This window comes from Telopea speciosissima, chromosome 9, assembly GCF_018873765.1.
Source record: "Telopea speciosissima isolate NSW1024214 ecotype Mountain lineage chromosome 9, Tspe_v1, whole genome shotgun sequence".
Taxonomy (NCBI): Eukaryota; Viridiplantae; Streptophyta; class Magnoliopsida; order Proteales; family Proteaceae; genus Telopea; species Telopea speciosissima.
In genome coordinates, this window is record NC_057924.1 from 50,397,654 (window position 1) to 50,469,742 (window position 72,089).

Below are 72,089 nucleotides of genomic sequence, written 5' to 3' on the forward strand. Positions count from 1 at the left end.
ATGGTGTGGCAAACCTTTTCTTTAAAACAAAATAAACGATTTAAAACGATTTATTTGAAAGTATGGTAAAGAAGGATGGGATAAAAAAATTACCACGCAAAAATGATGACATGCCAAACAGGTGAAAATACATTTGGTTAGATTCAGTTAGAAAGGGATAGGTAAAAGGTAACATCAGGGAGGAATGGTCCTCCTTTACCCTGTTGTTTTCACGAAAGGGACCCTTCGAAATTGGTTTCTTTTCAATCCCTTCATCATGTCCACTTCAAGACACATGGAAGGTGTGTCATTTTTTTTTTTTCTGTGGTTAAGGGAAAGTGTGTCATTAAGATTGTATGACAAATGGACCGTTATGGAATATTAACATTTTTTAATGGTTTTTTTTTTGGTAAATTTTAATGGGTTTTTCTTCTTGTCATTATGTTGGTGACAATTGATTTTGGACAAAATTTTCCTCTATCCATGGAGGACGGTTCACCCACCATCCTAGGGTTCGCAAACCTTTACTAAGGTAATGTATGTTCCAAAATACCCTCCTAATACCCATTCCTACCGTCTCCTGCCCCTCGGTGAATGGAATCTCATATTATATGAGATGATTGAATTTAAAGTAGAAATTTCACAAGTGATTAATCTTGACCGATCCCTAGCATGATATCTAATATGACATTTGCCACCTCACTTTTCCATGTGGCAGAATGAGAAAAATGATTAAAATGTATTTGCACCATCTGTGGTGACAACAAGATTATGCCTTTTCTAATAGACAGTTAATGATATTCTGTGAATATTCAAACCCCAATCATCAAATCGAACAATTGGACATTAATTACCTCTAACATTATTTGATGATCAGTAACATGAATAAGACAAAAAACAATTAAATGAAGGTTTCAAGTTCTAAATATACCATTAGAGATGTATAAAAAAAAAAAGAACAACGGATCACGTGGAACCTGCACCCAGACAAAGGAGAATATAAAATTATCCCCTCAACTCGTATAATAAAAAATCCTATCCATATTGATGCCACAGTACACACTCTTATTGACCTCCGCACTGAAGCATGGGCCACGAGACTAGGCAACAATCTCTAGCCCTTAAATATATTATCCTTTGTTTGAAACCCACCGGGTCCCATGCAAGCCCACTCGGGTCAATGGGTTTTTTTAGTAGTAGTCAACCCAAGAAGATATTGAGGATGCGGATCCTCTACTTCCGAGCTGTCCCTATTTTCGTGTGTTCCACACACAGTAAAGTGAAAAAGACCGCCTTACACCCGCTCGGGCAGGGGTAGGGCAGTTTTTTACCACATTACTGTGTCTGAGGCGCACGGCGCAATATGGGCAGCTCGGCAGTAGAGGGATCCGACCCTGATATTGAAGGTGGGTTTCATGTGCTCTATCTACAAGTTGGAGTTGATTTGACTCCATATTACCTTCAGCCTTTTTTATAATGGAAGTAAACCACCAACTGCATTGGCTACTTTTTCAAATGGTTAATTCATTGGGCTTGTGACATAAAAGTCTACCACTAGATGTCTTTGTATGAGCTTTCTTAGTTCAATATCAAATTAATGGCCACCATTTGTTGGATTCCCACTTAGCTAAATTTAGAATTTAATCCAAGCCATTTAGAGAAGTCATAGCTCATGGTTTAAATTATAGTGGACTTTATAGTTGTGCTTCAATACGACAATCAATTGAGTATTGATTCAACTTAATTATCAAAGAAATATCTTTTACTAATCATATGATCATAAAACCAAAGTTAAGGTGGTTTAACAATCATAAACCAAAATATTAAGGTGAACTAACAATGTTTAAATGATTCTACCAATTATATGATTAAACTTTTTGAAATGGCATGAAAATCAAAGTTCATAGGTTTTAACTTTCAAATGTAGCTCCAAGAAGCACTAAATAAGCATATGAAGTTTTAAGATTTCTTACCCTCTTTTTTTATTTTAATAATTTTGCTTCTCTAATATTTGAGGAATTAATTTGATTAGGTTGTGTAAGGTTAATGTCCATCCATTTAAGCATTTTTTTTTTTGCAATAAAATGCATTATGTAATCCATTAATCATACTGGAGGTTGCTAGTAGTCAGATTATAATCTGTCATAAACAAACTATTCGCAAGTATCGTTTTTTTTTTTCATTATTTTTTTTTTATGAAAATACGTAAGTGCCGCTATATTCATTCACAAACAGGTTTTTTTTTTCTTCTAAAGATATAATATTCCATACAGGTATACTGATACATTATATTACAAATGTCATGTGTTAAGTAGATCAAGTAAATTTTTGAGGGCAGACCTCAGTGCAACGGTATGGTTGCTCCATTGTGACTTAGTGGTCGTAGGTAAACAATCACTCCGCAAAGCGAGGGTACTATTGCATACATATGACCCTCCCCACACCCAACAATGGTGGAAGCCTTCGTGCATTAGGTACACCCTAATCTATTAAATAAGTGTTCCTTACTTATATAGAACTATCAACTCATAATTGACTCTTTTTTTTCCTTTTTTGGTTAGTCAAATTAATAATTAGAATGGAAATAAAGGATAATGTAGGGGTCTAATGGAATTGTTGGGTAGAATATATAGAGAACTATCAACACATAATTGACCCTTTGTGACACTTGATTGATTAGTATGTTAGTCAACTTAGTAATTAGAATGAGAATAATGGATAATCTAAGGTTCTAATGGAATTGTTGGCTAGAATAATTTACAGATTTCTGTTCTTTTACATGTGAAGTAAATAAATGAAACTTACAGATTTATATTTATATACAAAAGATTAGGCAGAATTTCTTGACTTGATCTAACATGATCCACCAACCCTACCCTTTTTGTTTTTTTGGTAAAGCCAACCCTACCCTAACCCAACTAGATAACACATTGTTTCGGTTGGCATTATACCTGACCAATTAATAAAACCAAACAAATCCAAGTTCAATAAGGAATTTCCTAGTATCCAAACCCCACAACTTTACCCAAGATTAGGGTTGGATTTCTCAACCTGCACATAATTTTTGCCTATTTTAGCTTTTGGGGGGTGGGGTGGCAACCTATTTTGACTTCTTGCCTTGATGAAATGATGATATAGCTATCTTAATATTTGATAGGAAGGGATTGATGCAGTCTAGTTTTGAAATCTCTTTGGTCCCTTTTGATAATAAGTGAAGAAAGTAAAAATTTTAATTTGTAACAAAGTGAAAAAGAGTTTGAAAAATGAAAAAAAAATTCATAATGCAATGTTTGATTAGAGGTAAAATATATATATTTGTTTATTTTTTAACTTTTAGTTATTCTCATTCCAATTTGGCCAAATTGATCCCTTCAGTCATATAGTTAACAAACAATGAAACTAAAACCAAGGAAGGTCCCCTCCCATTCCTCTTGATAATAGAGGCATATAGGGGTTCCCTCCCTCAACCATGAAGAAAATACAAAGCCAAGCTAATATCTATGACCTATTATCTTCATCTTCTTCTCCTCTTTTTTTATCTTAATTTATTTCTTTCTTTTGGATGATGATAAAATATATCAATGGCTGCTTAACAAAAAGGCACTACTCCTTATAATCAATGTTTTGTTAGTTGTTTAAATTAATTTTAAAAGTCCGGTATAATTATTGTATGGGAAGAACTTGTTTAACCACCCCGTTTTGATAAACTTATCAAAGTGCCTTATCCTCATCGTGCCATGTGGAATGATGAATGAGCAAATTCTAACCATTGGATAGATAGTATATGGGATAGAACGGTTAATTACTGTCCAATTTTAGAGTCTAATTTAATCAAGGGCAAGAGATCGCTGCTTGGTCATGTAGGTCTTGCACCAACACAAGGAGGCAATGAGAGCGTGTATATGGGCATCTGCTAGGATGAAAGTTTTTATTTCACGGAGGATGGGACGGTAATTTTGTGCAGTCTTCTGTCTAGACTCAAGATCCACAAGAATAGGCAGCGTTCTTTTTTCCTTTAATCAAAATTCCTCATCCATATTGGTATGCATCCCATTGTTGTCCATGCACGTCTACAGTACTGCAACCATAATTGTGCACTCATCCCATAATCCTGAATTTTCATCTTCTATTTTTCCGCTTGGTAAATCTGATTAGATTAAAATTTTATATATGACTAGGATACATTGGGGTCTACGGTCTACCTGTTCACAAATTTTGGGTTCCATTTGATTCCCTTGTGACATAAGTAAAGAGATATAGGATCCACAAATGCGTTTTGGGTCCTTGAAACCATGTTTTCAAAATGAAATTACATCAATTGATTTAAAGAATCGCTTTACTATATAATCTGATTTGAAGTAAAGCTTTTCTAAATTTGATAGAAAAATTACCATATCCTGCTTTTTATTTTATTTGTATAATTTCAAGAACTAGTCTTGTTAGGTGTGGTTTCTTGGAAACTATTTTGGAACAAGAACAAAATTTTGACAAAAAAAGAGTGATTAGAATGCTTTTGTACATCCCTTGTAGGCATTAGAAAGAAACAAATAGTTTCTAGTTTTCCTATTTCGAAGAAAATATTTGATGTGATAATTGCACGTGGAATAAAGGCTGACTATAGGAAAAAGGTTATTAACATAACATGAGCAATTAGGACAAAAAAACTTCACTTTCCTCACTAATTCAGTCTCTTGTCATCAATTGTGAAAACATGACTAGTCTTACAATTAAACTACAAATTTAACCAGTAAAGAAGAGAATCTCATTGATAGTAATACATGTTGTATTTATTCAGGCAGCATTTGGTACCCATATCGGGGAACAGTTATTCTATTCTTTGGTTATGCGGGAACACAAAAACACTTGAAAATCGTCCAACCTAAGAACCGAAATTCTCCCGTTGCATCCTTTCTGAGAATCCCTCGCAATTGAAATCCCCTCAGCTCCCACCTCTCAACCTGAACTCGATCTCCCATTGAGCATCCCTCACTGAGAATCCCTTTCGTGTTCAATGGAGAGAGATTTGTATAACTTGCTAGTCCTTCACAAAGAAAAATCTAATGCATAAATTTATTTCTAAGATTTAACTTGTATAAATATTTGTAAAGATGCAAGTTCTTGAATGAATTTTGAATTTTTTTTTTTTAAAGATACACCTTCTCAAATTCCTCCTCTCTGTTCTCTTGCATTAAGGGTGGAGTTAAACAAATTAATAGGTGATGAAATGCAGTTATCACATTAGATTTGTGGTGGTGCATGTGCTTAACTCTCCTTTTTAGTTCTATGGAGATCCTAAAACTTTTAGATGAATGCGAGAGAGTAGGTTGAATGCTTTGTTTTATAGTTCAAACTTGTTCATTCATTAGGTCTCATTAAAAACATTTTAGTAGATATTTAACAAGATCAATAGGTTTGAACATTCAAATTTTATCATTTTAATCCATATTTTATGGTTGATCTTTTAGTTTTGTTAAGAAATATCCTAGAAGCTGATTAGTAATGGCCTTCATCCAATACTCGGTAGAACTTATCTATTTCATTACAGGGCTCCAATTCTATAGTAATTTTAGACAAATGCCTCTACTTTCCTAAATTTCATAGATATAATGAAATTTTCATAATTATTTCAGGAAAGTTGAATAATAATGGCATTTTTTGTAATTTTTGATTATGGTGGTGTGGGTGGTAATGACATTTACACAATTATTTGGTTTAATTATGATGGTAATGACATTTTTGTAATTATTGGTAACAATGTTAAAAAATTGTTCAAAAACAAATTTTACCAAATGCCATTACTATTCATTTTTTTTTGTCTTGGAAATAGTTTTAGAATAGATTTACCAAACGCTAATCTAGAGTAAATGAATATAGTTCTAGAACAGAAACAAGAAAAGATAATTCTGTCAAAACATCATCCTTAAAGTAAGTAATACAAACTATTGACTAATAATTTTTATAATTATACATAAATATAACATATGTCATTTTCATTAATAATCATGTAAGTCTATTAAATATTAATCATTTAGATTAATTAATGAAGCCCAATAAATTACTATTCTTTTGATTATGCTAGATGTGCAAAATTAATGTATGACATCACAATATTTCTACAACATCCAATCAATTATGGTATTTGGTAGTTGGTACATAATTTATTATAAAAAGTGAAATTAATTTGGTCTTTCCTTCATTAAAAAAATATTAAAAAACATATTAATAGTTAATACTTATTACAAGAGTTATTCATTTAATACATCATTAAATCCAAGCTCACCCACCCAACAAAAGTTTTCAATCATTACAAAAAAAAGAGAGGAGCAAATAAGAATACATATTGAGGTCAACTAGGGTGTGTTTGGAACATCCACACAATTGAATTAATTGATTATCTAAACAAAGATCATTGATTTAATTGAAATTTTTTGAAATCCAATCAAAACCCCACTAAAGGTGTGGATTTTGGGGAGCAAATCATCAAAATTGCAAAAAAAAAAGTGAGAAACCAAACAGAGCCTCAATGGATTTAGGTCAAAGTTGACCAAACAAGCACCACGTACACTCCACTCTCCATACCATGCACTCAAATCAATGCTCACAGGAGTCACAGCTATCAGACAACTCATCGATGGGCCAGGCCTCGTAAAAAATACCAAATTCAAGGGTATTATCGTAAACCTAAAATATCCCTGTCTGAATAGGTACGTATATGTGCTTGCTATGCCGTGTATGAAATGTGTATGAGAGTGATTACGAAAAGTAGAGAAAATCAGAAAACTGTAAAACAAATTCTTTTAACGTTTTTTTCTCTCCGTATAAAAAGGGGCAGGAAAATAATGGCGGTTGTATTGATTGATTAGAGTAAGAGAGAGAGAGAGAGAGAGAGAGCAGACCCAGAACAGTAGGCAGTAGAGGTAGCTATTGGGAAAACCAAGCTAGAGAGAGAGAGGGAGAAAATCTCTGATTCTTCAGGCTTTCAGCTTTTGATAGTAAAGGTCTCTGCAAATTCGATTTGGAGACAGTCTATTTAATGGTGTGAACAGTTGTGGAGTAAATTCCTTGTAAGAAATTGAAGGTAGCTTTTTCTCTGTATTGGAGGTGTTGATCTGGAGTTATCTGGAATTTAAAGTTGAGTATTTGGTGTATTGAAAATTCAGGACTTCAGGTTAGGGTTTCTGCCCTGTTCTGTCTTTGTTTTATTCTGGAAAAAGGTGGGGTTTCTTGCTTGAAGTGGCTGAGATCTAGTGGTTACGTCGTTTTCTGCAGCTTGGTTTGCGTGTTCTGCTTGTTTTGTTGTGGGGGAAACCCTAGGAGGTCCGGTGTGAGCTCAGAATGTGTGGCTTCACTGGCTTGTGGAATTAGAGGTTTGAGTGATTGGTGATTGAAGTGAAGGGGTTTCGGTTGGTGACGATCTGGGTCGGATGGGGTTGAAAATAATAGCTTCTTGTTGTGGAACTGGTCTTGAATGAAGGTTTGGGGGTGGAGAGGGTGGTTTGATTTCAGTTGCGGATGAAGGTTTTGAAGCTAATATCTGATTTATCATTTAATATTTCTGTTGGATAGTTGAGGCTGTGTGTTGCTTGGAAGAAGACATTGAACTGCGCGGCTGATAGATTCAGGTCAATTATTTATGGGCTGTTTGTTGCTTGGAGTTGAGCAAGAGGTGAAGGGAAGGTAATGGTTGTTTTGCCGGAAAGGCCATCTTTTGGAGAAGGTTTTGCTTGTTTCTGAGGTTTAAAGCTTCAGTTTTGGGTATTGTGTGGGTCGTCTAGTAAACTTCTTCGTGAAAGTCATACTGAATCTCCAGAATGAGGCTCTCTTCTTCCGGTTTCACTCCTCAGGCACAAGAAGGTTAGTTTACATGCTATCGACTTTCAATGCTCAACTTCTTTCATGTAAATTTCCACCTGTATTGCCCTTAATGTTGGGGGGGGGGGGGGGGGTTGAAGGAGATAACTGATTTGTAGGATCTTGGACTCAGCTTTCTTCAGTGATTTCTGGGTTCGAACTATCTGTAGCTAACTAGCTGGATGATCTTTCTCCTCAAATACTCCCTTTAACCTGCTATTGTGTTAGCATATCTTTCTATACATTTGAAGACAGGATCCTGGAGTCAGCTTTGTTCAATGATATGGGGATTTCAACTGTCCGTAGCTAACTAGCTTAAATGTTATTTTTCTGAAATTTCCGCTTTCCTGCGGCCTTATTTGCATTTCTTCAATGTATTTGAAGAGAGAAAGCTGTGGTATGCATCCGTTGACAAAAGAGTAGAGAAGAACCTATGCTGGACTGGTCTTTAGTGTTTAGTGTCATGGGTCATTTGATGTACAGAACTCTGTTCTTTTCCTAATCTATGGTTGGTGGAACATGTTGCAGGGGAAAAGAGATGCCTGAATTCTGAATTATGGCATGCATGTGCGGGCCCTCTTGTTTCTCTTCCTGCGGTTGGGAGCCGTGTGGTCTACTTCCCTCAGGGTCACAGCGAGCAGGTCTGTCTACAGGAATTTGAATTTACTAAATGTGATATGCACTTAAGCGCAGCCTATCCCATTTAGTATGAGCAAGTAACATATGCTCCAGTTATTGCTTATATTACTGAAGGAATAAGGATTGTCACTTTCTTTCTGTGCTGCCATCTACTAGACTGAAGTATTTGTATCTGTTTTGCTGTTTAAAAAGAAAAGGTGAATTGTGTATGTTCTGTTTTGCCTAGTGATGTTCTTTTCCTATTATTGTTTTTGTATCCAGTCATGGCGAGTTATGGAGTCTGGTAAGATTGTTCATTGATCACTTATTCTGATTTTTTGTTTTGTATTTATTGACTAATGATCAAAATACTCCATTTGACTGCTGGCTACATCCACTCCGACATTTAGAGAAGCAACATTCTTAAGATTTCAGCTGCAATTTCACTACTTCTTTCTGTCTAAGGAGGACATGAATTTTTAACTGTGGAATATGAAAGTTTTGTAACTGTTTAGATTTTCTCTCAGATAAATCTTTCTCTTAATAGATCTTTTCTTGCTTTAGAATCTGTCTCCTGAATAGCAGAATGGATATTTTGAGTCTAGCCATTGTATTCTTCAGCCCTGATTTGTGTAAAGATATTCTTCTTACATCAGATCTTTTTTCCGTTTATGGTTTTGGCACATTTAAAAGGCTATTGTCCTCATATTGTCCATTTTTTTTTTAATTTATTTTTATTTATTTGGGAGCTGTTGGTGCTCTGTCATGAGTTTAGCTACCCAGGCTGGTGTTGAATATTTGTTGAACTTGCTATCTTTGCATCTGTTTTGAGTGATCGTCTAGACTGGAAATCCTTGATGTTTCCCATGCAGGTCGCTGCATCTACCAACAAAGAGGTGGATGCCCATATACCTAATTACCCAAACTTACCGCCACAGTTGATCTGTCAGCTTCACAATGTTACCATGCATGTAAGGTTCTGTTTTTTTTTTGGGTGGGGCTTATTATGTATGATTCTGAAAATTCTTACAGGTTGTTCCTAAGTCTTAAATTCTATCAAACTGCAGGCAGATGTAGAGACGGATGAAGTCTATGCTCAGATGACATTGCAACCATTGAGTCCAGTAATCTCATCACCCTGATTGCCATTCATAGATTTGCTTTCTTGTAATTTTGTAATTTTCTTGATGTTCCAACTCTTAAGTGTTTTTCTTCCCCAGCAAGATCAAAAAGACCCTTACCTACCTGCAGAGTTGGGTACCCCCAGTAAACAGCCAACCAACTATTTCTGTAAGACATTGACTGCAAGTGACACTAGTACTCATGGAGGATTCTCAGTGCCTCGCCGGGCAGCAGAAAAAGTCTTTCCTCCTTTAGTAAGTTAACCCTTCAGGCTGTTGTTTTCCATGTCTTGTATCCCTTGGGTCTAATCTCTAGAAGTGCGATATGTCTTTAATTTTTTTGTTTCTTCAGGACTTCACACAGCAGCCTCCAGCTCAAGAATTGATTGCAAGAGATCTTCATGACAATGATTGGAAATTCAGGCATATCTTTCGTGGTTAGTTTTCTACTATTTGGCTTGTGAAAAAAGTCTATTGTTTTATATGATATATGCAGTATGAGCTATTTCACTGCTTTGGTTTAGATGGTAGTTGAGCAACAATTCTCAATTTTTGGCCAGAGTCTTTTCTTCTTTGCATTGATGTTATCTATTTTTGATCGCAGGTCAGCCAAAGAGGCATCTTCTTACGACTGGATGGAGTGTGTTTGTAAGTGCCAAAAGACTTGTTGCTGGCGACTCCGTCCTTTTCATCTGGTATCAATAGCCAAGTTCCCAATTGCTTTCCATTGTTTCTTCTCACTAGTGATTACCTGAATCAAGATGAACGGTGGGTAGTAGGGGGCTCTGTCTGTGATGTGCATTTTATGCGGTTGCATGAATTTTGGTAAAATTGACTTAATTATATGACTTAAGAGTTATAAATCTGCTTCGACAGTCAAACAAGAGTTTCTATATATTACAGTGTGTTTCTGGCTTGAATTTTGAGCTAGATAGTCCCCCTGTGGGTAGCTGTTGAAGTGGTTGATTCTTCTCCATGCACATATGCCACTTGTGTGTAATATGCAAGGAGCAGAGCCGCTTCCCATCGGTCATAATCGATTCTATGATACATTTACTCTATGATATTTGATTTAGACTTCACTGCTCACTGTATTCTGCTTCCATCAGGAATGAGAAAAACCAGCTGCTTTTGGGAATCCGCCGTGCTAATCGACCACAAACTGTGATGCCTTCGTCTGTTCTTTCGAGTGACAGCATGCACATAGGGCTTCTTGCGGCAGCAGCTCATGCAGCTGCAACGAATAGTCGCTTCACTATATTTTACAACCCAAGGTAGAAGTCTTTTCAGGAAGAAAATTGAATTTTAAGTTCTAATTTTAATTTTTAGTTCTGCTCAGTTGTGTCATCTTGCTTTCAGGGCTAGTCCGTCAGAATTTGTCATACCACTGGCGAAGTACGTTAAAGCAGTCTATCATACCCGTGTTTCTGTTGGCATGCGCTTCCGGATGCTGTTTGAGACTGAAGAGTCAAGTGTGCGTCGGTAGGTCTAAGGCACCCTTTGTGAATGTCTATAGTAACATGCTGCTTAATCAATTTTGCATTGGGAAGATATGAGTGAACGTCTATAGTAACACACTCTGAATAATAAATTTTGCATTGGGGAGATAGGAACTTTTCAAATCAGCTCTAACTGTGGAGGGATTGTCATGGTTTGAAGTTGGAAACTTCATTTAAGTGTCACACCTTGGAAATCTGCTAGGCCCTTAATAACTGGTCATTTAGTTTAATGATTGTGGTCATCAGTTCGGTCACTTTCTTCTGAATAGAAGTGCTGAACTAACTACTCACTGAGTAGGAGAGTCCTTGAGGGTTTTAAGGAGTGTCAGTGAATGTATGAACTCACTGGTGAGAGGTTAGAATGTCTAATGCTGTTGTACATAGGGAGTTATTTTTGCTACCAGGTTGAACTTGGCACACGGGTGGGACAAAGAGAGGGGGTATCCATACCATTTGCATTTGCTCCCTGTATGGCTGTATATGGGTATATGCTGTCAAGAGACTGCTGGTACCATCCAATAGGCAGGATTTGATTTATTTCTACTGTTTATATCTTCTTCTGTTCATTTCTTTTGTTACTGGGGTACCACCCCCTTATAATTAGAAAATTTATGAAATGTTAGTTTAAATAATTCGAGTATATGCACTTTTTAATAAATGGATAGACCTATTGTTTATGGCCTTTTCTAGTCATTTGCTGGTTTCAATTCTGCTTGAACAGGCAGTAGGTACTGATCATCAAATTATGTTTGTTGCCAGGTATATGGGCACGATTACTGACATAAGTGACTTGGATACTGTTCGTTGGCCGAACTCACATTGGCGCTCAGTAAAGGTATATGGGGAACCTTTGGGTGATTTTTCTGATAATACTTTACTACGATTTTTTTCTGGATGTGCTCAAAAATCTAACTGAAGTTTTTTATTATTATTATTATTTTTGCTTCTATCAATGCAGGTTGGATGGGATGAATCCACTGCAGGGGAGAGGCAGCCGAGGGTTTCCTTGTGGGAGATTGAACCATTAACAACGTTCCCGATGTATCCATCACCATTCCCCCTCAGACTTAAGCGGCCATGGCCTCCAGGACTGCCCTCCCTCCATGGTAAGTTTGCTTATTTCTCTGTTTTAGGTTTGAAATGCAACTAAACTCTTTCTGTAACTGTACCAATTTCGACCCAACATTGTGTTCTTTGATTTGTCTTTTCTCCCCCTTCTGTTGTGATAGGCATCAAGGATGATGATTTGGGCATTAATTCTCCACTTCTGTGGCTCCGGGGTGATGGTGGAGATAGGGGGATTCAATCCCTAAATTTTCAGGGTATAGGGGTTACACCTTGGATGCAGCCAAGGCTAGATGCCTCCATGCTTGGCCTGCAACCTGATATGTACCAAGCAATGGCTGCTGCAGCGCTTCAGGAAATGAGAGCTGGGGATCCTTCTAAACTCGCATCTCCATCCCTTCTCCAATTCCAGCAACCTCAAAGTGTCCCAAACAGATCTCTAGTTCAGAGGCAGATGTTGCAACAACCTCAATCTCAGCATGCCTTCCTTCAGAGTGTTCAAGTAAATCAGGCTCAGGCTCAGGCTCAGGTTCAGGCTCAGGCTCAGGCACAGGCTCAGGCACATCTTATTCAGCAACAATTGCAGCATCGTCACACATTTAATGATCAACAGCAACCACAGCAGCCACAGCCTCAGCAACAGCAGCAGCAACAATTGCAGCATCGTCACACATTTAATGATCAACAGCAACCACAGCAGCCACAGCCTCAGCAACCAGCAGCAGCAGCAGCAACAATTGACTGATCCCCAGAACCCTAATGTTGTCTCTGCACTTTCTCAGCTTGTGTCATCATCTCATTCTCAATCTCCATCCCTACAGACCATCTCTTCTTTGTGCGAGCAGACAAACTTTTCAGATTCCAGTGGGATCCCTGTAACAACATCCAGTGTTTCTCCCCTCCACAGTCTTTTGGGTTCATTTTCCCATGATGAAACATCTCACCTGCTTAATCTGCCGAGAAGCAATGCTCTTATGTCCTCTGCTGTGTGGGTGCCAAAGCGAGTTGCAGTTGAACCTATTCTCTCTTCTGGAGAAACTAAATGTGCTCTGTCCCAGGTTGAACAGCTCTGCCCACTACCGCAAACTAGTGTTTCTCAAAATGCAGTCTCTTTGCCACCTTTCCCAGGTAGAGAATGTGCAGTAGACCAAGAGAACGGTACAGATCCCCAAAGCCATTTTCTTTTTGGGGTCAATATTGATTCCTCCTCTCTTCTAATGCAAAATGAAATGTCAAGTCTACGAGATGTTGGCAGTGAAAGTGATTCAATGACAGTGCCATTTGCTGCTTCTAATTTTATGAATGCTGCAAGCACTGATTTTCCGCGTAGTTCAGCTATGACAACTTCCAGTTGCTTAGATGACTCAAGTTTTCTACAGTCCCCGGAAAATGTGGGCCTAGTGAATCCTCCAACCAGAACCTTTGTTAAGGTGAGAGGACTTGTCTGTGTGTTTTGTAAGCATTCCTGTTGGCTCATCCATAAGATCTCTTACTCTTTCTGGGAATTAACATTATATTTACTTGCTGCACTTGCGAGGGTTTCACCACTTAACCTAGTATTTGTCAAATATCACTTGGATATTCTATTATACTATGTTCTTATGCTGTCCTTACTCTCTTCATCTCCTTTTGATGAGGGTTCCGAAACAATAGAATTTGGCTTTTATGTTCTGTTGGTTTCAAGGGCATACTTAGTTGGACCTGTGGGTTCAGATATGTTTGTTCCGAAACATCACTGTGATTGTGGCATGTGTGGAGATTTTAACTCATTTTCTTTACAATGGTAAAACACCAGCTGGTATTTCCTTTTTATTAATGTTTGTTGTTATCATTAGTTTTACTTTATTCTGTATTTTACGTACATGTTGGTTTCATTGTGACATGTGAGACATGGTTTTGTCTTTCATCTGCGATAACTTGTTGATCTGGATACTGTAATTTGTTGATAGGTTCACAAGTCAGGGTCATTCGGACGGTCGCTGGACATCACCAGGTTCAGTAGCTACCATGAACTACGAAGTGAACTTGCTCACATGTTTGGCCTTGAAGGCCAGTTGGAGGACCCTATGAGATCAGGCTGGCAGCTTGTATTTGTCGATCGGGAGAATGATGTTCTTCTCCTCGGTGATGATCCCTGGCAGTAAGTTCCGACCTTTCCAGATAGTATTGCTTTGTAGTAGTTTTAAGATACTAAAAGAGCCAATATTCCAAGGATTGACTGGTCCATTTCTGAATCAACTTGTGAAACTATTGTGTCTATTATTCGTGTTTGATTAAACAATTGAGCCGTATGTGAAGCAAACTACATATGTGATGTTTCTTGATGTCTGGCCTCTTTGGATAGGGATGTGCATTCACTTGTTTGGACATTCCGACCATGTTATTTAATTATCTGCAAACATGTAAATATGTAATGGGTAGAACCGATAGAATCAATTCATTGATGGTTGTGGTTGACATTGGTATTGCTATGAATTTTGAACTCTGGTAAATTTTTATTCCAATGTGTACTTACATCCATACGATGAATAATGAACCTCACACACATGAAACATAAGACCCTTTGAGTACCCACATATTAGATTCCTTCTTTTCTCTTGTTTTGAGCTGTTGATGCTGAGGTATTATTTGAATTTCTTTAGATTTATATATTGCTGCATGGTATGCAGGTGCTCTCTTTTCATCCGGGCATAATATAACCAGCTTATGTTTTAATTGTAGTAGCATTTTGTTATTCCTATGAAGTTTCTGGCACATGATTGACTTTTATGCATTTATGCTATTTCGCTTCCAGGGAGTTTGTGAACAATGTGTGGTGTATTAAGATACTCTCACCTCAGGAAGTGCAGCAGATGGGTCAACAGGGTAGGGAGCTTCTGAACTCGGTCCCAATCCAAAGGCTCTCTAGTAGCAGCTGTGACGATTATGTGAGCCGGCAGGATTCAAGAAACCTCAGCACTGGGATTACATCCGTGGGGTCTATTGACTACTGATGAACTCAGACAACAGTTTAGAAAGTGGTCTGCAAGTTTTATCAGTTTGTCATTGCCCCACATTCTGTACTATTAGCCCTCCTAAGCCTTCCCTGTGAACGGAGCAGGTTAGGAGTAAGTCCTCCTTGATGGTTACATATAAGCTACTTTCTGTAATTATTCCGTCGGATCAAACTTTCCACGTATAATACATTCAACACATATTGTAGTAACTGATGTTTATGAAGTTCAGCTATTTGTGTGGTTATCTTGCATTGTTTTGTGACCAAGATTTCTCATGAGAAAGAGGAAAGAAGGTTAAGGGATTGTTTAAGTTGTTTTCCTTGCATTTTGAAGCTTGTTGGTCAATGTCTTTCATTGTACTCTGTAATTTTTGCAAAAGCAAAATCAAATGCAAGTCTAAAGGGATGTTTTCATCATAAGATTCTTAGCCGTTCAAAGGAAAGAAGGATTTGTCAGCTACTCCAGATCTTAAACTAGAGATTCCTATGAAGTTAAAAAACAGGAGAGGTAAGAGGTCTTAGTGAAATGACAATAACCCTGTTTGTAACCTGGTAACTGAAAAAGGTTCTATGACATGACATCGAAAGGTGTTTTTGGTGCTTCTAGTCTCAAGTGGACCAACTAAACCATGGCCGCACAGTTTCTCTCCTAACCTTAATCTCTCCAGAAGGATGCTGTGTGGTGGTTGATTCTTTTTGTAAGTTGTATCGTGAGGTGCAAATGGTATCAAATTGTTGGCCGACAAAAAATGTTCATGGGTCTCATCGCTCTGTTATTCTTCAATCAAGTGATTTATTTTAGGTATCTAGGTTCAATCATGAATAAAAAAGGTAAAATAGAAGATCATGTTGTTTATAGAATTAAGATAAGATGGTTGAAATGGAGGGGTGCGTTAGGAGCGTTGTGTGATTGGTATATTTCTTTAAATCTTAAAAAGAAAAATTTAAAGGATAGTCATACGATCAACTATGATATATGGTGTAGAATGTTGGACACTTTAAGAAATATCAAATAGATAGACTTAAGTGTAGTAGAGAGAGCCAGAGATGATGTTGAGATTGATGTGTGGCAAAACTAAGGTAAGGAATGACCATATTAGAGTTGATTTGGAAGTAATTCCGATGTAAGATAAGCTATGAGAAAATCGTTTGAGGTGGCATGACCATGTATAATGGAGGCTTTGGAATGTGTCAATATGGAGGAATAATTTGATTTAGATTGAAGAGTTAGGATTAAGCCTAAATAACCATAAGCTAAGTGGTGAGGAAAAACATGCATATCCTTTAGGACTTCGAATACAGAATACAGTTGATAGGAAAGCAAGAATTTATATAGCCGACCTCATTTAATTGTACTAAGGCTGTGTTGTTGTTGCAGGAATGCTTTACTTTCATATATATAATTGTGTCATCTTCTTCTCTTTGGAATGAAATGCTTTGGTGCAAATGATTGTTCCGTGTTAGTTTGGTCTTGGGGAGAATTGACAGAACCCCCAACTATTGTTCTTGATGTTACGTTTCAAACTCTTCGGTTTTGACGCGTCAGTCACATGTCTAATTTAATTACTACTAGTGTATTTCTCTTAGATACTGTCCCCTCAAAGGCGTTGATATGATCTAGTACATTTTTGCAAAGTCGTAAATACAAGGAATTTAATACGGTTTGGTATGGATGGATACATCCATCCGAAAGAATCAGAAAAATTTTCATTATATCATAAAAATGCTCTACACTACTCTCTATCTCACAATGTGATCTTTTTTGCTTTTATCTAGGGTTTTTCCACAAAGACGATATATACATAACCTTAAAATACCTAATCCACACACAAATCTAAATTTACCCATATAAATATATAATGAATAAAAAACTCGATCCAAACATGTACAAATTCAATAATAGTTAATAGGGAAAGAGATCTCTACTTGATCGCTGGTCTCTACACAAGTGTCTGCATCAATAGGGAAGCACGGTTGGGTATATATCCAAGGGGCAGGGATGTCATCTCACGGGCCCTGTGAAAAGGCATAGAAAACACCACCAAGTAGAGATCTTTTTCCTTTAGTATATAAACCATTATGGAATACATTTGGCATTGATCTTTGCCGCTATGTCGGTCGGACTTGGGCTTGCCGACCAACTTGTAGAGGCTGGTTTTGGGTGTGAGTTTGTGTGGCCTTGATGCCTTTGTGGGTGTGGTTACATGGTGGAGGACTGGAGGATGTGACAGGTTCAGATATTGAAGATGAATTAGGTCTTTAGGGGATTGGATGGTGACAGCACAAGCTAGCTATTGTCAACAATTTGAAAACAACAAAGCTGAATGCGTAGTTCATAAAGTTGGTTTTTTTTGTTTTTTTGGTGTCCTTGTGTTTCACACTTTCACCATGTGAGGGTGGCCCAACTACACCTTTTTCCAATAACATCAAATACCTTTCCCCTTCATACGCTGAAACTGAGCTGCTTCAGGTGGGTACTATTATTGTCTGACGGATGGGTCTTGTGGGTCAGCATGGCTGACTTCAATTTTACTTTTTTGTTTTGGAGAAAGTGAAGGTTCAACACCACCATCTAAGGGTTCATAAATCCTTATAGTTGGGCTCTATCCCCCCCCAAAACACCAAAAAAAATCCTTATAACTGGGGTGTCAATTCCAAGCTCGCATTGGTATGATCGATTTGTTCTGACCGGTGAAAGTTTGAAACTGGCCTGATGTGTTACGTAAATATATCGTATTAAGGCTTGGCATGATTGGTAAATATTTCGTTCATGGTGCAAGATGATGGATTGACGGACGCCTGATCGAGCTCGACATATTTAAGCCAAAAAGAAGAAGAAGCTTTATCTTTCTCACCAGCCCCCTCTCCATTGGCACGATGAATCTCTGCATTGTCACCTTGACAATGAGACCTCGGTGATTGATATCTTAATTAAACTGATTGATGAGGTGACTTGAATTGCAAATGTAGTCTACCAACCCATATCTCAGGTTCCACCTAGAAACCACACATCAATATGCACAACTTCGTTCATCTTTTTGATTAATTATTTTATGGGAAAAAGTTTTCTGTCCTACGTCAGCACTCCCATGAGTCTATCTTTCTCCTCTCAATGTGAAAAGACATCTCTGCCTTCTTATTTTAAGGAGGAGAGAGATAGACACATGGGAATGTTGGCGTAGGCCACACTCCCGTACAGAAAACTGCTTCCCTTAGTTTATATATTTACCTATGTGTGCTATGGAATAGAGAAGTATTGATTGTTATCTTTTAAAAATATTTTAAGGAGAACGTTTTCATACACGGTAGTATAAACCGTGCATGCGAGAGGGTGGGAGTTTTAAGGCATTAATTAAGGGGTGGAGATTTGAAAAAGATCCTATCAATCCGGGCAGCCGTGCAGCCGTGTGCAGCACTTGAGAGAGGGTGCTGCGCATTGATCGCCTTACCCCTGCCCAGTGCCTTGCCCGAGCAGGGGTAAGGCGGTCAATGCGCAGCGCCTCACCCAGGTGCTGCACACGGCTGCATGCTGCCCGGATTGATAGGAGCCGAGTCCATGGAAATTTATGACTTCTCCAACTCTTTGTGAGATACCCTCTCACATACACGGCTTACACAACCGTATATGAAAACTTTCCCCATATTTTAAAGAAGCATAATTAAAATAGGATTGAGTTCTCTGTCCCGGAGCATGGCTTACCTCAACATTCCTTGGATCTATCTCTCTACTCCCAGCAAGGGATAGAGATGTCATTTCATAGAGGAGGGGAGAGATAGACACATGGTTATATGGTTCGATTTGGTCTGGTGCAAGATTTTTATAAGTAAAAATAAAACTAAACTGTTTAGTAATTGTTTCAACGGTTTCAATTTTAAATGACTTTAAACGATTTTTATTTTTTATTCAAATTACTTCTTTTTCTTTTAAATTTTATTAAATAGATGTAAACATAACATTAAATTGGTTCTTGTTATATATATTTTTTTAATAATTGTAAAGTTACATATAGTTGTATATATTTTAGTGAGATTTGTTTATTCTAACCATGAATGACTTAACTTACTATGTATATATATTAATCGATTTAAATCATCAACCAAACACTCAATTTTGAAACTAAAACCGAATCATTTGTTAGGTTTCATGATTTTGGTGTAAACAGTTCGGTTCGATTTGATTTTGACACCCTTAGATATACGGAGACGCTATCGTAAGCCGTGCTCTTGGATAGAGAACATTATCCCAATTAAAATTTAGAAGAAGGTTCCCACGACATCAGTGTGAGGAATTTTTCAGGTACATCAATGGCAATGCGAAGAATGTTATCATCTATGCGGAACCAAAATAAAACGAGAGAGAGAGCGACAGAGGACTCTGATATCGTGGGAAAATTTTTCCCTTAAAATATATATAGGGAAGGGTTTTATGAACCTACAACATTTCTTACACATTCTCACATGGTGATTTTTTTATTTATCTTTATATGAAAAAAATAATAATACAGAGTAAATTACATGCACCTCCCCTTGTGTTTGAACCATTAACAAAAAAAACTCCAATTGCTTGAACAGTTAGTGAGGTGTTAGTTTTACAATATAAAAGACATATTTACCCTTATTATATCATGAACTAAAAATGATAAAATTTAATATCATTTTTACCCTTGTTACATCCTCCCTCCAAACCGAAAATCCCAAAATCGATTTTCAAATAGGGTGCCAACGGTTAGGTTAGGATTTTGCTACACACGATCTCTGGTGAAGGTGAAGAAGATTGTACTTTTTGACGGACCTCCCCTTGTCTAACAACTCTCCGGCGAAGGTTATTCTCCCTACCACCCCTCTTTCTATCTCTTTTTTTTTTAAATTCAAACATCCCCACCTGTGAATCCAGCAACTCATACACCCATGCCAACCCTGCGATTCTAGGGACTCACACACCCCCAGCTGCGATTCCAGATCTCCCCAGCCTTGTTTTACTATTTCTTTAGATTTATTTGTTCTTGAAAGATCTGTTACCTTTGAAACCACAACTGAACTCAACTAGACCTGGAGAACACCTTAACGCAGTGGAGCTTTCATAGGTCATCAGCTTCGCATATCGAAGATCGCCGGATTGGAGATGTGTAGCTTTCATAGGTTGTTAGCTTCACATTTTGAAGATCACTGGAGAGGATAGTGGAGCTCCTCCCTCGCAGATCGCCGAAGAGGACAGTGGAGGTTCACAGATCATCGGTTTGGAGATGTTAGAGCAGCAACATCGCCGGAGTGGAGAGTGGAGCTTTCTTAGGTCATCATTTTCTTCTCTCGAATATCGCCGGGTTGAGAGTGGAGCTCCTCCCTCGCAGATTGCCGGAGAGGACAGTGGAGATTCGCAGATCGTTGGTTTGGAGATGTTAAAGTAGCAGTAGAGCCGGAGTGGAGAGTGGAGCTTTTTTAGGTCGTCATTTTCTTCTCTCGAATATCGCTGGAGTTGAGAGTGGAGCTCCTCCCTTGCAGATCGTCGGAGAAGACATGGAGGTTCGCAGATTGTTGGCAAAGAAAGAGGTGATAGATGGAGGAAGATGAGGTTGGAACGATGGTTGAGGAGATGGGTTTGTACTATGTGACATAAGGGTAAAAGGGTCAATGTACATTATTGAAGGGTAATATGATCATTTATGAATGTTTAGCTTCAACTAACCGTTTCAACTTAATGGATAAGCTTACTTGTAAGCTCCACAATAGTCTAGGGGAGGTCCATATAAATGTTCAAACAATGGGTGTGTTCTGTTAATGGTTCAAACATGAGGGGAGGTGCATGTAATTTACTCATAAAAAAAAAATCACATGTGAGATGACCTAGAAAACCCCTTAGGCTCAGAAAACGTTATCGGATATATGAATGGGAGAAAGAATGCTACCTAATGCTGAAGCGTGGCGTGTACCTATGCCTCTGCACTAAGGCACATCTATGTGTGAAATGATTGATGCATCCCTTGGAAAGTCGAAATGGACCAGGATTTTGTTGTGCTTGTATTTTGCGCGTGATTGTGCTCAGGCGCAGCCACGCAGTTACGACAGTTAGCGTTCATTTTCGGTATATAAATACTATAAGTGAATGAAGTGATAAGAAGCTGAATCCTAGGGCCATAAACCTAAAACGTTGCTATTGCACGGGAATGAGTACACCACTTGGAAAAGTACAAAATGAATGAATAATGAAGAATTAAAGCACATACAATGCACTTAGATTTGGGGATATCTCATGTGGGCTCTATGATATGGACAACCATTGGGGATAGACCCACATTAGCTTCACCATATCTTGCTTGTAGAATATATCTTACCTAAATCCTAGACTACTATATATGTTACTTTTTTAAGTTTAGCTAGATTCATTGAATAATGGGTCATCTTCCCAATCTTTCCCAATCTTTATCTTATAGAGGAGAAGATCGAAATATATTAAGTCAAACCAAGAAAAAAAAAAATTAGTGTTCCATTAACTAGTCACTTGGAGGTAGTTTTAGCTCAAGAAATTGAATACTTTTATTAGAAAAACCTTGATAATTGTGGGATTTAGCTCAATTGGTTGATACAAGTCAGAGAGAGTTAGAGAGAGACCTTGATAATTGTGGAACTTAACTCAATTGGTTGATATAAGAGAGAGAGAGAGAGAGAGAGAGAGAGAGAGAGAGAGAGAGAGAGAGAGAGATACTCATGTTGAAAGAAAAAAAATAAAAAGTATGGTCCTTTCACAAGTTGGAGAGAGAGAGAGAGAGAGAGATTATGATCTTAATTATTATATGCGTAGGAGATATTTTAGTGGGCAACACCACTAATCCCACACACACCCTTACAAAAAAAACTAAATACATTGTTAGTGGATCAGGTTTCACTTGATTCTTTTGCCCACCTAGGGTAATCGTGGGCCCATTGGGGTCCACTTAGAGTTACTTGGAGAAGGGGCCACTTAAGGTCTCCTACTCGTACTCAAACACATAAAGGGAGAGTCGAAGTAGGACCAACAACCACTTCCCTTGTATGTATGCGCAGACTCTCTCTCTCTCTGTCTCTCTCTCTTCCCTTAAAAACTCTCTTAAGGCTTCTTCTTCCTCTCCCTTATTGTGTGAATGCATCTCAAGAACTTCCATCACCCCTCTGGGGTTTGGATAATGGAAGATCACATCTGTTGCGATCACCTGTTGAATAGACTGTACGTGTTCTCTCCGCTCGTAACGTGTTTGTTTGGCTGTTGATCAAGAATGACTCCATCCTTCTCCATTGCTTTCTTTTTTTGTGACACCGTTATGGTAACCCTAAACGCTGTCCATTATTTAATAAATATTATAGATAAAACAGAACTTTTCCGTTACTAATTTCTCTTATTTGGGGTGAAGGAACTGATTTTTCTTTGGGGCTTTAACATATAAGCTTAGCAACTTTTTTCTCCCCCCACCCTCTCCTTTTTTTATGAGGTTAAGGATTCTAACACACCTTCCATTGGTAGGATTTTAACGCAGCCAATGAGAGTCACAATATTGGGAGGCAGAAATTCCTCCATTCATAGGGGCGGGGTGATCATTTCTGCCCCAAATGTGTAATGTGTCGGGGCATGGCCCTTGCATCCCATGGAGAGAACTTTTCTCCTACATTTTATGTCAAAACCAAAGATTTAGTGTCTCATTCATTAAATCTGGTTTTGGATTAATTAATCTTTGACAACTAACGTGAGAGCTGTTCCTTGTAGCTGTTTTAAATAATATGGGTGGAAAGGTTTACTCTGATTTGTTTATGTGCTTGTGTTTCAATCATGTTCTTTATAATAAAGGGGCTCAGGTTCTCTGTGCCGCAGCAGCGCAGGCTGCACCCAAACACATGGGCCTGCCACTCAACGGGGCAGGGTGGTCATTGCGCCCACCCCCATGTGTCTGGGCACAGCCTGCACCTCTGTTGTACATGAAAGCACAGTTCACCGTCTTTAAAACTTTTTCTCTGTTCTCCTTTCACCCATCACCTTCCCATGCTACCTAGCTAGCCCCCATAGTTTGACCTGTTAAGTAAGGTTACTTTGTTTTGTTCCAGCTAATAAGATATATCAATTTTGTCGATAAAACCAATGATTTAGAATTTCTCAAGTCATATGTTTTTTCTTTGGTAAAATTTCACGGACACCTCCTAAAAGTTTCCAATATAGCTGAAACTTATCATATTTTGGCAAAAAGGCATAGACTACCCTTATTTTATGAAGATATATAAACTTAGTCCACTCCGTTAGGCTTTTAGGGTTAAGTTGTTGTTAGATTTATCATAATGACCAAATTACCCTTAGAAGGGATAAATTATGATAATACCCCTTAAGGAATAAACAAAACAGTTCATCGTTTTACCGGCTAGGGGTGAAGGAAGAAGACGATGGAACTCATCTCCATAGCTGGGCTGTAGACGGTGACCTCCGCCATTGCTGAACCCATCTCCAAGCTTGGAAGACAAAGAAGGAAAAACCCCCTCTCTACTTGTCACATCTGACCTCTCTTCTCTCCCTTCTCCCGCTGCTGTGGGCGACACCAACGGTGACGACGAAGACCCTTTCAACTCTTCTGGGACTATTCTTCTGCTACTTGTTTGAGGAATCGCAGTGTGGAAGCACTTGCCACTGCTGCTCTGGTTCTTCCTCAAATTCTTCTTCCAATTTCACAAACACCTTGGACGACACCCTCGAATCTGCTCTCAAACAATACCAGAAAAACTTCAATCTCAACACCACCGTTCAACTCGATAACAACACCTTATGGCTCTCCTTCCCCAAATTGCTAAAAGTTCCATTCGGTTAAGGAGGACAACCTCTTTAGTCTGCTCTCTTTAATTTTTTTTCTTTTTTCTGGTTTCTCTGTTATTTTCTTCTCTAAAGACAACAATGGTGGTATGGGTTTCTCTGTTATGAACTTTTCTTCTCTCTCTGGTTCTCCTCCTCTGCTTCACCGATCTCTGTAACAGCCAAGCCAATGGCAGCACTCCAAACGAATACTTGAAACTAAGATTGCTCCAAAGAAGCCCATTTCGTTCCCCCTCTCAATGTCTCCACTTTGATTCTTGTCGTCTCTCCACTGTTCTCGGCCTTATAGAGTCGCAAAGGTCTAAAGGTGCCTGTTGTTTCTGGAGCTTCCACTAAATCAAGCCAATACTTCGTGGATTTCAGGATCAGAACCCCACCTCAAAAGCTCTTCCTTGTGGCCGATACAGGCAGCGACCTAGTTTGGATTAAATGATCGCCGGAGAACAGAGCTTGAAGAAAGCTATTCTTCACGCTCCAAAGGGAAGAATATGGTATTTCCTAGTAAATTTCCCCTAAAACTTACTAAGCTTACTAAGGGGTAAAATAGTCATTTTAAACTTTGGATGATACTAGGAGGGTAAAATCGACATTTTATCTTTGGGGGTTCCTTTGCTTAATGTTAGGGGGAAGTTTGATATTTTGCCAAAATATGGTAAGTTTCAGTTATATTGGATACTTTTAGGGGATGTCCGTGAAATTTTCCCTTTTTCTTTTTAATATGAAAAATATATTAAGGGAGATCGATCTCTGTGGGGGATTGTGGCTTCTGCATTGGCACGAGGGCTAATGAGAGCAGACGCTAAAGTTTCTTTAGGGCGGAATTTCCACCTTTTAGAGGAGGTGGAGCGATTATTTCGTCCCCCACTATGTCTGGGTGAGGATGGTACACTTTGCCACAAAGACTTTTCCCTATATATTAAATGGGGCACTGTTCTCTGTGCCGCAGCCTAGGCTGCGCCCAGGCACATGGGTTTGGGCGCAATGATCACCTTGCCCCCCTGAGTAACAGACCCATGTGCCTGGGCACAGCCTGCGCTGCAGCACAGAAAACATTCTCTCATACTAAATATAGTGAAAAAGAGTACAAAGGATCGTAAAACAATAGACCCAAAGGTATTGAATTAAGGGCTCGCAACCAGAGCACAAACCACTACTTATGAACTTCTAATTGTGATAAGTGACGAATTAAAATATCTTCTACATTGTTGTGTAGCATGTATGACCTTCCTCGATGCTGACATCAATTTACTTTAATCAAACATATGGTACTGTTGTGCATTATTTGTGAATAATTTGCATACCATATGACTTTGATCTTTTGTTCACTATGCCTAGTGAAGTTGTTGATCATTTCACTATGACGTTTTTGCCCTCACAAATTCGTTTGCTGAATTGGAGTGGATTGTGGAAGGGTAATTCTTGTGAATTCACTTTCAAGTAATAGCTGCACAAAATCCATTTCTCTTTTCTCTCCAACTCCGGTTTCCTCTCTCTCCTCTACATGTCTCGCTGTCCTCCCTCTGCATCTCTCTCTCTCTCTCTCTCTGCATCTCTCTCTCTCTAGCCACCCCCTTCCCCAACTCCGCCCTCCCCTCTGTTGTGAGGCTTCGTAGCTTCCAACCTTCGGTTTTGGAGAGAGAGAGAGAGAGAGAGAGAGAGAGGTGGCGGAGGGAGCATAGGGTAAGGAGGCAAGAGGGGAAGCCGGAGCTGGAGAGGAAGGGGGGAAAGGGATTTGCTATAGTGATTGAGTGATTCCTTTAAAAGTGAATTTACTAGAATTACCCCTTCACTCTTATTCAACAAAAGCATTTGTGATGGTAAAAAATCATAGTGAAGTGATCTACTGCACTAGGCATAATGACACCTAGAAGGACCCTCTTAATATTATTTTTATATATCATTTTTTTTGAATATTTTAATACTTATGTCTTATACAAATTCAAGCCAAAATCTTTAAACCTAAATAGAGAAAATGTTTGCCATATGACAACTCCATTGGCATTCAAATTTTGTGAACATGTCATTCAATTTATCATGTATGATTTTGTAAAATTTTAAATCCTATCCGATTCTTCCACATGGAGGTAAGTGAGGTATGCGAAAATTCAAATGTAGCAACTTTGGGGGTGACTTTGAAACAACTCTCAAAAATATAAGCATACAATTTATGGCATGGTACGCCAGACATTAATAATGATGTGAAACCTGAAACTGGACATGTAAGTAAACCAAGTGGACACTCGATCCAATCCTATAATCAACTTAAGGGAGAGGTTTAGGCATGCTATTAGCTTTCCTGGAGATAATAGTTGTGTCCAATGGAGAGAGTGAGAAGAGGAGGGCAAGGGGGTCATTTTCATAAGATATGGGAGAGAGACAGACTCATGCTGAGCACAACAGTGGCCTGCCCAACCTTTATCCTCAACTTAAATAAAAAAACACCCACCATATAGCTCAAAAAGGTTAGGCTACTCTCTAAATGGGAAATGCTAAAATAAAAAGTAAAAAATATCCCTTTCTTAATTATCATATAAAGTTATAATATATTTGTTCTTTTTTATATTAGAAAATGGATTTTAGGCCTAGCGATCATAGGAAAATTTATGGTTCCAATCTTTATGGATACACATGGAAAGTTGGATGAGATCAGAATTTTGAGGATGGGTGACCCAAGATTCCTTGCTCACATGTCGAGTTTTAGGTCAAATATAATTTACAACATGGTGAAAAAGGTATGGACCACAATGAGAAAATTCATAGATATACACGGAAACGTAAATGAGTGACTTATGATTAAATTTGACATTTGATAGATCTAAATGATTTTTTTTTTAACCCGAACTTCACATGGGACCTGGGCCAGCCCCTGAGATTTTATTAAGAATAAATGAATAAAAGAATTACAAAGGTGGGGACATAACTTGCCTTACCCTTGCCCAAAGGAGAAACTCACTCTCATCTCAAACTTAAAAGCCTAACCCTTCCTAGAAAAACAAGAGTGAAAAAAAAAAACTACACTCAAAGCACAGGGAGTCCCGCTTTATCCTCCCTCAAAATCCTCTGAAGTTCCAGTGGAATAACATCCCCCGAGCGAAACATTGCGTTTTCCGTCCTTGAGCAAGCCAAATTTGCCAAGAAATCTGCTGCTCAATTACTTTCCCTGTAAGTGAAAGCAATATTAACTCCTAAAGATACAGCCAAAGCCAGGACCTCTTGGAAGAGGAACCAACAATTCCACATGCTACATGCTTTCCGAATGACAAACTGCACCGTGGTTGCTGAGTCAGAGCTGACTTGGCAGCCAGCAATGTTTGGTGCTGGAATAGCATATTACCGACCCAGGTTGGGTTCTTTACATGGAAACTAATGTGTGGAAGGATACCGTTGGATGAGGAGTTGATGAGACTAGGGATTCCCATGGCCTCTAAATGTAATTGCTGCGGTAAGCCCTGGAGAAAAAAGATGCCACCATCTTAGTAGAGAAATTATCAGATTTGGTAAGATGGGGTGAAGAGAAAATTCTCATGAGGATTGGACCTTAGGGGTATTGATGAGATAGACTTAGCAATATGTCTTGGGAAGGTTCCATTCTTTATTAAGTAGAAGGTATGTCTTTAACTTGGTGGACGATGGATTTGGATCCTCTGTAGTGCAATAGGGCTTGTAGTGTGCACATTCGATAGGCACACAGTCCAATATTATACGTACAAGTGGTGTTTTGGGCTACGGGTCCAAGCACTGCAGGTCGTTGGATGTGCGCTGCACGTCCTATCGCACTACAGAGGAGCCCCACACGTGGATGATGGGATGGGAGTTGAAAGTTATCCATGTTGGGGATCCATGTGTCATTCCAAATGTTTATTGAACACCAGTTCCCCACCTTCCAACAGATCAAATTTCTTAGGTCCGGAAAAAATCGAATGAAAGTCATTCCAAATCCAAGACCCGATCTAGGATGGAAGTAGAGGGGAAATATTTAAGATTTTTGCCCCAAAGACTATCGGGTTTTGAAATCAACCGCCACCCTAGTTTCATTAGAAATGCTTTTTTGTGGGCATGGGCATTACAAATCTATGAACTTTGGTTGCTCAGTCAATGGAGGAGATAAAAGTTATAATACATATACATGATTATAGACCATAACTATTGTCTAAGGCCAAGAAATGTAAGGAAAGGAAAACGAAAAACAAAAAACTCATCAAGTTTTAATTGACTCGGACAAAAATACAGTAACAAGTGACTCAGAAAACTCAAACCGAGTCTTTTAATTTTGCGGATCATCGACACCCGTTCTGATACCGTGCACCAAAACCATGCCGAGGAGTGAACTCTCTTTTTCTCTTGGGATTTGGGAAAAGAAGCGTGTTTAGCATTTATCATACAGTTTGGGAAAGTGTTACCAAAAAAAAAAAAAATTACAGTTGGGGAAAGTTTTTTGCTTTTTAGTCTTAGAATCAATGGAAAAGGGAGAAAAGTAAGGAAAAAGAGAACAACTCTCTCTTTAGTCTCTACACGTTAAGGAAAGAAAGCAACAGCTCGTAACCCCCGCTAGATCTGCAGGTCCCACATTAACTTCATCAGATCATTTTCGTGGATTTTGACGCCATTCCATCTCTCCACACTCTGGAGTGATAATAAAGTGACATGTGTAATGAATCAGAACAAAACATATTGAAGATCTAGCTTCCAATAATAAAGTGACATGTTTAATGAATCACAACAAAACATAACCAACAAGGTACAAGCCACCTATCTAGGTTGAATCTTTAACCTCAGGGTCTTCACGTCGGAGTCATGCATTAGAGACCTTACATGTGACTCACCAAAGGGATAACCACTAATGACACCAAAAGGAATACATGATTCAGAGCATAGCTAGGAAAGACATTTTTCAATGGCATCATATAAATAAGGGTAAAGTACACGTATCCTTCTAGAATGCACCCAATATTCTTCGTACCTCTGTGGCTCAATATTCCACGTACCACTCCTCAATATTCCACGTACCATTCTTGCTTTACCTCCTTAATGCCATTTAAGTCCACATCAGGTATTAAATGCAATAAAATGATCAAACTACCCTTTCTTTTATCTTTTCTAAAATTTGAAAAGACCTAATTGCCCTGACCTATTTGCTAAAATTTGAAAAGATTAAAATGCCCTCATCTTCCCCAAATCATCATCCTCTTTTACATACCACCACCACCACCACCATCTGCTACTCAAATACTAATTCCTAAACTTAAAGTTCTAGACCTTTCGATCAATAACCTGAGGACTCTGCCTTCTGGATTCAAGAAGCTACAAAAGATCAAGTATCTCGACATCTCAACCTGCAACATTTCAGGGAATTCGAATCTCCTATCCAACCTTCTCTCGTTGATATACCTCGATGTCTCTGAGAATTCCATGAACGGTAGCTTCCCTTCTGATTTCCCTCCACTCGATAATCTCAATTATTTGAATGTCTCAGTGATGAGCATATTTATGTGTGAAATTTTAGGGCATAAATTATACATTTTACCACATTGGACAGAGTTACTCGGTGCTTTCTTGTGCTTTTCAGGGTTTAGGTAAATTCTTGTGAAAATGAAAGAGATGATGCTAAGGAGATGTTTTTAAGCTTTTTAGAAGTGTAAATGGATGCATAGCCCATCGAGTTAGCTTCGCAATGGTTCAAACGACACTTATTTCTGAGTTGAAACGAAGAAGTTATGGCCGTTTCCATAACGACGTGTGAAAATGGTCTGCAGGGGTTTATTTATAATTATTGACAGTCGGATGGGGACAAAGTGAAGTGGAAGTTTGGATTTTAGGGGCCTTAATGCAATTATCAGAAGTTACTTTACTGTACCCGAAAGATTCCATTTGGAAGGCTCTGGACAGTCCAACTTCAACTTGAGATATCTTGGGCTCCCCAACTCCGAATTGGATGAAATTTGGGTCTATTTTGTGTGATTTTTCGCAAGGAACACAATGGTGAGACCTATATAAACACCCCATGCTTCACGTTTTCTGAAGGACAGAATGGGTATTTTATTTATTCTTGAAGGAATCCTAGTCATCACCCTTACTCTCTCTCTCCTCCAACTTCTCAAGGGCACTTCTGGAATTCTACTTGTGATAGATTTATATTTTCTCATCTATGGAAGGTTGAAAAATCAAAGATGCTTTGATTTTATTGCTTGGAGAAGATATCTACAAAGAAAAGGAAGACTTGTTAGAATTGGAAGTTTATTTTTCTGAAATAGAAGGTCTATGTAAACAATCTTCTCTTCTTCTTCTTTCTATTTTTTTCTTTTTCTTAAGATTCAAGGCATTGTAAAAGAGGAAGGAGAAGAGAATATTCTCTTTTCTTAGGGAATATTTCTCCTACACTTCCATCTTCTCTCTTCTCCTCTCTTCCACCTATAAATACCCCCTACCTCTCTTGTAAAAATTTGCTCATTCACTTAGTGAAATTTCTTCTCTTCTTCTCCTTCTAATTTGTGATTTTTGGCTTTTCTAAGTTCTAGTTTGCTACCATAATTTTTAGTTAATGGTTATAATAGGTTTAGTTTATGCTTTAATTTCAATTTAAGTCTTCAATTGGGTTGTAATTTCTTAATTCTAGTTTAGGTTTTAAGCCTTCTAGTCTAAGTTCTTAAGTTGATGACAAGACTTGAAGATTTAGAAGAGGAGGCCATGGTAAGTTTATGCAAGTATTCAAGCTTTTCATTTACATTCATGCAAGCACATCTAGGTTTTACTATCTAAACTCTCAATCTCATTCTCCATCTCCTCTATCTCTCTCTATCTTCTTCTTCTTCCCCCTCTATTTCTTTTATTTTAATTTTATATGGTTGTGGTTTATGGATGCATTTTTATTCCCTTATTTCTTTTTATGTGGTTAGTATGTGTGGCTGCATTTTTATTCCTTTCAATTCGCTTTAGTTTGATAGGTTAGATGCTCATGTGTTAGGACACCGATTTAATCCCTTAATTTTGTTAGATGCTTATGAGTTAGGATGCATTGATTTTCGTTCGTTCAATTAGTTTAATTTAACACTTTAATTTGGTTCATTTTGCATTACTTTTAAGTTAGTTAAATAGAGTGGTGTATATCTCCTCGTGTTCGACCCGTAGCTACGATTGACCTGTACGCTTGCGGTTTTATTTTAACTCAAACAAGTTTTTGGCGCCGTTGTCGGGGAGATTATTGTCCATTTTATTTATCTGATTTTTAATTAGTTCGAAGTGTTTTAGTTTATTATTTTCTCTTCTTTTTTTTTGAAAAAAAAAAAAAAAAAATCAGTTTTTGAAAACCTCATCTTGTTTGTCTTCTGTTTCAAATAGTGTGCGCCCAATCTAAAGTCCTTCTTATGCTTCAACCCTCCATCTTTTGGTATCCCTCATAGGATTAAGTTACCTATGATGCTACATCTTGACTTGGTTGGGTGGATTGACATGTGCCTTATCTTTGGAGGTGACCACTCTTGATAACAGGAAAGCGACATAGTGAGAGTGTTGGAAACATAAACGTATAGTAGACCTCCATTCTACATCAGAATCCATATTGGAGTCGCACGTAGGTGGCTATAGAAGACTATACGGGTTCCCTTGCTTTCAACCTATATGGCATCCTTACAGCTTTTGAACCATTGTTTCGATTTTTTAGGGATAGAGATGCACTATCTACCTTGGGGTCCCTTTTGTTTCTAGTTTTTTTTTTTTTTTTTTTTTTTTTTAAGTGTTTTATTTTTCTTTAATTTTTCTAAAGGAGACCTCATATCTATTTAGGTGGCTAAGGTGTGGACTCGTGATTCAAGTAATCGTCTTATTAGAAGACCACCTTCTCTACCACCTTTGACCATGGGTGACCAACAACCCAAGACTCTTAAGGATAGGTTTTACCCCACCAAGGCTGCACAGCCCTCATGCATTAGTCTACCTGTTGTTACAAAGAATAACTATGAACTCAAGACCAACTTCATCAGCATACTACCCCATTTCCATGGGATGGCTAATGAGGATGCATATCTCTTCCTTAGGGAATTTGAGGAGGTCTGTGTTCTAATTAAGGTCCAAAATTTGACTGATGATGCAGTTAGGCTTAGGTTTATACCCTTTGCCCTGAAAGACCAGGCCAAGAAGTGGCTCTATGGACTGCCAACAAACTCTATTAATACATGGGATGAGTTCACCATTGTCTTTTTGAGAAAATTCTTCCCTCTTCACAAGACCAATAAGCTTAAAAGTGACATCCTCCAGTTCAGGCAGAAACCACATGAGTCCTTTTCTAAATTCATGGAAAGATTCAAGGACCTCCTCTTAGAATGCCCTCACCATGGTTTTGACTTGTGGCAGCTATGCTAAATTATTTATGAGGGTATTGATTATCAGACCAAGCAACTTGTAGAGTCTATGTGTCCAGCAGGCTTTACTTCTTTTTCTGAGGAGAATGATGCATGGACATTCTTAACCAACTTGGCTGATAAGACTAGGGAATGAGAATCTTCCCAAGAGGCTGAAAGGACCACTAAGGGGTATCTCATTGAGGGTATGCCAGCCAAGGAGGCCAAACTTGATAGCCTCATAAAACGGTTGGAGTCCATAGTTCTTAAAGAGTCTATACCAGTTAATCCAGTCAATCAGGTCAACCATGTGTCGGTATGCAGTTGGTGCCAAACCCCTGGACACCTTTCTGAGGAATGCCCCAACACCTTAGTGGGCAATTCCAGCACTGAGAATGTAAGTGCTCTCTACCAAAATAACCCATATAGCAATACTTACAATCCAGGATGGAGAAATCACCCTAATTTCTCATGGAATCAAGGGAACCAAGCAGGCCCATCCAACTTTAACCATCAAGGCCAGGTTGGTGCCCAAAGGACCAACTATGCACCACAAAGCCAAGGAATGTCTCCTAACCCCTTTCCCCCTCGTCCTCATCCAGGACCTTCTATTAATTCTGCTAGGCCTCCTCTCCTTGCACCTTATCAGCAACCCCCAGGGTTTACCAATATAGGAGAGGCAACAAGATTGAATGAGATGGACAACAAGATAGCTCTTCTCATGACAAGCCACAATAACATGGAAAAACAACTCACCCAACTTGTCACAATCCGCATGAGAGGGAAATAGGAAAGTTACCTAGCCACTGAGCCAAATCCTAGGCATCGGGTTCATATTGAAAAGGTACCCAAGCTCCTCCAACCAATGTTGCACAAGGCCAACAGCACCAAGGGCCTTCCAGACAGATAAATGTTGTTTATGCTTTAAGGAGTGGCCGTGAGTATCAACGAGCTAGTGCACCTCGGTCTTTATCATCTCATACTCCGTTGACTCTCCCCTTCGAAGAGGCCATTGAAGTGCCTCTTTGTTTTAGGTTGTCGATGAACCTAAAGATATACAGATAATTTGGTTGAGAAAACCAAAGAGGATTCTATTGAGGAAGTTAAAAAGACCAACCCTGAAAGAATTTATACCCCAACTGCCCCTTTCCCAAATAGATTGGTTAGCAAGAAGTCTCCTTCTGTGGAGAAGATATTGGATGTGTTCAAACAGGTTCAGATGAATATCCCTTTGTTGGATGCTATTGCCCAGATCCCCGCTTATGCTAAAGTCCTCAAAGACTTATGCACTCAAAAGCGGACCACCAATGTGCCCAAAAAGGCATTCTTGGCTGCTAACATTAGTTCTCTAATCTCACAGCCAGTAGTAGCCAAGCATAAGGATCCGGGAAGCCCCACCATCTCTTGCACTATAGGCCATACTACTATTGATCATGCCTTATTGGACCTTGGTGCAAGTGTGAACCTCTTACCCTTTCATGTCTACCAACAACTGGGATTGGGAGAACTGAAATCGACTAAAATTACTCTTCAACTTGCAGATCGGTCGGTTAAAGTTCCTAAGGGAATGATTGAGGATGTCTTGTTGAAGGTTGGGGAATTTATTTTTCCTGTAGATTTTATTATTTTAGATACCCAACCCACTGCCAACTTCAAAGACCAAATCCCAATCATATTGGGTAGACCATTCCTAGCTACCAGTAATGCTTTAATCAATTGCAGGAATGGTCTCATGAAATTATCTTTTGGTAATACTTCTGTTGACTTCAATGTGTTTAGGTTGGGCAAACAGCCTGACATGGATGAAGAGGTGCATATGCTACAAGGATTTTCCGATGATATTGATACGTTCTTTGAGATTGATTTTGATTCGGGATTTCAAGAATGTATGCAAGAATTGGAGGGTGTTGATGATACTCCCTTATTTGAGGTCTGGAGCATCCAACCACCTTTGGAGCCCCTTGGATCCCTATCCACTTCCATTCCCAAATCCTCTATTATTGAGCCCCCCACATTAGAGTTCAAGGCATTGCCCTCCAACCTCAAGTATGTCTTCTTAGGACATGATCATACTCTTCTTGTTATTATTGCTTCTGATTTGACTTCTATTCAGGAAGAAGAGTTTATTAAGCTTCTAAAGGACAATAAGGAAGCCATAGGTTGGACCATGTCTAACATCAAAGGTATTAGCCCTTCCATTGTTCAACATCATATACATCTGATGGAGAGTTCCAAACCTTCTAGGGAACCCCAAAGGAGGGCTAATCCTGTGATGAAAGAGGCAATTAAGAAAGAGATCCTAAAATGCTTGGATCATGGCATCATTTATCCTATTTCTGATAGCCAATGGGTGAGTCCTGTGCAGGTTGTGCCTAAGAAAGGAGGAGTCACTGTAGTTGAGAATGCTAATAATGAGTTGATTCCAACCCGTATCCAAACGGGATGGAGAGTGTGCATTGACTATAGGAAATTGAATGCGGCAACTTGGAAGGACCACTTCCCCTTGCCTTTTATTGATCAGATGTTAGAGAGACTAGCTGGCCATGAATATTATTGTTTTCTTGATGGTTATGCAGGCTATAACCAAATTCCTATTGCTCTAGAGGACCAACACAAGACCACTTTCACATGCCCTTATGGAACCTTTGCTTATCGGCGTATGCCTTTTGGGCTTTGCAATGCCCCTGCTACATTCCAAAGGTGCATGATGAGTATCTTTTCTGATATGATAGAGCATTTCCTAGAGGTGTTTATGGATGATTTTTCTATTCACGGCTCTATTTTTTCTAATTGCTTGCATCATCTCTCTTTGGTTCTTAAAAGATGCATAGAAAAGAACTTGGTCCTGAATTGGGAGAAGTGCCACTTCATGGTAAAGCAAGATATAGTTCTTGGTCACATTGTGTCCAAAGAAGGGATCAAGGTTGATAGATCTAAGGTGGACCTTATTGCCAATTTACAACCACCCAAGAGTGTGAAGGACATTAGATCTTTTCTTGGCCATGCAGGTTTTTACAGGAGATTCATCAAGGACTTTAGCCAGATAGCTAGACCTCTCACCTCTCTTTTGGCAAAGGATTGCCCATTTGATTTCTCTTCTGAGTGTCATGATAGTTTTGAGCAATTGAAAAGAGCGCTGACTTCAGCCCCCATTATTCAAGATCCAAATTGAACAGTTTCATTTGAACTTATGTGTGATGCCTCTGATTTTGCTATAGGGGCTGTTCTTGGGCAAAGAATCAATAAATTGCCCCATGTGATTTATTATGCAAGTAGGACTCTTAATGATGCACGACTTAATTATACCACCACCGAGAAAGAATTTTTAGTGTTGTGTTTGCTTTAGAGAAGTTTAGGCCCTACTTGGTTGGATCACATGTGATTGTTTATCGACCATGCTATCAAATATCTTGTGCGGAAGAAAGATGCCAAGGCTCACCTCATTAGGTGGGTCCTTTTGTTACAAGAATTTGATCTTGAAATTAGGGATAAGAAAGGGTGTGAAAATTTGGTTGCGGACCATCTATCCCATGCCTAATTCCTTGAGTGTTGATTCTCCATCAACGAGAATTTTCCGATGAGTATCTGATGGCAGTGTCTAGTGAACCTTGGTTTGCTGACATTGTTAATTATCTGGTTATGGGTGTGACACCTGCACATTGGTCCACCCAAGATAAGAATCGGTTCTTTTCACAAGTTAAGTATTTCTTTTGGGATGATCTTTATCTTTTTAAGACCTGCCCGGATCAAGTAATCCGGAGATGTGTCCCTGATCATGAGCAACAATCTGTCTTATCTTTTTGCCATGATCAGGCTTGTGGAGGCCATTTTGGGCCTAATAAGACTGCGGCCAAAGTTTTACAGTGTGGATTTTATTGGCCTAGTTTGTTTAAAGACGCTTTTACTTATTGCAGGGCATGTTCTTCATGCCAATCCTTAGGGCGTCTTACTAAGAGAAATATGATGTCCCTCAACCCAATTCTGGTGGTTGAGGTGTTTGATGTATGGGGAATTGATTTCATGGGGCCTTTCCCTAACTCTTTTGGTAACCTGTACATATTACTTGCTGTGGACTATATGTCCAAATGGATTGAGGCAGTTGCTTGTAAGACCAATGACCACAAGGTGGTTGTGAAATTTCTGAAGGAGAACATCTTCTCCCGTTTTGGTACTCCCCGGGCTCTCATTAGTGATCGGGGCAAGCATTTTTGTAATCGGCCTTTTGAGGCCCTCATGAAAAAGTATGGTGTCGTCCATAAGTTGGCCACACCCTACCATCCCCAGACCAGTGGCCAGGTTGAGGTTTCAAATAGGCAAATCAAGCAAATTCTTGAGAAAACCATCAACCCGAACCGCAAGGATTGGTCTAACCGATTGGTAGATGTGTTGTGGGCCCATAGGACAGCCTTCAAGACCGATCTTGGTCAATCTCCGTACCGTCTGGTGTATGAAAAGGCATCTCACTTACCTGTAGAGATTGAGCACAAGGCCTTTTGGGCTATCAAGAAGCTTAACTTTGACCTATGCACTACATGTGCCCATAGGAAACTCCAACTATCTGAGTTGGAAGAGCTTAGGAATGAGGCATATGAGAATGCCCGAATTTACAAGGAAAAAACCAAGACTTTCCATGATAGGCACATTTTGAGAAAATCTTTTGAGGTAGGCCAGAATGTTTTGTTGTACAATTCTCGTTTGCATATCTTTCCAGGTAAGCTGCGTTCTAGATGGGATGGCCCCTATATTGTTCAAAAAGTTTATCCTTATGGGGCTGTTGAAGTCCTCAATCCAAGTACAGGAGCTACTTTCAAGGTCAATGGCCAAAGATTGAAGCCGTACATAAAGATGCCTACTCCAGTTGACGAAGAGGTCATGAATCTCCATGAGTCTCTTTACCTTGACCCCTGATATCCTGGTATGTATCCCCTCCCTGGTCCTTATTCTTTCTTTTCTGCATGCATTGAGGACACTGCATGAATTAAGTGTGGGGGGGTGTGTTGGACTTTAATTGTGAATTTTGTGAATTTTGAATTTTGTGAATTTTGATTGTGGCGATAGTTTTTGGGTATGTGCATAAGTCTCTTTGATTTGCAAAGCGAGAGTGAGAGGGAATTAGGTGCCCTCCTAGCATGCGAAATAATAAAAAAATCCCTTTTCAAGGATGGTAGTTGGTTTGTATCCGGTGATGGGGATTGAGTTTGAAAATATGAGTGCTACTTCATGTGATGGTTAGATTCCTCTATGTGTTTATGGACCCCTTTGATCTTTTGGATAGTAGTTGAGACCAATTTGTTTGTGGCAAGGCAAGGCATGAAAGTAAAAGTGAATGAAAAAAAAAAAAGAAAAAGAAAAAAAACAAGGAACAAAAAAGAAAGTGGAATTCCTTAGGACTAGACAGGGCACTGTGCCTCATGAAGCAGGGTGACTTGATCGAAATTCCTTGGAAGGAAACTCAAAAAAAAAAAAAACTTCTTGCATCAATGTCTCAATGTCTTATGGATATATGCAAAAGCAAGCTACCAAGTATTTGGGTGTCGTGTATGCTCCACCATGTCATTCGAGAAAAGAGTGGAGTAGAAATAGAGTTTGTGGTTGAGAAAGAAAAAAACTTTTGCCTTAATGCTGAAAAAAAAAAAGAAGGTATGGTCAACAATACTCAATGCCTAAGTCTTTGGTTCCATCGATGCTATGGGGGGTTTACTTGAAGGTGAGTAGTGTTCAGAAAATATGAGGAGATCCCTTGAACTTGATGCATGCTTGTTACTTGAATTGATGTGGGGTGATAAAATTCAAGTGTGGAGGAACCTTTGGCTCCTTGATCATTAGTTGAACACTTTTTGGGATTATGTGCACTGTCCTACTTATGCCATGATTAAAATTTGCAGCATTTATTTAAAATTGAATTTTGGGTGTTTATTCACTGTAAACACCCACGAGACACAACTCGTCCACTAGGGGTAACCTAGGGGTTTAAAGGCTTGTTGCACATGCTAAGTGCAACCATGATTCCTACGAAAGTGAGTTAGGATTTTCTGCATTCTAGGTTAGTTTTTGTTTTTGCTTTACTTGAGGACAAGTAACGTTCAAGTGTGGGGGAATCTGATGAGCACATTTATGTGTGAAATTTTAGGGCATAAATTATACATTTTACCACATTGGACATAGTTATTCGGTGCTTTCTTATGCTTTTCAGGGTTTAGGTGAATTCTTGTGAAAATGAAGGAGATGATGCTAAGGAGATGTTTTTAAGATTTTTAAAAGTGTAAATGGATGCATAGCCGATCGAGTCAGCTTCGCAATGGTTCAAACGGCACTTAATTTCGAGTTGAAACGAAGAAGTTATGGCCGTTTCTGTAACGACGCGTGAAAATGGTCTGCAGGGGTTTATTTATAATTATTGGCAGTCGGATGGGGACAAAGTGAAGCGGAAGTTTGGATTTTAGGGGCCTTAATGCAATTATCAGAAGTTACTTTACTGTACCCGAAAGATTCCATTTGGAAGGCTTTGGACAGTCCAACTTCAACTTGAGATATCTTGGGCTCCCCAACTTCGAATTGGATGAAATTTGGGTCTATTTTGTGTGATTTTTCGCAAGGAACACAATGGTGAGACCTATATAAACACCCCATGCTTCACATTTTCTAAAGGACAGAATGGGTATTTTATTTATTCTTGAAGGAATCCTAGTCATCACCCTTACTCTCTCTCTCCTCCAACTTCTCAAGGGCACTTCTGGAATTCTACTTGGGATAGATTTATATTTTCTCATCTATGGAAGGTTGAAAAATCAAAGATGCTTTGATTTTATTGCTTGGAGAAGATATCTACAAAGAAAAGGAAGCACTTGTTAGAATTGGAAGTTTATTTTTCTATAAATAGAAGGTCTATGTAAACAATTTTCTCTTCTTCTTTTTTCTATTTTTTTCTTTTTTCTTAGGATTCAAGGCATTGTAAAAGAGGAAAGAGAAGAAAATATTCTCTTTTCTTAGGGAATATTTCTCCTACACTTCCATCTTCTCTCTTCTCCTCTCTTCCACCTATAAATACCCCCTATCTCTCTTGTAAAAATTTACTCATTCACTTAGTGAAATTTCTTCTCTTCTTCTCCTTCTAATTTGTGATTTTTGGCTTTTCTAAGTTCTAGTTTGCTTTCATAATTTTTAGTTAATGGTTATAATAGGTTTAGTTTATGCTTTAATTTCAATTTAAGTCTTCAATTGGGTTGTAATTTCTTAATTCTAGTTTAGGTTTTAAGCCTTCTAGTCTAAGTTCTTAAGTTGATAACAAGACTTGAAGATTTAGAAGAGGAGGCCATGGTAAGTTTATGCAAGTATTCAAGCTTTTCATTTACATTCATACAAGCACATCCAGGTTTTACTATCTAAACTCTCAATCTCATTCTCCATCTCCTCTATCTCTCTCTATCTTCTTCTTCTTCCCCCTCTATTTCTTTTATTTTAATTTTATATGGTTGTGGTTTATGGATGCATTTTTATTCCCTTATTTCTTTTTATGTGGTTAGTATGTGTGGCTGCATTTTTATTCCTTTCAATTCGCTTTAGTTTGATAGGTTAGATGCTCATGTGTTAGGACGCCGATTTAATCCCTTAATTTTGTTAGATGCTTATGAGTTAGGATGCATTGATTTTCGTTAGTTTAATTAGTTTAATTTAACACTTTAATTTGGTTCATTTTGCATTACTTTTAAGTTAGTTAAATAGAATGGCGTATATCTCCTCGTGTTCGACCCGTAGCTACGATTGACCCGTACGCTTGCGGTTTTATTTTAACTCAAACACTCAGTAAACAAGTTCATCGGCCGAGCAAACCAGATAAAGTCAAGAGATTCGGTAACTCAGCTTTCATCAAGACGAGGATTTTCAATGCTTCGAAGGCCCTAAATCTAACAATTCGAACTCATCCGAGAAAAGCTGTCCCTCCCAAATCCCCCAGAGAACACCACCAACCCGGGGTCCAAAGCAAGAAAAAGAAGAAACCCAATTCAAAACCAAAAGCTCTGGTTCTGGGTTCAGTCATTGCAGCTACTTCAATCATCTTCGCCATGACTGTGTGCATAGCCTGCTTGTATAGGAGAAAGAGAGTGAAAAGAAAGCAATGGGTGATCTCAAGACCGACTTAGTTACCAATTAAGATTGAGAATCAGGGTCGTTTCATTCGAGACCGAGTCAGGGACATGGGTAGTAGACATTAAAGAACCGTCGTCGACGCCGGTGGTGATGTTTGAGAAACCGTCGATGACTCTGAAATTTATGGATCTGATTGTGGCCATGTCTCACTTTGGAAATGAATCGCAACTTGCAGAAGGGAGAGGTGGGCCCGTGTATTCGGCGGTGTTACTCGGAGAAATGCACATTGCCGTCAAGGTATTGGAGAAGAGCAGAGATGTCGCCCACGAAGATGCCGTGGCATTGTTCCATTATCTTTCTCGGCTTAAACACCCTAAAATCCACATCCTTCCCCTTTTTGGTTATTGCATTGCAGGTACTATAATTTTTAAATTGTAATTCATTTTTTTGAGAAAAAAATTTAGTTTCATTCTTCTTCCACCAATTCTATTTATTAAAATGGATTCATGGGTGGCGGATCCCAGAATTTCTGCAATGGAGGTGGTGCCGAAGGTGGGGCTTCACGGTAGTTGGTGGTATTAATGGTGGTGGGTGGTGGTGGTGTTGGAGGTGGTGCTTCACGTGGTGATGGTGTTAATGGTGGGTGGTGGTGGGTATGTAAAAGAAGATGATGATTTGGGGAAGATGAGGGCATTTTAGTCTTTTCAAATTTTAGTAAATAGGTCAAGGCAATTAAGTCTTTTCAAATTTTAGAAAAGATAGAAGAAAGGGTAGTTTGGTCATTTTATAGCATTTAATACCTGGTTTGGACTTAAATGGCATTAGGGGGTAAAGCAGGGGTGGTACGTGGAATATTGAGCCGCTTAGGGGGGTACGGGGAATATTGGGTGCATTCTAAGGGGGTATGTGTACTTTACCCTATAAATAATGAAATTATACTTAGAAGAAGGTAATTGAACTCTCACTCCACTCAATCTATTGGATTCATCTTTGAGTTTTGCTATTAGTTTTCCGTCTCTGGCTACAATAACTGTTGTTTCTCTGAGATTTGACTTGGGTATTGGAGAGTCCCACCCCTGGAGTTAGCCCCAAGCTACTCATCTACATTATCTTCTGATTCTTTTGTGTACATACATGTTCGAACCAGATCATCGGAGTATCTCGACAGCAACAAGGAGCATGGTTTGAGGAATTGGTATCGGATTAGCCAGATTAGCCAATTCATATCGGTATCAATGGAAAAACCCATTTTTAAAAGAGATTCAAGGATAAATCTATCTCATACAACCAATCTGTTCTGATACCGTATTGATATCATATCAATTTTGCAGGTGACCAATATCTGATCGGATACCATATACTAAAACCATAGAGGGAGTTGGTGGTTGGAATTCATCAAGTATAATCAGTATTCCAAAAAGATGTGAAAGAGCATGGACCTTCCGATCATATGTTTTTTGTCTTGGGATTTGAATAAAAACAAAAACAAAAAAAAAAAAAGAAGGGAAATTAGGTTCAATCTAAGAGGTTATAGACTTTGTTAGAAGTTTGTAATATATTTTTTGGTACTTGTAAAATATATTCTTCATAGTCTTGTGTTCTATACAAGTAATGGATAAGATAGAGTGCTATATTATCTAGATATTATGTAGGTTTTTTTTTTTTGATGGAAAGATATTATCTAGTTATGGAAATGATAAGTTTGTCATATAATTTTCATTATAGTGAGACATGTTCATTGGGCCAAAATATTTTTTGCTAAAAGGTCAACAAGTATGAATTAAAATAAATTAAGAATATTACAGCAATGAGGTCCTGAACAGTTGTTGCAGCTTGAGAGCTCAACCAGCGAAAAACTACAAGAAGGTTGACTCTTGTCAACCTCAAAAGAGTTTAACCAAATCGATAATATGGTCTACCCAAGGCTTCTCATGTAACCGAATGAGAAATGAAGGTAGAGGATCCATTCCAATCCTTAGAAGTTTTAGAATTTGTTGCTCGATTAGCAAGTGCATCCACTGGCACATTACCTTCTCTATAATAGTGAGTGATGTGCCACTGTATGGAGGTTAGGTAATTTTCCGCAACCCACCAAAATCGAAGGAAATCCCAAGGGATCTTTGAGGTTAGGATGTCTGAAACCATCGTTGTCGAGTCGCATTCCACCCATAGCTTTCCCACCTCGAGAGCCTCGGCCTCTTTTATGCCGATGAAGAAAGCTGCCATCTCAGCTTGAAAGTTTGTTCTAATTCCTTGGAACAAAGAGAAGCACCTTCTTGTAGCACCTAAGTGATTCCTGAGGATCCCCCCTGCACCTAAATAACCGGGGTTCCCTATGGAAGAGCCTCAATGTTGAGCTTCCACCACCCTATAGGAGGCGGCTTCCATCTTACCTCCAAAGTTTGCTTCAGCTTGGGCGCAGCTATGACTGCTCTGAAGAATTTTACTAGCACCAGGTCACTTACTGATTTAATATGAACTCCCTTTGCTCTAGAGCAATCTGAAATCTCATTGATGCATCGTTGCATGATTTGCATTGGAGAGCTTCGTTGGTTGTCATAGCTTCTTTTATTTCTTTCTAACCATATCTGTTGACATACGATTAGAAGTAGGGCCTTCCATATTTCTGCCACCGAGATAACCTTTGCTTTTCTTTTGCACCATGAGAACATGAGCTCAATTGAGGGGAAACCGCTTCAATGTTCATTAAACAGGTTTAGCACCTCTTTCCAGATCTGGCAAGAAAAATTACAACTTAGGAAAATGTGATTCCTTGAGTCCGCTTCTGCCCAATAGAGTTCGCATCTGGACACAATAGGGACTGTTCTTCGATGCACATTCTCATAAGTGGGAAGGGCTTTGTGTGCTAATCTCCAACCAAACAAAGAGCTGCAGGGATGGAGATGTTGGTGCCATACTACCCATGTCCACTATGGTTTTGCTACCTTTTGTCTCAACACATCCCAAGCTGAACTCACCGAGAAGGACCCAGATTTTGAATGTGCCCAAAAACGACCATCCTCCCTTTCCGAGAGTACTATTTTCAAGCTTTGTATCCTTGTGAAGACACATTGTAGCGCTTGATTTTCCACTTGGGGAAACACCCAATTACCCTCCTCAAAGAAGTCTAAAATCGTGGCATTAAGCTTACTGGGGATTAGCGCTGGTAGCAGCTGATCTTCTATGCTTTGGCTGCCCATCCAGGCGTCATACCAAAATCGAATGGAACCTTCATTCCCCACCACCCAACGTTCTGCCGCTGGGTCAAAATACTCACCTATTAAAAGTCAATAATTGATATGGGCACCAATAGTGGTCACTGATATCAAGTGTATTCCCTCATTGTTTGTGATGGGTTTTTGGATTATATTTAAGCACTTAATGAGATAATTACAAAGAGAGTTTGTTACAACAACTGTGAACATAAGCCTAAGCTATTTAACAGCATTTTAACAATTGCCTTGTTTTTGTCTATAATTTCTTATTGCTACCATATTTTTGGTAGAAAAAACAACGCCTAGAATGGTGATTTTGCAAAAGAAAATCAAAGAGAAAGAGAAGACAATCACACAATGCCAGATTTTATGTGGTTCACCCCTAAGTAGGAGGGCTACATCCACAGCGGAGTGATAGAACGGTTTCACTACTTCTCTGAAGCAAAAATTACAAACCTTCAATCTCACACCCTCTTAAAGAGATAAGAATAGTTTATAAGAAAACCCAAACCTTCAATGTACAAAACCACCTCTAGAAGCCCTAGAAACCCACCCTATCTGGTTCGGATTTGAACCATTCTGGCGCGTTTCAAAAATGAAACGACTCATCGAAGAATCACCACTCCACTCTTTGGATTGAGATCAGGCTTTACCAATAACAATTTCTTATTCTAGTGAACATCAATCTAGATTAGGATGAGCTGCAACATGTTTATGCATGTGTATGTGTGCACGTGTATTTGGTAGCTAGATATCTGAAGTGAACTCCTCTGCAGTGTCATTTTCAGTAGGAAGAGGCCACTACATATAATGATACAAAGTGTGGGGCACCGACAAGGCTCTACACACATTGCTTATAATGCTACTGGGTGCTGATATCAACACATCAACTATGTGAGGTGTGAACTCTGCAATTTCCATAGCAAGACAATGGGATAGGCATCTTTCATGGGGACTCCCTAGAGCTTCTACTGGATAAGAGAGTATTAATTTGTGCTTAATTTCTTCATTTGGGAAATGTATCTACTACTCAATTGAGAGTAGGGTTATTTCTATTATTGGTGAAGCTTGATTTCAGTTTAATTGAAAAAGTCCAAATTTTTTGGACATGTTTATATAGGGGGGCCGTTTTGTAATTTTTGGGAATTTAGGATTTTTCTATATTGTTATACGTTTTAAAATATATAGTCTAGTAAAGAGGTTTGCGTCAAGATTTGTAATTTTTTCATCTAAATAGTGGAAGTTCTAGTTAAGATGGATGTGTGCAAAAATTAGGAAGAAAAAAGTAAGGAATGATCATACTAGCGCTGACTTGGGAGTTGTCCTGATCTATGACAAGCTCTGAGAGAGCCATTTGAGGGGATATATGTGTAGCGGAAATTCGTCCTGCACTAATCGGCACATACGGTGTAACAAAGACTCATGGAAAAGTAAAAAGTGCGGAGACACAGGATTTACATGGTTCGGCACGATGGCCTACGTCCACGGGACAATAACACGGAGTTCACTTCACTAGTACAGAAAAAATTACAACATACACCCCTCACTCACAACACTGTTTGTGAGACCCACTCAACAAGGAAACTCACTTATAGTATAACTCTCACAAAATCCCCAAAGGAATTATATACAGAGATAATACGTACCCAAAGTACCCTACAAGTGTAACCCAAACCCAAACACAAGAACACACTCAAAGTTCTTTGAGAATCCCATTCTTGGTTCTTTGTTCTGTGTCTCAACTCTTCTCCCTTCTTCCCTATTTATAAGCAATTGTAGAGGCTATTCACCACATTTGCACCGTGCATCAACCATCTCCTTTCAATAAAATTGGGGGTGGTAGATATGGGCTGTTCCAAACTTCTTTGAATTCCAATTTGCCGACTAGGGAGAGAGGGTGAGCTGCATTTGTTTCCTTCTACATTAATTGCATTCATATTGCATTGAGTGCAATATATAGCCAACGAACCAAATGTCTCAAGCCATGGTAAGGTAAGTCTTCATGCATTTATTATTTTACTATGCATGACATCATTAGTTTACTATTTTCATTTGTTGACTCATGTGTTGTCGACATCATCTATCACATTCTCCCATTTGAAGACTAGTTTTGAAAATAGTCTTCACAACTGCAAATTGCCCAAACATCACCTCTGATCAGGTAACCACAAGCCCAAGAGAAGTTCTGCACCATATGAACTTCTCCTTCACAACAGGCTTCGTTAGAATATCTGCAACGTTGTCGTTACTATGAACCTTCTGCAGAGAGATTACTCCATCTTCCACCACATCTCAAATAAAATGATATTTTACATCAATGTGTTTAGTCCGAGAATGAAACATTGGATTTACGGCCAAATGTAAAGCACTCTGACTGTCACAATGAACAATTATCACCTTCTGCTTGATTCTTAGCTCATCAAGCAACCTCTTTAACCAAATACCTTCTTTACATGTATCTGTAGCTGCGATGTACTTTGCCTCTGTAGTAGATAATGCCACCACAGACTGTAACCTGGACATCCAACTAATTGCACCATTGGCTAAAGAGAAACAGAATCCAGTGGTAGATCTCCGTCTATCACGATCTCCTGCAAAATTTGCATCCATAAAACCAACCAACTATAAATCTTGGCCAGTATAACAAATAGCCATGTCAGAAGTACCCTTCAAGTAACGAAGGATCCACTTCACAGCAGTCCAATGATCTCAACCCGGCTTTGCCATGTATTTACTAACTGCTTCCACTGCTTGTGCAATGTCTGGTCTGGTGCACAACATGGCAAACATAAGACTTCCCACTGTTGATGCATATGGTACTCGAGACATCTCTGTCTTCTTTGCTTCTGTGTAAGGACTCTGTTCTGAAGACAGTTTGCAGCTAATAGAAAGTGGGGTGTTAGCTGGTTTAGCGTTCTGCAAATTGAAGCTACGCAGAACCTTTTCAACATAACTCTTTTGAGTTATCCAAATCTTTCTATTTTCACGGTCTCTAAGTACAATCATCCCAAGAATATGATTAACGACACCCAAGTCTTTCATATCAAATTCCCTTGTTAAACGAGCTTTTAGGTCTGCAATACCATCTTTATTAGTACCTGCAACCAGCATGTCATCAACATACAACAATAAGATAATGAAACCACCATTACCATGATTGTGAACATAGGCACAATGGTCTGCTTCACATCTCTTGAACCCCAAGCTCACAATGAAAGAATCAAATTGCTTATACTAGCATCTTGAAGCCTGCTTTAAGCCATACAGCGATTTGTTTAGCCGACAAACCAATTCCTTCTTATTTTCTTCAACAAATCCTTCGGGTTGAGTCATAGAAATCTCTTCATCTAGATTCCCATGCAAAAAGGCAGTTTTAACATCCAACTGCTCAAGCTCTAAATCAAGCACAGCTTTCATACTTAACACAAGACGAATAGTCATCAGACGAACAATTGGAGAAAAGATTTATTTGAAATCAATACCTGACTTCTGTGCATAACCTTTCACCACTAATGGGGATTTGTATCTTTCAACATTCCTATTAGTGTCACTTTTCAGCTTGTAAATCCATTTGTAACCAACAGCTTTACGTCCCTTGGGTAACTTAACAAGATCCCAAGTTTTGTTCTTGTACAGGGCCTCCATCTCCACTTCCATAGATGCTCTCCATTGGGGAGCGTCATTGGACTCACAGGCCTCCAGTTATGTACAGGGCTCATGCTCTTCAGTGATACAAGCGTAAGTCGTGACATAATCTTTATGCCAAGTAGGACTTTTCAAAGCTCTCTTAGACCGCCTTTGGTCACCTTGAGTTTTAGCACCTGGTTCTTCTGTATGCTCTTCATCAGCTTCATCTCTACCAGCTTCATCAGTGTCAGTCAGCTGTTCTTCAATAGGTTGATTTTGAACTTCTTCAAGAGATTCAAGTTCAAATACCGTTGGGAGGTCAGAACTTGGCTGTTCTTTGTCTTTCTGCAATGAATCTTTATTGAAAACATCATCTCGGCTAACGACCAGTTTGTGGGCAGTAGGATCCCACAATCTGTGCCCCTTTACTCCTTCTGCATAGCAAAGAAAAATACACTTTCTGGACCTCACGTCAAGCTTAGTCCTTAACTCTTTTGGAATCCACATATAAGCATCACAACCAAAGGTATGGAGAAATGAATAATCAACAGGTTTTCCAGACCATAACTCTTCAGGAATTTTGCCATTCAGAGCAATTGTTGGGGAATGATTCACAATGTAACAAGCAATACATACAGCTTCAGCCCAAAAACTCTGCTCCAATCCTGCACAACTCAACATACTTCTAGCATGATCCATAAGCATGTGGTTCATACGCTCAGCCACTCCGTTTTGTTGTGGAGTTCTCAAAACCGTGTAGTGTCTTTGAATGCCGTGCTCAGTGCAAAAATCTCTGAATTCTTGTAAGGTGTATTCTCCATCATTATCGGTTCTCAAACACTTAATCTTTGTTTCCTTCTGATTTTTCACCAATGCTTTAAATTTCTTAAACAAAACAAAAGCATCACTCTTCCTTCTAATGATATAAATCCAAACTTTTCTAGAATAATCATCAATTAAAGAAATAAAGTACTTTGAGCCACCCAAAGACTCAACATCTACTTCCCAAGTGTCAGAATGAATCAAGTCAAGAATATTCTTACTTCTAGCAGTGGAACGGGGAAAGGAAGCTTTATGGAGCTTTCTAAATAGGCAATCCTCACAAAAATCTAAATTAATAGATTTTAAACCAGGTAGAAGGCCCCGATCAAGAAGTACCTGTAGTCCTTGCTTGCTTATGTGTCCCAAGTGCCTATGCCAGATTGTTGTAGACTCTGTCACAACATTGACGACAATAGCTTCACCAACCACAGTATCTCCAATCAGCCTATATAAGCCGCCTATCAATTCTCCTTTCGCCACGATGAATGCTCCTTTGACAATCTTCAATCGACCCTTTTTTAGTGTCATTTTGTACCCATCATTATTGAACTTTCCTAAGGACAGTAGACTCTTCCGCAGGTTTGGTATGTGTCGTACACCAGAAATGATACGAGTTGTGCCATCAAACATCTCCAATTCCTATAATTTTACATGAGTTATCATTACCCATGTATATTGTACCACCCCCGTATGACTAATATGTATGGAACCAGCCTCTATGCGACGTCATATGAAAAGAAGCGCCCGATTCTAGAATCCATTGATGGTTCACGCTCTCCACTGGAACTATGGACATCACCACGCCATCATCGGATTAATCCTCCATCTCAACAATATTTCCTTGATAACTTGTCGAAGTAGATGTAATATGAGAATCAGATTTTGAGTGTTGCTGATTCTCCTTGGATTTACAATCTTTACGTAAATGACCCTTTTGTCCACATTTTCAACAAGGACCATTTTTACGCCATTTCGATTTGGATCTTGACGATTGACTCCCACTGGAACTTCTATCTGTGGATCTTCCTCTGACCATCATTGCATTGCCAGAGGAGCTCTCAAGAGTTTTTTTGTGAGACTCTTCCATAAGCAACGTAGCCACGACCGACTCCATATCAAGATCAGCTTCAATACTGAGATTCATGATCAAAGAATCCCACAAATCCTGCATAGAACATAGAAGAAGTGTTACCTTTTCATCGTCATCAATTTTTACTCCGATGGTGGTCAATCTGCTCAATAGGGTATTGAACCCATTTAAGTGTTCTTAGAAAGATGCACCTTCCTTCATCTTCAGGCTGTACAACTGTCGACGAAGAAAAATCTTATTGGACATTGATTTCCCTTCGTAGAGATTCTTCAACTTGTCCCACAAACCTTTGGCAGTGGCTTGATCAGAGACATTAAAAAGTACAGAATCATCTAAGGCAAGAATTAAGTCTGCCATCGTCGTCTGATCTTTCGCTGCGAAATCAGTATCCTGCATTTCTGTCAGCTTCTTGTTTTTTCCATTAAGGGCAACTGCACACCCGTCTTTCACTAACGCAGCTTGGATTTTTAGCTTCCACAACGGATAATTTGATTCATTGAATTTTAGCACCTCAAACTTTGATGTAGCCATACCGCAAAGCCGAACACGTATGCCAATGCCGATCAAATGCTAACAAGGCTTCTCAACCTTGGGCTCTGATACCAATTGTGGCAAAAATTTGCCCCGCACTGATCAGCACGAAAGAAGTCGAAGTGTGTAACAAAGACTCACAGAAAAGTAAAAAGTGCGGAGACACAGGATTTATGTGGTTTGGCACGATGGCCTACGCCCATGGGACAATAAGCCGGAGTTCACTTCACTAGTATAGGGAAAATTACAACACACACCCCTTACTCACAACACTGTATGTGGGATTCACTCAACAAGGAAACTCACTTACATTATAACTCTCACAAAATCCCCAAAGGAATTATATGCAGAGATAATACCCAGAGTACCCTACAAGTGTAACCCAAACCCAAACACAAGAACACACTCAAAGTTCTTTGAGAATCCCGTTCTTGGTTCTTTGTTCTGTGTCTCAACTCTTCTCCCTTCCTCCCTATTTATAAACAATTGTAGAGGCTATTCACCACGTTTACACCGTGCACCGACCATCTCCTTTCAACAAAATTGAGCGTGACAGATATGGGCTGTGCCAAACTTCTTTGAACTCTAATTTGCCAACTAGGGAGAGAGGGTGAGTTGCATGAGTTTCCTTTTACATTAATTGCATTCATATTGCATTGAATGCAATATATAGCCAACGAACCAAATGTCTCAAGCCATGGTAAGGTAAGTCTTCATGCATTTATTATTTTACTATGCATGACATCATTAGTTTACTATTTTCATTTGTTGACTCATGCATTGCCGACATCATCTATCACAACATGTTCATGTTCGATGGAGATCTAGGCATGCTTCAGTTAAGAGAAGTGATATGATCCCGATTGAAAGAGTTAAAAGAGCTAGAGGGAGACCTAAAATGACCATAGGAGAAGTTGTGAGGAAGGACGTGCATAGTCTAGGTGTGACCTTGGATAAAGTCTATTGGAAGGCAAAGATCCATGTAGCAGACCCCATTTAGCTGAGATTCTCCCAATTTGCTGAGCTAAGCTGGGTTGTGCCTCTTTCCTCTTACTTTCATCTTTCATTTTTCTTTATGATAAAGTTTTCCTCCACCCATAGAGGACGGTTCACCCACCATCCTAGTGTTTTAGTATATTCCAAAATACCCTCTCGATACCCATTTCCTGCCCTCTCCCATCGCTTGGTGAATGGGATCCCATTCCCCGTGGGTTGAAGGAAACTCGATTCATTTCTTTATTTTACATCTTCTAGTTTTCATTTCTCATCTCATTTCCAATCCCTTTTTTTTTTCATCTCTTCTCTCCTTTATTTTTTTAGGCCTTAGTTTTCCTTACTTTGTTTTGTTTAAATTTATGTAGCCGACCACATTAAGTTGGGATAAGGCTAAGGTTTATCACTTTAATGTGGACGTAGCTCATCTTGGGTAAACCACATAAAATTGTTATGTTCTGTGTGTATGTGATATCTTTTGCTATCATTATTCTGCTATGTTGTTAATTCCTAACACTCTCATGTATCAAGCCATGCCTTACAATCATCTCTAAGTTGTAAATAATAGTAGGGGCAAAGGTTCTCTAGCTAGAGAGGGATGACATTGCTTGGAACAATGGGAAAAGATTTGGACCGTAAGGGCAAATATATGGGTAGTCAAGTCTTGAGAGTAATCACTTTGTATAGAGAGAGAGAGAGAGAGAGAGAGAGAGATATGCTGTTGGGTCGCGAGGCTCTTGTGCCTAGACACAGAAACCCATGACATTGCCATCCTACCCCTTAAATAAAAATCACATCCACATGCTGGTTCAAGGACCACATGACCAGGCAGCGACATCTTGCAAAAAAGCCCCCCCTTAAAAAAAATGAAATTAAGGACAATCTCCAAACTTACCCCTCTCAGTAGCCTAGCTCTTAGGTTTTCAAGGTGGATTGTCGTCCATATCTCTCTAATGAGTTATGAGGATGGGTCACGTGGCCGATCTAAGACCATCCAAAGAGATAGGAGACCTAAAAGGTTAATCATGTGTCGGGTGCCCTTATCTTATCCATATTCCCACCCCAACACCTTAAGATTGTAGTGGACACATTCTCCTCATAATTCAAGCTTAGTTTTGAATATTCACTAGGTTAGTAACCAAGGATTGTTGAGAGTATTCACAAGGCAAGGACAATGGGACTAAAATTCATCACTTGAGAGGAAAGTTGTTGGTGGGGGGGGGGGGGGGGGAACCATGGCCCCAAAATGTATGGCACTAGTTTTATACCTATTTTCTACCCAAAAAATAATTATTTTATACCTATCCCTCCACCCAATGATTATGACAGTGGAAGACTAAAGGTCTATAGAAGGACACAAACTCCTGCAATAATGACTATTGGGAATTCACTTTCTTCATAATTGTTCAAATAGAGAATGAGATTCTTTAGTTTTATGCATGGATCATATCTTCCTTAAAGTGGGATTTACATCCCTATACAAACATAATAATAGAATCTAACTTATGCATCCTTGAATCATAAATAAGAGGCCATTGCGGGGACTAAGGAGGGTCATAATGTACGCAGCCTTACCCCTGTTTTACAGAGAGACTCTTTTCAGAGATTCGAATTCGTAACTCCACTTAGTCACAATAAAGTAACTTGACCATTGCACCTAGTTCCACCCTCTTCCATAGGATAATATATATATATATAGCTTTAAATTCTTGATTACATGGCCAAAAGGCTATGGATGGGTGTGCTTTCACTATTAACCAAGTGTTTCAGGTGTCAATGCATCCTAGATTAATGTGAGTGTGAAACACATGAATTGAGCAATTTCATGATGGGGAATCTCACTTTATAGTGGGATATGTTGTTAGGGTCTGGAATGGAAGAAAGAAGAATCTTGTATATTGAAAACAGAGAAACAGAGACACAGCTGGCTTCGAGGCACCAAAACCTCCTATTACAATCTAAGAGAAAATTAAAGACAACAACGTCAGTGCCATTCCCATTTATCTACTACCTTATATAGGCTACAAGAATCTGCTACTGTTCTGCTACGTGTAGGCTAAAAGAACCTGTTCTGTTTGTTATTGGCACGTAACTGTAATGCTGAGCTGGCATTTGACTCTAACAACCTCCCTACGGTTATGTTTAGTTGTCACTTCTGGCTTTAACCAACTACATACTCATCTAATCTTCTTGGAGCTTTTCCCTTTCTATTGCTTCTCCTCTGAACCACTTGCTCACTCGCATCATTACAGCCTGTAACATTAGCCTCCCCTGGAAAAAGAGCCTTGTCCTCAAGGTTCAAGGTAGGATAATCATGTTGTAAGACTGAAAGATCCTCCCATGATGTCGCATCTGGAGCCAAGTCAGTCCATTGCACCAATAGTTGAGGAATTTTGAGTCCTCGCCGTTTAACAATCCTCGTGTCCAAGAATGCTAGAGGTTGTACCACTGGATGAGCGCCTGCGGAATCAGGTGGTAATGGAGCAGGTGTAACAGCTGGGTCCCCTTTGAATGCCTTCAGTAGAGACACATGGAATACAGGATGAATTTTAGCATGCTCAGGCAATTGAAGCTTATAAGCCACTGTCCCAATACGTTCAGTGATGAGAAAAGGACCATAGTACCTCCTTACAAATTTGTTAGAGTACCTTTGAGCTAGTGAAACTTGTCGATAAGGTTGCAATTTCATAAAAACATAGTCTCCAACATCAAACTGTGCATCTGGACGATGCTTGTTGGCCTGATCTTGCATTTGAAGCTGAGCTTGATGCAAGTTGACCTTGAGACACTGTAGAACTGCATCTCTATCCATCAAATCCCTGTCCAGAGCCTCCAAAGAAGTTGCCCTAGGTTCATATCTCCTTAAAGTAGGCAGAAGCTTGTTGTATACAAATTCATAGGGTGTCATCTTAGCAGCCGAGTGGAAAGCAGTGTTATACCAAAACTCAGCTCATGGTAAGTATTTAGTCCATTGTTCAGGACAATTACACAGAAAGCTCCTTAGATACATCTCTAAACACCTATTAAGAGCTTTGGATTGGCCATCACTTTGGGGATGATATGCACTACTCATAGCAAGAGTAGTGCCTTGCAAGTGGAATAATTCCTGCCAAAACCTGCTAAGGAACACCACATCCATATCACTAACAATGGATTTGGGAATACTATGGAGTTTGCAAACATCATTGGCAAAGACTTGGGCTACTTTGCTAGCTATGCAAGGGCTGGATACGGCGCTAAAATGGGCATACTTGCTCAGTTGATCAATTACCACCATGATGATGGTCTTTCCCTTTGAACTAGGCAGGCCGGTGATAAAATCCATAGCTAAGTCCTCCCAAATCTATTGGGGAATTGGTAGTGGTTGCAAAAGACCAGCCGGAGCTGTATGTTGAGCTTTGGTCTACTGGAAATCAAGCATCGTCCCATATAAGTTTGAACATCCTTCTTCAAGCTAAGCCAATGAAAGTTAAGAGCCAATCGAGCTGTGGTTCGCACAACCCTAGCATGACCTTCAATAGGTGAAGAGTGGAATTCCTTTAATAACTGTTGCTTTAAATCAGAATCAATGGGTATCACAATTCTACCCTTCTGCATCAGTAATCCATGTCTCACATAGTAGTCATTACATTACTCGTTCCCTTGTTGCAATTGGGCCACAATCTTTCTAATATTAGGATTAACTACATGCTCCAACTTGAGTTGATCCAAAATTTTGAGCAAAGGTGTTGGAAGAGCCATAAACACCATCATTTCCTCAGTTTTCCTCGAGAGAGCATCGGCTGCACCATTGTCCCTGCCTGCCTTATACTGAATTTCATATTGAAATCCAAGTAATTTAGTTAACCATACCTGCTGCTTAGGAGTTTGAATGGTTTGATCCATAAGAGCCTTCAAACTCTTGTGATCAGTTTGAATTACAAACTTTTGGCCTAACAAGTATTGTCTCCATTTCATGACAGCCTCAGTGATGGCAAACATCTCCCTAGCACAAGTTGAGGCTGCTTGCATTTTTGGAGATAGCTTCTTGCTAAAAAAAGCTATAGGATGGTCAGATTATGACAACACAGCTCCCACTCCGAAGCTAGAAGCATCAGTTTCCAAGACAAATTGCTTCTCCCAATCTGGAAGTGCTAAGACAGGGGTTATGGTGGCAGCGTGCTTAAGTGTTTCAAATGCCTATTGGGCCTTCTCATCCCACTCAAATCCACCTTTCTTCAGTAATTCAGTCAATGGGGCAGCAATGTGAGCATAGCCTCGAATGAACTTCCTATAGTAACCTGTATGCCCCAAAAATCCTCTCAACTACTTGACAGACTTAGGAACAGGCCATTTGAGGACAGCATCTATTTTAGATTGGTCCACTCTCACCCCATCATGGGATACTACATGCCCCAAGTACTCCACTGATTCCTCACCAAATACAGATTTACTTTTCTTTGCAAACAACACATTAGATTTCAATATTTCCAAAGCAATAGATAAATGTGTTAAATGCTCTTCCCATGGTGCATTATAAATGAGAATGTCATCGAAGAAAACGAGAATGAATTTTCTCAAATATGGTCTGAAAATCTCATTCATTAGAGATTGAAAAGTGGAGGGAGCATTGGTGAGCCCAAAGGGCATCACTAAAAACTCATAGTGTCCCTGATAAGTTGTAAAGGCAGTCTTAGCAACATCTTCTGCCTTAACTCTAATTTAATGATAGCCGGACCTGAGATCAAGCTTAGAAAAATACCTGGAACCATACAATTCATCTAATAACTCGTCCACAGTTGGAATAGGAAAACGATCAGGGACAGTTACTGCATTCAAGGCTCTATAATCTACATAGAACCTCCAGGTACCATCCTTTTTTTTAACCTGCAACACAGGTGAAGAAAAAGGGCTAAGGTTGCTTCGAATAATCCCACTGTTGAGCATCTCTTTCACCAACTTTTCGATTTCTGACTTTTGAAAGTGAGGATACCTGTAAGGCCTAACCTTGATAGGTTCTACGCCAGGCTTCAAGGTAATAGCATGGTCATGAGATCTGGAAGGAGGTAATTCTGTTGGTTCTTCAAAATCCCCGGCAAATCGAGACAAGATTGCAGCAAGACTCTGATCAGGTTCCTTCTTTTAGGGTACTGAATTTGAGGTTAACAAATGCAATTGAAAGCACATGTCAACCGAGGAAGTGGCTGTCATTCTTCGAAGGCTGTGTAGTTGCATTGGTTCCCCCACCAACTTGTTCTCTCCCTGCAAGTGAATCGATTGACCTTGCAAAAAGAAATCCATGGTCAATCTTTTGTAGTCAAAGACAATGGGACCAAGCAACACTAGCCATTGAACTCCAAGGACTATATCAACACCTTTGATTGGAAGCACAAACAAATCGACTTCCATCTTGTACCCTTGCACCCTCAAAGCTACCTTCTTGCAAAAACCTGAGCACTGGAGTCTCTCTCCATTACCTACCATGACCTGAAACTGTAAACCAGCAAGCAGAGGCAACTTCATGTGGTGAACCAGCCTTTCTTGAATGAAATTATTGGAACTTCCACCATCTATTAAATCATAATTTCCTCTCCTCCTATAGTAGCTTTTGTTACACCCGCATCCGGGATTATAATTAATTATTATTTTCTTCCCGTGACGTGTAGTTACCGTTGCCATGTATGCTGGTGAGCTATTCTCACTGGTGGTCAAACTCAGCTACAAAATTTTTGACCACATCACGGGTTTGCCTGTGGAGGAAACTATTTGGGGTCATGGGGGACAAACCATGACAATGGAGAAGTGAGCTCTAGCCCTTAATTTTATTTATTTACCCTATCCCTCGATGCCCTCGAAGTGTAGGTCAAGGTTTGGACTGCCCGGGCTATTTTAATTGTGTAGGGAATATTTTGTTTGTGGGTCTCACTTACTTAGGGAAGCTTGTGTGAGGGACTAATGACCCCATATTAGGTGGACCCCATTCCTTAATAATCTTCTTTCCTATTTAGAACCAATGGGTCAACCCATTTGGCTTAAATAACCCATTTACCTTAAATAACCCATTTAACTTAGGTGACCCATTTAACTTAAAGGACCCAAGTCTCACTTACTATAAGTAGGACTAAAGGGGGGAGGGAGTATTCATTTCTCATTACTTCTCCTCCAACCAAAAATGTGGGAAGAAGGGAAAGAAGAGAAAGAAAGAGGAAAGGAGAGGAAAAGAAGGAAAGAAGCAAGAGGAAGGAGAAAGAGAGGAAGAAGTGTGGAGGGGCTTGAAGATCTCACTTCTTGGAGCCCTCAACGTAGAGCACCACTTCCTTGGGGTAGGTAAGCCATTAAAGCCTTCTCCCTTCTTTTATTTTAGGTTTGGGGTTTGGGAAATGGAAGAGATTCGATCAAGGGCTTGTCTTGGAACCCAAAGATCGATTGAAACTCTTGGCTTTGGTTATTGTGGAGTTATTTCACTCCATGGCTAGCCCTAAAGCTCACAATCCCATTCCAATTGAAAGACTTAGGGTTTCTACCCTATTATGCCCTAAATTTGGTTCTCCTTGCTCTCCCTTCTTGAATCCTTGGGATTACTTAGACCTAATGAGGTCTTAGGACCCTAATGGGCCAAGGAGGAAGCTCCCTTGGTGTTCCCTTGCCTTCAAACCACTTAAAAATGGAAGCCTTGGTGATTAACCCTTTGATTTTGGGTTTTGGTGACTTACGATTTTACCAGCGGTTTCAAGACCTACGAGAAACCACCCTTAAAACCATCCCCTGAATAAGCCCCTGGTCAGAGAGGTTTTATGTACGATTTCATGCTCTGAGAATAACCACACACAAAACCGTACCTAGCAGAGACTTCCCTGAGCCCCTGGTTAGCTAGGTTTTACCTACGGTTTTGGATATTGGGCATAAAACCATCCATAAAACCGCCCTGCCTCTGAGACTTTATACTTAAAAGATTTTGGGATACCTTTTTGGGGATCCTTTCCTTTACTTAATTAACCCTAACCTCACTCTCTCTTTAGGTTAAATTTCCCATCTTGTGAGGTATTACTTAGCCGCGGCGACAACTCATAACATCGGGACATAATTTACATCGTGAGTGGGTTTGGTTTGTTTGGGTTTGTTATTAACATTGCATAATGTATCATGCTATTAGTATAACTATTAAGCATGTTTGTGCATTTTGCATACTTTATTAATGATCGATATGATGATGTTGTGGTTGCTTTCCTTTTCTTGTTGGGTTACGGTGTCAGTGAATGCCGGTGTCGGAACCCCGGATTATATATATAATATCTTTGATTGAATGCCATATTGAACTGTATGTGCCATGCCGTGCTGGTACCCGGGTGCGAGATGGTATGGGACGTTTATGCACCTGGATTATCTCTCGGGACAATAGGACTTGCATGTAGTATACTTGCGGCTAGGACTTTTGGTACCCTTATGCTACGACCCTTGCTAACAGGGGTTTAGGTGTTGGATAACTAGAGCCCGGATTCTGTGGTGTGAGAGGGAACTAGTCATGGTAGTGATGGTTATCGGGGTCTGCCACTGGATGGTCTTGGAGGCTTTGACCTGCGTAGGCTTCCTCCCTAGTGATAATTGAGGATTCATTGTGACGATGATTGAAGTGACCCACAGTGTTTTCCGAGTTGTCACAGTAGCATATACCTCTGACTTAGTTGTGTGATAGGTGGAAATAAAATTGGAATTAACATGTGCATGCATCATTGGACTATGTGAATTGCGTGTTTGTGCATCCCCATCCCCTCACTGGCTCAGTGGAGCTAACCCCCTTGTGCGCACATTTTTTAAATTATGATGCAGATGGCGGGTATCTCGCGGGACTTGAGGTCCAGTCCTCGAGTTATGATGACATTGGTATGGAGGAGCCGGAAGCTGTGTTAGAGGAACATGGCGACGGGTGTTTTTATGATGATTGCGCCTACGGGCCGTGAGGATACTTGGGACTTGATCCCTTTTCGATTTCTTTTGGGGCTTAGGCCCATGTATAAACATTTACTGTTATACCCTTTTGATAGTTATTAGATGGTCATTGGAAATGTATCTAACTACTGTATTTATCATCTAACCTTTGAACATCTTGTAACTATTTAATTTTATACGCTTCCATAAACTACTGATCTTTTGGAATGTAATATTCCCTTTCCGTACTCTGATATGATATCGCTTTAATATTGGTTGTGACTGTGCGTTGGGACACTGTGTCAATGATCCTGGCAGTTTAATGGGATGACACGCGTCGTCCTAGTCACCCCTTATATTATATTATATTCCTTATCTGGAATGAGGGCGTGACAGCTTTCACCCTCAACGTTTTGGGATTAATTTCCCTGTCAAAGCATAATAAGAAATCTCAGGAGCCATCTCCCCTTCAGCAAGAAGTTCGATCTTGCTTGTGCCTTCTTCAGATCTTGATTCCTCTGGCATTTCTTGTTGGACTTCTTCAGAGTAAAGCAAGAAAAAATGTTTATTCTTACATTTATGAACAGGACTATACTTCTCATCACAGCTGCAGCACAGCCCTTTATCTCTTCGTGCCTGTAACTCCTCTCCTGATAATCTCTTGAATGGGACTTTTGTAGTGCTTGCTGCCTGATGAGTTCCAGAACTGGGTACCCATGTACTACTACTTCCAGAGACGGCAGCAGGTGAAGTAGGTGGTTTATAAGAACTCCTATAATTGAATCTTTTAGCATCATTAAGCTTAGCTTCAATCATAGTGGCTAATCCCACTGCTTGAATCTGTGTAGTGGGCATGAATGTTAAGACCTCATTTCTGATTTCTTGTTTCAAGCCAGAAACAAAACAATCCACCAGAAACTGGGTTGGCAAATTAGTAATGCGATTTGCCAATGTATCAAATTGTGCTTGGTACTCCCCCACAGTAGTAATTTGAGTTAATTTGGCTAATTTTCCATGGGGATTATCATAGATGGAGGGACCGAACCTGGTTTGTATTGCTGCTGCAAATCTGGTCCAAGAATCAAAAGGCCTTTCTCTCTCCACAGCCTGCAACCAATCGTATGCTTTCCCATCAAGGTGGAAAGAGGCAATCTCCAGCTTCATGTCCTCAGGAGTATGATGGAATCGAGAAAATTTCTCTGCCTTTGAAACCCAAGCACTTGGATCAACTCCCTCAAAACGAGGAAAATCCAATCGGAGAGGTTTACCGCCACCACCTCCAAAATTGAGTCCATCTCTAGCTCCACCATCTCCATTAACATTCCTTCTACCCAACTGATTGACTCTCCCATCCAACGCTGCAAGTTTGTTGGAAATCTCATGAAGAACAGCTTGCTGCTCCTTGATCACCTCATGATGTTCTTGCATACGAGATGTTTGTTCTCCTGCACCATCATTCAATTTCTGCATCTGTGCAGTCAATCCTTTAATTGCCTCATCCAAACCCTTTAGTCTCGTATTATCCCCCATTGACGATGCTGGATATCTCTCAATGAAAGCACCAATGTTAGGGTCTGGAATGGAAGAAAGAAGAATCTTGTATATTGAAAACAGAGAAACAGTGACACAGCTCGCTTCGAGGCACCAGACCCTCCTATTACAACCTAAGAGAAAATTAAAGACAACAATTTCCGTGCCATTCCCATTTATCTACTGCCTTATATAGGTTACAAGAATCTGCTACTGTACTGCTACGTGTAGGCTAAAAGAACCTGTTCTGTTTGTTATTGGCATTTAACTGTAATGCTGAGTTGGCATTTGACTCTAACAACCTCCCTACGGTTATGCTTAGTTGTCACTTCTGGCTTTAACCAACTACATACTCATCTAATCTTTTTGTCACTTAAGGAGAGACTCCTCTACTTGCAAGTCATGCTAGCACTCGCTATCATATGGTTTTGGTGCATGGTATCCGAACGGGTATTGGAGATCGACAAAACCGATATGATATCAATTCGATATAGGTTTGGATCGGACAAAAATGCCCCTAAATTCCTTTTAAAAAATAAGCTTTTTGACCATTTTACCCTTGCTATCGACACGGTATCGGTATCGACGACTAGCAAAATTGATACGTATCGTCCGATACGAACGGTACAATACCAATACTTACAACCATGCTCATTATCTAATTTCATGATCCCTCCTCCCTCCTCCCTCCCTCCCTCCCTCCCTCCCTCCCTCTCTCTCAAGAGACTGATACCTGAGCTCATCTCCAACCCTGGCAACTAAGTAGCCATGCATGTGTAAGATTCTTGGGGTGTCTTAATCTTTTCACTTAATGATTAGAGAGCTTGTCCGTGGTGATGATGATGATGACGACGTTAACAAAGTACTATAGGGGACAAGTCTCCTGAAAACTTACCTAGAAGAGCTTAGCAGACAAGTCTAAGTAGTAACTTTCTCATGTGCTTGCTAAAATGAAGGGATATGAATTTGCTTGTGGCTGCCAAAGCAGGACCAATTCAGAAAGGTTCTTTGGATTTCTGTTTTGGTGGGTGTGCTTCATTCTGTTCTGTAGTTCAAGCTAAGATGGTGTAGTGTTACAGTTCAGGAAGGGCAGCTAGCTACCTAGCTAGCTCATATGCCTAATAAAGGCAAGTCAAAACACCCTCACCATTGGTTCACAATAAAAGATGAATCACTAACTGTCTTTCCTTCTTTTGAAAATGATAGTCACACATGACCTAATCAATTGCATAACTCGAGTTTAATTTATGAAGATTTGATCACAAAGTGTAAGATTTGTGTAGGTGACCCTAGGTAGTTGCAAAAGTGAGATAAGGGATAAAGCCTTAATTATTTGAGTAATTAAGTAGGACTTGTTGACTTTCAATGTCTTGGAATTTTAAATTGATGTTTCAAAAACTTATTTTATTTTAGGGATGCATTCTCAATTTGGATCCTCTACTGCCGAGCTGCCAGCAAGACCATGCTGCCTAGACACGATGAGGCATGTAATGACCGCCTTATCCCTATCCAAGCGCCTTGCTTGAGTAGGGGTAAGGCGGTCATTGCACGCCTCACCATGTCTGGGCAGCACGGTCCTACCGGGCAGTTCAGCAGTAGAGGATCTGAATTCATGCATTCTCTGTCTTGGAGTGTGGCCCTGCATCAACACAAGGGCCAATGGAAGTGCACGTGAAGCATCAACAGGGGGTGGCATTTCCGCCTTTCAGGGGGGTTTATGTTGTTTTCCTCTATGTCTAGGTATAACACGCTTCGGTCAGAGTTCTTTTTCTTTCATTTCATAAAAGCTTTGTTAGAGGGTTACGTCTTTTTCTAATTAGGACCTAAATGACCAATAAGTGTCACTATTAGAAGACATATTTGAATGGTCAACAAACATATCTTGTGGGAAAAGATATGTTGTTTGAGTGATGTCTTTTAGAGACATCCCTTGGTGGTGGCTTTTCCTCTTTTATGCATAGAGAGAGTTGATTAAGCCATTTTCTCTAACAACTGAGATATATTAATCTCAACTTTAATTTTTATCTTGATCTTAGATGTCACTATTTATGGTTTTCTTATTCAATTGAACACAACTTTGAAGTGTTCCAACATGATTCAATTAGTGAGTGCAATGACTACTTGAGGAGTTTGCATCGCTGTTTTATCTTAGAGGGTCATTTGTAAGAATTCAATTTGCACTATAATGGGCATCTACACTCTTATGGAGAGTGATCGGTGGCACGACTCAGCCCCACTGATTCTTTAAGTTTTTCTATATATTTTCAGCTGGGTCGTGACACTGTGTTTGGTGCTTAAATTTACTATCATCAACCTTAGTTTGTCTACGATTCAAATAAGTAGACATTTTGTTCCCCTTATTATTTGTGTTTACATGTATGTTTAGATGAATATTTTCCAACACAAAGAAAGTAAACCATTTGGGAAACAATATTAGAAAAATGGTCTTTCTAATTTTTTTTTTTAAAAAATTCTCTTTGCTTGTTAGAACCACTTCGTAGAACAAGATGCTAAACGTTCCCTTGCAGGTTTGACCTGTTCTTCTAATTATTCTTGTTGTAATAGTTTCTCTTCTTAATTCCTTGTTCTTTGTTTCCTTATAGTATTCTCAAAGAGGCAAACAAACATCAAAGAAGCAAGCCAACAAGCAGGCAATCTTCTATGTTTTTTTCTTTTCCGGATCATGTTTTGGGTGACAAACAAGCTCACAAAGTACATTTTTTTTCTTCTAATTATGCATCATCAAAGTTAGTGATCTCTCTCTCTCTCTCTCTCTCTCTCTCGTGTTTGTGTATGTGAATGGACCAAGCTTGGACCAACTGGGCCCAACAACTTTTGGGTCACAGTTGCTTAATCCATAATCTAATATGTGATTTCCAGTCTTTGGATTCAAAAATCTCTTTACCATGGGGCCCATGAATGGAATAAGTAATACTTTGAAGAGAGAGAGAGAGAGTGTGTGTGGTTAGATATATTATATGGGCCAGATGATGATGGAGGACAACAATAAACAAAGATAGCTAAGTAGGGGAAGGGGAGGGGGAAGGGGAAGGGGGAGGGGGATGGAATGGAATATAATATATCACAACTGGAAGTCACTCGCACTTGGGGCCAAAAGAATCTGTTTTTAATGTTAAAAGGAAATCTGCTTACATAAGCCAAAATCTAACTAAATCCAAGAGGCCCTAATCACTCCTGCATGGGATCCGCCGGACTTTTGGTTTCTTATGCATCCAGGCTCTTAATTATCTTTCTTTATTTCATATTAGTTATGAAGTTTGACTACTAATGATGTTTCTGTACGGGTGTCAATTGGGACGGTTCTCAGTATTTGGGATGGGACGGTTCTGGTATCAGTACTAAAAGTGTCAATTCCAGTACCATCCCATTTAGTTAACGGGACCAAACCTAGATCTCAATTTCGATTACTAGCGGGATGGGACGGTACCGGTTCTTAAACAGTTCTAGGCACTGTAGAAAAAGGGAGAAAAAAATTTAATTGTTTCTAACAAGACAGGTTTATTAGTGTTGTGGAATTTTTTCACTATCATGAAATCTAAGTTGTCTACCGCTTTTTATAAAGCAACTTAAATTATGAAATCATAGTTTTACTTCTTCAAACTCCCTAAGATCACATGTAATAAGCTTCTCATTTTTTTAAATCTAGAGAAATCCTACAAAATGGAAGAATCTCATTGTGTTTCCTCTTTGATTTTCCTAAACAAAACTCTATTTATCACACATGTCACATGGTAGTATGGTACGAAGTGCAAAAAGGATGAACCTAGTAGATGTAGTTGGTCGAGGGAGGAGGGAGTAGCACTGTAGTAGGTTCTGTGAAGAGAGACTTCAAGCTACGACTTTGGACTAGTTGTTATTCTTCGTATTCAAAAGGCAATTAGTGAAACCCTAATGAGTCGTAATTCTTTTACCCTTTTTTTTAAAAAAAAAAAAAAAAAAAAAAAAAGATCTTATATACTCTTTCTTTTTAGACGGTACTAGTAGTTTCGGTACCATTCGGTACTGGTACTGTTAGAAATCCCGTCCCATTTATCATGCGGTACCAAAATCAGATACCAATAAATGGGACGGTCCGGTACTGGGTTTTAGCTGGACGGTATTGGGACAGTTCCCGGTTCTGGTCCCATATTGACACCCTTATGTTTCTGTATGAGTGTGTGTGCAAGAGAGAGAGAGGGGGTGGATTTTTGTAGGGTAAAGGTCTCAAAATCTAAACCTATTTTAACCCTAATCATAATTAATGGGTCCTATTAAAGATAATGATGTAAAGGGCTCAACCAGGGTATTAGGAATTGGTATATTAGTTGATCCAACACGGATACTGATACCTGGCCGATACTAGATCGGTGATACGGTATTGATAGAGGGTAAAATAGTCAAAACTCATGTTGTTAGCTGTATCTTTGAGGGTAAAAACGTGTGATATGATCGATACCGACAGTATGTATCGGTATCGGTATTGGTATTGATTTTGGAATTAACTGATACCCAATCCGACACCATGAACTAAAACTATGGGCTCAGCAGCTTGAGCTCCCTGATATTCAGAATGTTCCCAGTGGGCTAGAATTTAATCTGAATTGTGCCTATGTTAGGTTCAGAATGAGAGTTGAATAGCCCATAACAAGACCAATTTACTTTGCTTTCATGGTATTCTCCATTCAATTCCCAGGTCCAATACAAAATTAGAAATTGAGATCACCCATAGTTGTAGAATTTGCTTTCTATTAAAATGCAGTAACTAGTTTCCTTCTATTAAAAAATTTACCAGTTCCTGGCTGTTGGTATTCCCATTATCCAAACGAAGGAATTTAAGTCTCAAACCCCTAGATAAAACTTGGGTGGTCAGGCAAGGATCGACCCTTCTCACGAGTAATTCCTATAAAATTGCGATTGAGAATAAAATATTCTTGAAAAATTCTAGAAAACTTGGAAAGACATTTTCGTTTAAAAAAAAAAAAACTCAATTAATCTATATGGGAGAGTTTTCTGTCTAGGAGCATGGCCAATGGGAGCACGTGTTATGTGTCTAATGGGGCTTGATCTAGTGTACGTATAAGTGCTAGATTGGGCCAGTCTAGTTTGAGATAGGTTAGAGGACGGGCATCATATCACAGGTTCGAGTCACAGAAAGGGCTATCGAGGACAATGGTTGTGGAAGTGTGGCAGTCTATTATGTACTTAATGGGACCCAATTCAGTATATGAGTCCTAGATTAGGCCAACCTAGTGTGGGATATGTTAAAGGGTTTGATTTATCGTGTTCCATTCAGTTATGGAGTTTTTTGATGTATCGATCGAGTACCTAAAGGGGCCTAATCTAGTATATGGGCCATTGATTTAACACGTTCCATTAGTTCTAGAGCTTTTGATGTATCGATCAAATACCTAACAGCATAGAATACTCTCTCTCCCCAAAGGTCAGAATTAACACATCATCATTCCATATGACAGATTAGGGATGGGCCACTTTGATAAGTTAGAGGAGTTTTTACTTCAAATATTTTCCGTTGATAGTTCATAGCTGCATTAGATAAAGACAAAATAAAAGAGAGCCAATTTATTACCAAAAAAAAATAAAAGAGAGCCAATTCAAATAACAATAACAAAAGAATAAAAAGTACAAATAAGAACAGAAAAATCAAATTACCCTCCATGTTTTTTTAAAAAAAGTTATTATCTCCCATAATGTTAATTGTAAGACAAGCTTGAAGACATAAATTAGATACCCCCATTGATCTCAACAGCCGGCCCAAACCCCCCCTTCCCCTCTCTATCAAAAAATTGGTGTGATCCAGATGGGTGTAGATGGAGAACCCCCCAAACCATATGAGGATAAATGTTGAGTGCTGTTATCTTCCAAGTGAAACAAACTAGCTAATGTTTCATATACTTTAGGTCCACGATTGCCAAAGTCTTCATGATCCGTGAAGTATATGCAGTTTCCTTTCAATCCAGGGTGGTCACGTGCCGAGACAGACAAGGAAGTACTTGTGCCAATAAATAGCGTTCGATCACCCAAATCCTCCACCTTAATCCATCTCCGACCCTTTAAATCTAACTTAAATATCTTGAACGTAAGACTTGTGTAGTGATATCGTAGATTATAATCACGTACATAATATTTTATAACCATCAACAACTCTCCAAGACATTCCACCAAATAGAACGATTTCTGAAGGGGACTGAGATCCTCTTTTGCTACTGGAGGAGCAATGTTACAGCTTTTTATTTTTGGATTAAAACCACCCAACTTCACAAGTTTAAGATCAAATTGTTCAGTAATGGCATACAATTTTCCATGACATAAAATAATGTCTTTAAAATATATTCCCAAGGAGGTCCACGCATCATCCCCTGGCCTACAGAAGGCTAATTCGTTATTACAATAAATCGCTATGACCACACAATCATTCAATGTAGAATTGTTAGTAGTAGTAGCAGCAGCAGCAGGTGGTGATAACAACATAGCCTTATTAATGAAGTTATCTTTCGACACAATACGAAAAAGTACAGAAGGAATTCCTACGTCGTTGTCGTAGTGAATGGGAAGAGTATCTAGTGGTGGAAGTTGAATTACAATTCTGGTAAATGGATTTAAAAGGAAATTGGTGCGTCTCATCTTATCCACCATTATCAACCATCCCCAATTAGATCCAACAACAACACACTGAGAGCCAAAATAGGTTTCAGGGATTTCTAACCTCAAAACTTTGCCATCGGTGAGTCTGAAAAACACAAGACGATGATCGTTGAAGGAGGAAAACATGAGCCATGGGAGTTGAGGAGGTCGTGGCTGTATTTTCTTGGCAGCCATGGCGATTGATTGCCAGGACTTGCAAACTGAACTAAAGCAATGTAAGTCCACCACATCTAACTTGTTTACAATCAAAAACTTGATATCCTCTGGAAGTGCAAACATGATACTCTTGTTCACACCATGGCAATCAATGCTGTTCTTCAACCGCTTTCCATTGCAATCATCGGACACGGAAGAGGCCATAGAAGAAAGTGAGAGATTTGAGTAGCTAGAGCGATTATAGCACCAACAACGAATTGATTATCCAGAATCAAACTTTTCCTTCAATTCGTTCTAAATTTCAAACTTCTAAGCTTTCCCCTTCCCCTATATATATACACATAATTAAGCTTTTCTTTCCTTTCTCAACCATTACTAGGATTTAACTGAGAGAGAGCAGGATTTCGAGTTATAATCTGATTCTTATTTTTTCCTTCCGAAAGAAAGAAAAAATAATCCTAATACAGCTAGCTAACTAACTCCACACGCCTACTCACGTCTCATCTTCATGTGAGTCGCGAATCCTTCTTGTATTTGAACACTGACTGATTCATCCGAAGCTCATGCGCTAGGGCTCAGGGGGATGTAGAATCGTTATCCGCTCCATTTCCTCACATGGGGGCGAAAATGACCATCTTACCCCCTGTCCGAAAACACTGCCCAAGGTTGGGTCCACTCCCCCTATTAGAGGAGTTGGAGGAATTGGAGTGGATAATTATTGGGGAATGTATGTTGGCAGGAGAACGATTTAGATCTACCCAAGAGAATGCAAAACACGAGATGAGTCCAAATTCGGTTTAGATATAAGTAGGGGTGCAAGATTGGCCCTATCAGCCCGAACTTGCCCTGAGCCGGAATAGGGCCTGAGCAGACATACCTGGCCCTGAAGCTAGGTCGGGGTTACAAATTCTTGGCCCTAAGTTAAGGTCAAGTTAGGCCAAGGTTGAGACCTCAAGCTGAGCCCAGTCGGGCCCAACCCAACCCAACCCTGCATGTTTTAAGTTATACTATAAAATATATATTGACATACTAAACATATATTCTATCCAAAAAATAAAAAAGACATACTAAACCAATGTTTGACACATATTTTATTATATAATTTAGAGAAAATTACTTGGACACCCCCTAGACTGTGGCCTAATTACTTACTATCACCAACGTTTCAAACAATTACTTGACACCCCCTGAAACTTGACGATGCTAGTCTGTTATTAGTATTTAATGGAAATATCCATTTTACCCTTATCACCTATTCAGTAGAAAAACAGTGAAATTGATAGATTTACCGCCTTCTCCTTTTCCTCTTCCTCCTCCTTCTTCTTCCTCATGCAACCCACCGCCCCTATCCCCTACTGATTTCAAACTCTAATCGATTTCAGAAATTTTTTCTTTTCTTAAACAAATTTCAAATCAAAATAACCCAAAACCCTCAATTGATTTTCAGATTAAGGGTTTGAATCTGAAAATCGATTAGGATTCAAACCCTTAATGGTAACTGGAATCAAACCTATTCACCCTAACCGATTTCAGAAAATTGCTCATTTCTTTTTTTTCGTTCCTTCTCAAGTTCTATTTCTATTTATGTTGTATGTTACAGTCACTGCTACTGTATATTGTTTCTTCTTTTGAGGAAGTTATAACTCAGAAACAGTAAAAGCTGTGAGGATTTGCATTGGTGGTGGTATAATTTTGTCAACCCAATTCAAGAAATCTGCAATTTAGTGTTTACAACTATTCAGATTTGCGATCTTTCAAAATCACTCAAGGAAAAAATAACTAGAAAAAAGGAAGCCCCAATTTATTCGAAGAGTTTTGTTGGATTATCTCTTTGGGGAAAATCATTGTACCAGTAGGTCAGTAGCAGATGTTTGGATTTAGGTTTTCTGTATTTTTTTGAAATTTACATCTATTTGAAATTTTAAAGAGCTTTCTACATATACCAAGAGATCCCCAATTGTGATTTCAGAAAATTTCCTTTCGGGCGAGGATGCCCTAATGGTTTTTGAAACAGCAGCCATGGCTGCCTATTTTTCTTTTTTTTTTCTGTTGTAGGAGGCAGAAGAAGAAGGAGGGTGTAAATCTAGGGGTGTCAATTCCAGGCCCGGCCCGATCGAGCCCACCCAGTTAAAGCCTGGCCCGATTACTAAACATGTTGGGCTTAAGCCCGTCACATTTAGTAATCGTGCGGTCCCAGTGTGGAGTCCTAGCCCGTTGGGCGTCCGATCGGACCGATCGATTCTTGGCCCAACCTAGACAGCCCGACCTAGCCCAACCTTTTAACTTATAAACTTCCTCTCTCCTTCCCTCCAAATTTCTCTTTTTTGTTTGCTTCTTTGTTGGTTTTTGACATTTATTGGTTAGATATACTTAACTTAGGTGAGATGAGGCTTAGTTTTAGTTTTTAGATCTTTAGATGTGCTTCTATTCGGTGTTGTGTTGCTATTTTTTTATTCTCCTCTACTTACTTTGTTAGATGTGTTTTTATTCGGTGTTGTGCTATTATTATTTTTCCCTCTACTAACTTTGTTAGATGTGTTTTTATTTGGTTTTGTACTGTTATTATTGTTCTCTTTATTAACTTTGTTAGATGTACTTCTATTCGGTGTTGTGTTGCTATTTTTTTATTCTCCTCTACTTACTTTGTTAGATGTGTTTCTATTCGGTGTTGTGCTATAATTATTTTTCCCTCTACTAACTTTGTTAGATGTGCTTTTATTTGGTTTTGTACTGTTATTATTGTTCTCTTTATTAACTTTGTTAGATGTGCTTCTATTCGGTGTTGTATTTCTATTTTAGTTGGATAAGCTTTATTTGAGTTTGAGTTGAGGTGTACCGTGACTGTCCAACGATGTGATGGTTTGAACTTAAAACTCCGGTTGCATGTCAATTAGTAAGCCCACATTGTTAGAGACCGTTTAAAGTTAAACGTCTCATTAGTCTGTTTTGGACCCAGTTTTGACCCGTTTAGCCTGAATAAAGCTGCCCCGATTAAAGATTGAACACCGACCAATCGAAATGAAACTGTACCATGCCCGCCCAAGGCAAACCCAAATGCCTAAACGGTCGGACACGGTACAAGCTGTAAAATTGGTGAGGCCCGGCTAGGCCCGACCAAGCCAAGCCGGGCCTCACCAATTGACACCCCCAGGTAAATCTGTTACTTCATTACACCTTAAGGATAGTTTAGGCATTACAAAAAATTTAACCGATGACATCATCATTAAAGTAATAGACTTGACCTACTTGAAAGAAATGGTAAACTATAGGGGGTGTTCAAGTAATTGTTTGAAAAATTGGGGAGAATAAGTAATTAGGCCATAGTTTAAGGGGTGTCCAAATAATTTTCTCTATAATTTATTATATATGAAGATAATAAGTGATAATATATTTTATTATAGTGTTATTTTATGTAAATTAAAATTGATAATTTTCTCCCCAACCCAGCCCAACTCAGTTCAATCCATGCATCTCTCCCTTCCCCCACTATGATCAAGGCCAACCAGGGTCAGCCCGACCCGACTCTGAGGGCAGGTCATGATTGGATTTTTCAGGCCTTGAGTCAAAGTCGGGCAGGGCTTGGGTGCAACTAAGGGGACTTAAGATTGGATTGGGGTTTTAAAAAGCCATGCCCAAACCGATCCGGTTGCAGCCATAGATATAAGAAAGCTATTATTAGTATTATGTCTTATTTGGATTAATGTTTGGAAAGCAATATTCTAGGGGAGTCGAATTCCAAACATGGTTTTAGTAACTGGTATCGGATTGGCCAAATCAGCTTATTTGTATTGGTATTGGCAAGGCTGATATTGATTTCTAATTGATCTTGTATTGGTGAATTGGTACGGACCAAGGGTAATAGGGTAAAAAAAAATATTTTTAATGAAGCTAGAGGCAAATCCATTTAATAGGGACTGATCCAAATTGGTATCGAACCGGTATCCCATACAAATTACTAAATCCACGATTCCAAAATTGAACCCACAATAATCGAAACGAAAAAAACAAAGAAGGCTGAATTGACGCTGATGGCAGTCACCAGGGCTGGTTAATTGGTAAACTCCAACTAAGTTAAAAGGTTTTTTTTTTTATGGTAACTAAGTTTAACGTTGAATTGTGGGGTAGTTACAATTAAAATTCTTAATATACAAAAACTATTTATCTTTTTTTTGGTAAAAAAAAATTAATAATGCTGGAACACCATTCCAAGTGAGTAAGAAAGTAACGAAAGAACAATACAAGGGGGAAGGGGGGCGGGGGGCGGGGGGCGGGGGGGTTGTAAGTGTTGCCAGCACAAAGTTTCCTGGGACGAAGCAGCAAGAGCAACCGGGTTTGCTTCTCTAAGAATGTGTACAAAGGAAATATCAATGACGGTAAGACATAGAGTTCCGCCGTCAGAGATGATGTGCGCTATCCTCCAAGGCACGACTTGTGAAGCACCGGATACAATATTAATCACAACTTGACAATCACTTTCAATGATGACCCCATGACACCCATTTGTAGAGCAATCAACAAAGCATTATGAATTGCCATTGCCTCTGCTACCATCGCATAATTCCACCCTATTCCTTGAGGAAAAGGACATATAAAAGCCGTTGAGTGGGATTTGCAAACGCCTCCTATACCAGCCATGCCTGAATTACCCTTACTTGATCCATCCACATTAAATTTAACAATTGGAAATGGTGGAGCCAACCATCGAAAGAATCTGGTTTCTCTTTGAATCATGGGTTTAAAGCTCAGCATTTGTTCAAAGTGAGCAATGGCTCTTGGAGTGAACGATACTTGTTTGAAAATGAGATCCCAATATGCATTTCAGATGAACCATATTATACTGCAGAATAGGGAAGCCTTCAGGTTTTCTTCCCTACCTTGTTTAGTGGATAAGAGAGTAGCAGTCAATATACCAAAACGAATGTCCTGGTTGGTGAAGAAGTCGCCGAGCCCAACGTTCTGCCACAGGGCTTCAATTACCGAACACTCAAAGAAGAGATTAATAAGACAAAGAGTTCCAATATTGCCAATCGAGCATACAGGGTTTGAGTAAGAAGTGAGAAATGAATTCATTCCCTTTACTTGCGTCTTGGGTTTTCCTTTATTTATAATCATTTTAGAAACTGTTTACACATAACAATATTCACATGCACCCATGTGCTTTTCCAAAGACTGTTATGCCAAGTGGCAGTA

At 39.3% G+C, this 72,089-nt stretch overlaps 2 protein-coding genes across 2 annotated transcripts; one reads left to right on the forward strand and one right to left on the reverse strand.

Annotated features, from left to right (window-relative positions):
- The first annotated feature begins 7,084 nt into the window (after positions 1-7,084).
- Positions 7,085-15,380, forward strand: LOC122639686 (auxin response factor 6-like). Its single transcript, XM_043832580.1, is given in 15 exon segments — positions 7,085-7,833; positions 8,359-8,471; positions 9,321-9,419; positions 9,516-9,572; positions 9,669-9,824; positions 9,922-10,006; positions 10,174-10,264; positions 10,679-10,843; positions 10,929-11,051; positions 11,828-11,903; positions 12,027-12,174; positions 12,298-12,830; positions 12,832-13,563; positions 14,083-14,273; positions 14,928-15,380. Coding segments are annotated over 15 exon segments (2,811 nt in total). The 5' UTR covers positions 7,085-7,790; the 3' UTR covers positions 15,127-15,380.
- A 50,496-nt stretch (positions 15,381-65,876) lies between these two features.
- LOC122639022 (F-box protein At2g26160-like) lies at positions 65,877-67,103 on the reverse strand. The gene has a single exon (XM_043831859.1). It carries the CDS (start codon positions 67,101-67,103, stop codon positions 65,877-65,879), a length of 1,227 nt encoding a protein of 408 aa, XP_043687794.1.
- Positions 67,104-72,089: the final 4,986 nt, after the last annotated feature.

Excerpts from the sequence above, each read along its gene's own strand:
- LOC122639022 (XM_043831859.1), bottom strand. The coding sequence starts at position 67,103 with ATGGCCTCTTCCGTGTCCGATGATTGCAATGGAAAGCGGTTGAAGAAC.